The sequence below is a fragment of the Nicotiana tabacum genome, chromosome 23, assembly GCF_000715075.1.
Source record: "Nicotiana tabacum cultivar K326 chromosome 23, ASM71507v2, whole genome shotgun sequence".
NCBI classification, from domain to species: domain Eukaryota; kingdom Viridiplantae; phylum Streptophyta; class Magnoliopsida; order Solanales; family Solanaceae; genus Nicotiana; species Nicotiana tabacum.
This window is the reverse complement of record NC_134102.1, coordinates 129,750,772-129,822,860: the sequence shown is the minus strand read 5'-3', so window position 1 is coordinate 129,822,860 and position 72,089 is coordinate 129,750,772. Positions and strand designations below refer to the sequence as shown.

The 72,089-nt window shown below is 39.0% G+C and overlaps 2 protein-coding genes across 2 annotated transcripts; both read right to left on the bottom strand.

Moving 5' to 3' along the window:
- Positions 1–37,532: 37,532 nt before the first annotated feature.
- Positions 37,533–37,925, bottom strand: LOC107811255 (uncharacterized). Its single transcript, XM_016636142.1, has one exon. It carries the CDS (start codon positions 37,923–37,925, stop codon positions 37,533–37,535), a length of 393 nt encoding a protein of 130 aa, XP_016491628.1.
- Positions 37,926–42,367: 4,442 nt separating this feature from the next.
- Positions 42,368–42,892, bottom strand: LOC142177382 (uncharacterized). Its single transcript, XM_075245864.1, has 2 exons — positions 42,664–42,892; positions 42,368–42,621 (listed from the first exon to the last, which is right to left on the bottom strand). The coding sequence occupies exons 1-2, from the start codon at positions 42,890–42,892 to the stop codon at positions 42,368–42,370; spliced, it is 483 nt and encodes a 160-aa protein (XP_075101965.1).
- Positions 42,893–72,089: the final 29,197 nt, after the last annotated feature.

The following is a 72,089-nucleotide window of genomic DNA, read 5'->3' as shown; positions in this document are numbered from 1 at the left end:
AGTATTCGTGTCACTATATTTTCCCGCTCAGTTTCCTTCATTTTATTTTATTAAATTTTCCACTCCTTAATCTTTTAATAAATAGAATTTAATTACTTGAAAACTTATTAAAAGAGTAATCGCGTGGTCAGTTCACCGTTGGCTTACCTAGCGGCAACGTTGGGCGCCATCACGGCCTAATAGAGAAGTTGAGTCGTGACATTACTGACAGGATATCATAAAGATCTGGTTCATTCCTTCTAGGAACACACCCAGTCCTCTATGATACCAATCTGGTATATATCATAGGGTATCATAGAGGGCATATTCATTCCTCCAAAAATACTCCTCAGTCCTTTATGATACTCACATGGTATATATCATATATTGACAGGGTATCATAGATGATTGATTCCTTCTTTAAAATAAATACTCCCCAATCCTCTATGATACTCATATGATATATATCATATACTATCAGGATATCATAGAGAACTAGTTTATTTTTTTTTAAATTTATTTTCAGTCCTCTCTCTCTCTCTCTCTCTCTCTCTCTCTCTCTCTCTCTCTCTCTCTCTCTCAATATATATATATATATATATATATATATATATATTAACATGGATATTATAGAGGACTGGTTCATTCCTTTAAAAAATAAAAAAAATACTTAAGCTTAAATTTAATATTTTAATTTTTCAATATTTTTAGCAAATTTTACTTTTGAAAAAATACAAAAAATAGATTCATAATTTAGATATAAATATAAAGTATCTTTTGCGAAGTTCTTACTTATTTGTTTAGCTTATCATCGAACCATATCAAATTTCAAGCACCGAAATCACAATCAAATTCCGAAAAATGACTCGAACGAAAATAAGTAGTGACGAGAAAATATAAAATATGTAGGGAGGGAGAGAGTGTTTTGTGGCGATGAAAAGTATTCAATAGGTGATGATTTCATTCAACAAGAGAAAATTAAATTATATGCACACAGTGAGTTAATTGAATCATAATTGTACAAACTTCTTTTGTTATATACACAAAATCATCACATAACTAAATAAAAATTGCTACTCTTTGTACCCATTAATTTGTCAACATTTTACATTATGAATATCATAAAAATATTGCCTATCAGACAAACAATTTAACTTATGAAAATAAAAGCAAGAACAAAGAAAGAAAATTGATGAAGAGAGAAATAAAATATTTCTTATCTTGGATTGAAGGAAGGAAGATCACGTATGAGTTAAGTATAGGTTCATTGCCCCTGAAGCCTTTAAAGACTTTCTTTAATGGGTGGACCAATAATAATTTTATATGGAATATGTATGTATATAATTATTATCCAAATGGGTAAAATAATTAGTTTAAGTTTAGAGGGAACTACACAATATACCTATTAGGGCCTAAAATATTGCCCATTTTAAAACTAAATACAATAACTACATAGACAACTTAAATTAATTACCCGCTTTACCTATCATTCTAGTTTCTGTCACGATCCAATTTCACCTATAGGTCGTGATGGCGCCCAACACTACAGCTAGGCAAGCCAACTTAATAAATTAAGCATATATTGACAAAATTTAAAACCAAGAAAATAATAAAACATAAATTCTATCAATGTGTGTGCCAAGACCTGGTGTCACAAGTGTATGCGCATCTAGTAGATTATACAAAACCTCAAATACTATCTGAAATAAAAATAGACAGAAATAAAAAATACAAAGAGAGACACTAGTAGCTGCAGAACGGATCAGAGAAACAGCTCACCACTATACCCCTGGATAACGTGGGTGTAAGACGATAGGTCCCCCACTAGTACTTGGCTCAGTTCCTGCATAAAAATACAGCAAGTGTAATATGAGTACGTAAACAACGTGTACCCAGTAAATATCAAGCCTAATCTCGAAGTGGTAGAAACGAGATGGCCGATTTTGACACTCACTATGGGTCAATAATAATAATTTAAAATATAATTAGGATATTTAAATCAGCATGATTCACAAAATTTAAAATAATTTATTTAATCAGCGGAAATAATCAAATTCCTTCAATTCAAATAATTTTTAATTTATCAATTAAATTTCATTTACAGGAATAACAATTAATTCTTTAACAAGCAAGAATAATAATTCATTAAATTTCAAGAATTTTTTAATTTATCAATTAGTTTCGCAAGCTGAAATAAGCTATTAAAGTATCGTGTAATTATTATTATTATTAAGCACGATTTCTGTCGAGGACGTACGGCCCGATCCAGAGTGTCGTGTACACTGCCGAGGGATGTACGACGCGATCCATAGATGCATCTATCCTTCCGAGGCGTTCGGCCCGCTCCACAAGAAAGGAGGACATTTTTTTATGTACCTCCGGAAAGAGAGTATATTTATTATAGGATAAATTCGGGAGGAAGAACAATTTCTTTTAACAATTAATTAATTTAAATAGAAAATCAAGCATATGAGATTTTCATTCTTTAATATCTTTATCTAATAATGCACAATATATTCATATATATCAATTAATATTAATTAAATAAAGAATATAATTTACACAAGTAATTCATGCTTTGAGTCCTAAACTACCCGGACTTTAGCATTAATAGTAGCTACGCACGGACTCTCGTCACCTCGTGTGTACGTAGCCTCCCCCGCAATTAGCAACAATTATTCAATTTAATCCCTATGGGGTAATTTTTCCCTCACAAGATTAGACAAGAGACTTACCTCGTCTTGCTCCAATTTAATCCACTAGAAGGCCTTTTCCACGATTATCCAACTCTGTCTGGCTCGAATCTAGCCAAAATAATTCGATACAATCATTAAAAATTATTGGAATCAATTCTATAAGAAAATACTACTTTTTCAATAAAAATTCTGAAATTAATTAAAAATTCGTCTGTGGGACCCACGTCTCGGAATCCGGCGAAAGTTATGAAATATGAACACTCACTCAACCACGAGTCTACCCATACCAAAATCACTAAATTCCGATAATAATTCGGCCCTCGAATCCTCAAATCTATCCAAGAGGGTTTTCAAATTTTTCCAACTCAATTCACCAATTAAATGATAAAAATAGTGATGGATTCGGGTAATTTAACCAATATTTAGTTAAAAATACTTACCCCGTTGTTTTCTCTGAAAATCTCCCAAAAATTACCTAAATCCGAGCTCCAAATCGTTAAAAATGGAAAATGGGACGAAATAGAACTTAAACTCTCTGCCCAGTGATTTCTTCTACGCGATCGCGAACTTCCTCACGCGATCGCATAGCACATATTTTACTGCCCAAACATTAACCCTACGCGATCGCATCAAGTCCCACGCGATCGCGAATGCACCAGGTTCCAACTCTACGCGATCGCACCTCTCTTTATGTGATCGCGTAGCATAACGTGTGGCCCAGCTTCCTCTCAAGTTTCCCCTACGCGATCGCAAACACTGACACGCGATCGCGATACACACTGGCCAACCCAACGCGATCGCGGACGTGCTCATGTGATTGCAGTGAACAAATTCCCAGCTGCCCAAATTAACTCTACGCGATCGCAACCCTATTCACATGATCGCGTAGAACAAATCCACCTCTGCCTAAATTACTCTACGCAATCGCAGACCAATTTACGCGATCGCGTATAAGGATACCAGAAGAAAATACCAGCAGTGTTCCAAAGGTTAAAAATGATCCGTTAGCCGTCCGAAACTCACCCGAGCCCCTCGGGACCTCAACCAATTATACCAACAAGTCCTGAAATATCATACGAACTTAGTCGAAACCTCAAATCACATCAAACAACGCTAAAACCACGAATTATCCTCCAATTCAAGCTTAATGAAACTTAAAATTTCCAACTTCTTCATTCGATGCCGAAACCTATCAAATCAAGTCCGATTGACCTCAAATTTTGCACACCAGTCATAATTGACATAACAGAGCTATAAAAAGTTTCAGAACTGGATTCCAACTCCGATATTAAAAAGTCAACTCCCCGGTCAAACTTTCAAACTTAAATTCCTATTTTAGCCATTTCAAGCCTAATTTAACTACGGACTTCCAAATAAAATTCCGAACATGCTCCTAAGTCCAAAATCACCATACAGAGCTGTTGGAATCGTCAAAAATTCTATTCCGGGGTCGTTTTCTCAAAAATATTGACCGAAGTCAAACTTAGCACTTTAAGGCCAACTTAAGGAACCAAGTGTTCTGGTTTCAACCCAAATACTTCCAAATCCCGAACCAACCATCCTCGCAAGTCATAAATTATTAAAAGCACATACGGGAAGTTTAATTTTAGGGAAGGGGGTTCTAAAAGTTAAAATAACCAATTGGGTCATTACATTATCCACCTCTTAAACAAACGTTTGTCCTCGAACGGGTTTAGAATTATACCTGGAGTGCTAAATAGCTGTGGATATCTGCTCCGCATGTCTTCCTCGGCCTCCCAAGTCGCTTCCTCGACTGGTTGGCCCCTCCACTAGACCTTTACTGCAGAAATCCTCTTGGACTTCAACTGGCGAACTTGTTTATCAACAATGGCAAATGGCTCTTCTTCATAACCCAAACTCTTATCTAGCTGAACTGTGCTGAAGTCCAACACATGTGATAGGTCGACATGATACTTTCGGAGCATAGATATATGAAAAACCGGATGAACTCCCGATAGACTGGGAGGCAATGCAAGCTCATAAGCAACCTATCCAACTCGTCTCAACACCTCAAATGGGCCTATAAACCTTGGGCTCAACTTGCCCTTCTTCCCGTATCTCATAATTCCCTTCATCGGCGAAACCTTCAAGAGAACTTTTTCACCTACCATAAATGATAAATCACGTGCTTTCTGATCTGCGTAACTCTTCTGTCTGGATTGTGCTGTACGAAGTCGCTCCTGAATCAACTTTACCTTTTCCAAGGCATCCCTTACCAAATCAGTACCATATAACTTAGCCTCACTGGGCTCAAACCATCCGATAAGTGAACGACATTGACGGCCATATAAAGCCTCAAATGGATCCATCTCGATGCTGGATTGGTAACTGTTATTATAAGCAAAACTCGACCAAAGGCAGGAAATGATCCCATTGACCTCCAAAGTCAATCACACATGCCCTGAGCATATCCTCCAAAATCTGAACTGTCCGCTCTGACTGCCCGTCGGTCTGCGGATGAAAGGCTGTGCTGAGCTCTACATGGGTCCCTAATTCACTCTGTACTGCTCTCCAGAAATGTGAAGTAAATTGAGGGCCTCTATCTGATATGATAGAACTTGTCACACCGTGCAACCGAACTATCTCCTGAATATAAATCTGGGCTAACCTCTCTGAAGTATACGTAGTCACAATAGGAATAAAATGTGCCGACTTGGTCAACCTGTCAACAATCGCCCAAACTGCATCAAACTTCCTCAATGTCCGCGGCAACCCAACTACAAAGTCCATAGTAATTCGTTCCCATTTCCACTATGGTATAGTCATCTGCTGAAGTAGGCCACCTGGCCTCTGGTGCTCATATTTAACTTGCAGGCAATTTAGACACCTAGCTACATACTCAACAATGTCCCTTTTCATTCGTCGCCACCAATAATGCTGCCTCAAATCACGATAAATCTTCGTAGTACTTGGATGAATAGAATACCGAGAACTGTGTGCCTCCTCTAGGATCTTTTTCCTCAGTCCATCCACATTAGGAACATATAGACGATCCTGGAGTCATAGAACACCATCCGCTCCAATAGTAACTTCCTTGGCACCACCTCGTAGTACCGTTTCTCGAAGCACCATCAAGTGTGGATCATCATACTGGTGAGCCTTGATCTGCTCAAATAGTGAAGACTAGCTACGACACATGCAAGAACTCGGCTAGGCTCTGAAATATCCAGCCGCACAAGTCTGTTGGCCAAGGACCGGATATCCAAAGCTAATGGCCTTTCTTTTGCTGAAATGAAAGCCAAACTACCCATACTCTCCGCCTTTCTACTCAAGGCATCTGCAACTACATTTGCTTTACCTGGATGATATAGGATAGTAATATCATAATCTTTTAGTAATTCCATCCATCTGCGCTGCCTCAAATTTAGGTCCCTCTGCTTGAACAAATGCTGCAAACTATGATGATCAGTATAAACTTCATAGGACACCCCATAAAGATAATGCCTCCAAATCTTAAGGGCGTTAACAATCGTAGCTAACTACAAATCATGTACCAGATAATTCCTTTCGTGGGGCTTCAGCTGACGTGAAGCATATGCAATAACTTGCCCTTCCTGCATCAATACACTACCCAGGCCGACGCGTGAAGCATCACAATACACTGTATACATTCCCGAACTGGAAGGTAACACTAACACTGATGCTGTAGTCAATGCTGTCTTGAGCTTCTGAAAGCTTGACTCACAATCATCGGACCATCAAAACTGAACACCCTTCTGGGTTAATTTGGTCAAAGGTGCTGCAATAAATGAAAAACCTTCCACAAACCGACGATAATAACCTGCTAAACCCAGAAAACTCCTGATCTCAGTCGCCGAAGTGGGACGATGCCAATTCTGAACTGCCTCAATATTTTTAGGATAAACTTTAATACCTTCGCCCGATACAATATGTCCCAAAAATGCTACAGACTCTAGACAAAACTCACATTTAGAGAACTTATCATATAGCTTTTGTTCCCGCAATGTCTGAAGCACTACTCTCATATACTGCTCATGTTCCTCCTTGCTGCGCGAGTAGATCAAAATGTCATCAATGAAGACAATGACAAACGAATCAATATATGGCCTGAATACCCTGTTCATCAGATCCATAAATATTGCCGGGGCATTAGTTAAATCGAAAGACATTACCAGAAAATCATAATGACCATATCTAGTACAGAAAGCAGTTTTCGAAACATCCGAATCTCGAATCTTCAATTGATGATACCCCGACCTCAAGTCGATCTTAGAGAACACCCTAGCACCCTGCAACTGGTCAAATAGCTCATCAATAGGCGACAACGGGTACTTGTTCTTAATAGTAACTTTGTTTAATTGGCGATAATCAATACACATTCGCATTGTGCCATCTTTCTTCTTCACAAATAATACCGGTGCACCCCAAGGCGATACACTCGGTCTGACGAACCCTTTGGCTAGTAACTCTTCAAGTTGTTCTTTTAATTCTTTCAATTCTTTCGGAGCCATGCGATACGGTGGAATAGATATAGGCTGGGTATCTGGAGCCAAGTCAATACAAAAATCAATATCACGATCAGGTGGCATACCTGGAAGATCTGAAGGAAATACATCGAAGAACTCCCGAACTACTGGCACTGAATTAATAGCCGGAGTCTCTGCAGTAGTATCTCGAACATAGGCTAGATAAGCCAAACAACCCTTCTCAACCATGTGTTGAGCCTTTATAAAAGAAATAACCCGATTAAATGAACTAACCGACGCACCCTTCCACTCCAGCCTAGGCAAAGATGGAATAGCCAAGGTAACAGTTTTGGCGTGACAATCTAGAATAGAATGATATGGAGATAACCAGTTCATACCCAGAATAATTTAAAAATTGATCATCTAGAGCAATAAGAGATTTGCTCTAGTTTTATAACCACATAATGTAATAATACAAGACCGGTATATCCGGTTCACAATAACAGAATCGCCTATAGGAGTGGACACTATAATAAGAGTACTCAAGGACTCACAAGAAACACCTAGAAATAGAGAAAATAGAGATGACACATATGAATACGTGGATCCTGGATCAAATAATACTGAGGCATCTTTGCCGCAAATAGAAATAATACCTGTAATCACAGCATCTGAGGCCTATGTATGTGGTCTATCCGGAAAAGCATAGAACCGAGCTGGAGCGCCAACTGGCTGGCCTCCGCCTGGCTTACCTCCACCTCTAGGATGACCCCTACCCACCTATCCTCCACCAAGAGGTGGTCGGACTACTGGTGGAGCAACTGGTCTGGTAAGCATATGCTGTTGACCCTGATGTACTGGTCTACCTCGAAGCCTGGGGAAAAATCTCCGCATGTGACTGGGATCCCCGCACTCGTAACAACTCTTTGGTGCGATGGGCTACTGACTAAGTGTCTGGCCCTGGGGAGCTGAATACCTACTGGGAGGACCCTGAATAGTTGGGGGGCGGTAGGAACTCTCTGGTTTAGCACTGAGATAAGGTCGCACTGGAGCACCTCGATGAGGTGGTGGTGCTGGAAATGGGGTCTGCTGGATTGCCCCCTCACGAACTAACCTCTGCCCCCAGACGGAGCACATCTGAACTCTCCAGAGTACCTGAACCGCTTATCTCTCAAAATCTGCTCTCGGCTTCGCTGACGCACACCCTCAATCCTCCGGGCTATCTCCACAACTTGCTCATAAGAAGTACCCATCTCAACCTCTCGAGCCATAGTGGCCTGGATACCAGTATGTAAACCGGATACAAACCTCCGCACTCTCTCCGCCTCAGTAGGGAGTATCATAATTGCATGGCGAGATAATTCAGAAAACCTCGCCTCATAATCAGTCACTGACATCTGACCCTGCTGGAGGTGCTCAAACTAAAACCGCAACTCTTCCCTCTGGGAGGGTGGAATATACCTGTCCAGAAAGATACAGGTGAACCTGTTCCAAGTCATGGGAGGAGAATCTACTGGTCTGCCAAGAGCATAAGACTGCCACCATCTACGGGCTCTGCCCTCTAGCTGAAAAGTAGCAAAGTCTACCCCATGAGACTCTAATATCCTCATGTTGTGCAGTCTGTCCCTGCAACGATCAATGAAGTCCTGTGGATCCTCATGTCTCTCACCCCCAAAGACAGGAGGATGTATTCTAGTCCATTGGTTCAATAGCTTCTAAGGATCAGCGGCTACAACTGGCCTGGGCTCAGGTGTAGCTGCTGCCACTGGCTAGGCTCCACCCACAAGTAGTGCATCTGGGTCTGATATACAGCAGCTGCCTGTCCATTAGCCTGCGCGGTAGGGGTCTGTGCTCCCCCGCCCGCCTGAGATGTGGCTGGATCTGCCGGAAATAAACCGGCCTGAGTCATATTGTCCATAAACCGCAGCATACGACCCATGACATCCTTAAATCCCGGTGCAGATGTGAAATCCATCGGAGCTGACTCTGCCACAGGCACTTTACCATGCTCCTCAATAATGGGATTCTTTGCTAGACCTACTGGCGGAATAACTGGAACAGTCCTGGGATGTCCTCGCCCTCTACCACGGGCTGGAGCCCTCCCTCGGCCTCGGCCTCTGCCTCGGCCTCTAGCAACTGGGGGAGTAGCTCTTCCCTGGTCTGGAACTTCATTCGAGCGCGTTCTCACCATCTGTGAGAGAATAAGAGAAGGATATTTAGTACTACATTAATTGCACGATGGAATATGAAGAAAGGTAATTTCCTAACACCCTATAGCCTCTCGAAGATAAGTACAGACGTCTCCGTACCGATCCGCAAGACTCTATTAGGTTTGCTCATAACTTGTGAGACCTACGTGAACCTAGTGCTCTGATACCATGTTGTCACGACCCAATTTCACCTATAGGTCGTGATGGCGCCCAACACTACAACTAGGCAAGCCAACTTAATAAATTAAGCATATATTGAAACAATTTAAAACCAAGAAAAATAATAAAATCCAAATTCTACCAATGTGTGTGCCAAGACCTGGTGTCACAAGTGTATGAGCATCTAGTAGATTATACAAAACCTCAAATACTGTCTGAAATAAAATAGACAGATGAAAAATACAAAGAGAGACACTAGTAGTTGCAAAACGGATCAGAGAAACAGCTCACCACTATGCCCCTGGATAACGTGGGTGTAAGACGATAGGTCCCCCCACTAGTACTTGCCTCAGTTCTTGCACAAAAAGTGCAGCAAGTGTAGTGTGAGTACGTAAACAACGTGTACCCAGTAAGTATCAAGCCTAATCTCTAAGTGGTAGAGACGAGATGACCGACTTTGACACTCACTATAGGTTAATAATAATAATTTAAAATACAACTAGGATATTCAAATCAACATGATTTACAGAATTTAAAATAATTTATTTAATCAGCGAAAATAATCAAATTCCTTCAGTTCAAATAATTTCTAATTTATCAATTAAATATCATTTACAGGAATAACAATTAACTCTTTTACAAGCAAGAATAATAATTCATTAAATTTCAAGGATTTTCCAATTTATCAATTAGCTTCGCAAACTGAAATAAGCTATTAAAGTATCGTGTAATTATTATTATTATTAAGCACGATTTCTGCCGGGGACGTACGACCCGATCCAGAGTGTCGTGTACACTGCCGAGGGACGTGCGGCGCGATCCATAAATGCATCTATCCTGCCGAGGCGTTCGGCCCGCTCCACAAGAAAGGATGACATTTTCTTATGTACCTCCGGAAGGAGAGTATATTTATTATATGATAAATTCGGGAGGAAGAATAATTTTTTTTAACAATTAACTAATTTAAACAGAAAATCAAGCATATGAGATTTCTATTTTTTAATATTATATATATATATATATATATATATATATATATATATATATATATATATATATATATATATATATATATATATATATATATATATATATATATATATATATATATATATATATATATATATATATATATATATATATATATATATATATATATATATATATATATATATATATATATATATATGGACTTTAGCATTAATAGTAGCTGTCACGACCCAAATTTCACCTATAGGTCGTGATGGCGCCCAACACTACAGCTAGGCAAGCCAACTAATAAATCATACGTACATTGGTTAAACTTTTATTCCAAGAAAATAATAAAATACCAACTTCTACCAATGTGTGTGTGTCAAGACCCGGTGTCACAAGTGCATGAGCATCTGATAGATTATACAAAACTCCAAATACTGTCTGAAATGAAATAGACAGAATACAAATATAAGAAGAGACACTGGTAGCTGGAGAACGGCTCAGAAAAGCAGCTCACTACTATGCCTCGGGATGACGTGGGTATGTGATGATAGGTCCTCCACTAGTACCTGTCTCAGATCCTGCACAAAAAGTGCAGCAAGTGTAGTATGAGTACGTAAACAACATGTACCCAGTAAGTATCAAGCATAATCTCGAAGTGGTAGAGGCGAGATGGCCGACTTTGACACTCACTATGGTTCAATAATAATAACTGAAATATAACTAGAATATTTAAATCAGCATGATTTACAGAATTTACAATAATTTGTTTAATCAGCAGAGATAATCAAATTCCTTTAAATGTAACAATTCTCAATATATTAATTAAATTTCTTCAATTCAAAAAAATTCTAATTTATCAATTTAAATCTCATTTACAGGAGTAACAATTAATTTCATAAACAAGCAAGAATAATAATTCATTAAATTTCAAGGATTTTCCAATTTATTAATTAGCTTCTCAAGCTGAAATAAATTATTAGAGTATCGTGTAATTATTATTATTAAGCACGATTTCTGCCGAGGACGTACGGCCCGATCCAGAGTGTCGTGTACACTGCCGAGGGACGTGCAGCGCGATCCATAGATGCATCTATCCTGCCGAGGCGTTCGGCCCGCTCCACAAAAAAGGAGGACATTTTCTTATGTGCCTCCGAAAGGACAGTATGTTTATTATAAGATAAATTTGGGAGGAGAACAATTTCTTTTAACAATTAATTGATTTAAATAGAAAATCAAGCCTATGAGATTTCGATCCTTTACTATCTTTTTCAAACAATTCACAATATATATATATATATATATATATATATATCAATTAATATTAATTAATCAAAGAATACAATTTACACAAGTAATACATGCTTTGAGTCCTAAACTACCCGGACTTTAGCATTAATAGTAGCTACGCACGGACTCTCGTCACCTCGTGCGTACGTAGCCCCCACAATTAGCAACAATTATTTAATCTTAATTACCTATGAGGTAATTTCCCCCTCACAAGATTAGACAAGAGACTTACCTCGTCTTGCTCCAATTTAATCCACTATAAGGCCTTTTCCACGATTATCCAACTCCGTCTGGCTCGAATCTAGCCAAAATAATTCGATACAATCACTAAATATTATAGGAATCAATTCTATAAGAAAATACTACATTTTAAAGAAAAGATCCGAAATTAATTAAAAATTTGCCCGCGGGGCCCACATCTCGGAATCCGGCAAAAGTTATGAAATCCGACAACCCATTCAATTACGAGTCCAACCATACCAGTTTCACTCAAATCCGACTCCGAATCGATACCGAAATCTCAAAATTTCGTTTCTATGAGATTTCTAAACTTTTTCTTTTTCCAAATTTCAATCTCAAAACACTAATTAAATTGTGAAAACAATGATATATTCGTGTATATTGATCAAATCCGAGTTAGAATCACTTACCCCAATGTTTTTCCCTTAAAAATCTGCCAAAAGTCGTCTCTGCTCAAGCTCAAGTTCGTCAAAAATGGCAAATGGGACGAATGCCCTCTTTTTATAAAACTTCCCAGCAACCTTCGGAACTGGTCCTCGAACTGGGCCTCGATCGCGGCATCGAACATGTGCCTTCGATCAGGGCATCGAGGTTGGGCTTTTGATCAGGGCATCGAGCTTGGGTCTCGATCCTAGTCCTCGAGCCATACCTTCGATCATGCCCTCGAGCCTTGCCTTCGATCGCGGCTTCGATCACATTCTCGAGCCTGGACCTCGGTCATGGCCTCGATCAGGGTATCGAGGTTGGGCCTTCGATCATAGCCTCAATCATGGCATCGAGCTTGAGCCTTCGATTGTGACCCCTCGATCTTGGGTCTCGATCCTGGCCCTCGAGCTGGACCTTCGATCATGGCCCTCGAGCTGGACCTTCGATCATGGCTTCAATACACTAGCTCGAGCCTGTACCTCGTCAACCCTGGGCTCGATATCTGGGCTCGATCACAGCCCAGAATGTCCAACAGAAGAGGAAAAATTACAGCAACTTTTTAACTCTAATTTTTGATCCGTTAACCATCCGAAACTCACCCGAGGCCCTCGGGACCTCAACCAAATATACCAACATGTCCTAAAACATCATACGAACTTAGTCGAACCTCTAAATCACATCAAACAATGCTAAAACCATGAATTTTACCCCAATTCAAGCTTAATGAAACTAAGCGTTTTCAACTTCTACATTCAATGTCGGAACCTATCAAATCAACTCCAATTGACCTCAAATTTTACACACAAGTCAAAAATTACATAACGGAGCTATGAAAAATTTCGGAACTGGATTCCGACTCCGGTATCAAAAAGTTAACTCCCCGGTCAAACTTTCAAACTTTAAATTCCTATTTTAGCCATTTCAAGCCTAATTTCACTACGAACTTTCAAATAAAATTTCGATCACGCTCCTAAGTCCAAAATCATCATACGGAGCTGTTGGAATCATCAAAATTCTATTCCGGGGTCGTTTTCTCAAAATGTTGACCGAAGTCAAACTTAGCACTTTAAGGCCAACTTAAGGAACCAAGTGTTCCGGTTTCACCTCAAACACTTCCAAATCCCGAACCAACCATCCCCGCAAGTCATAAATTATTACAAGTACCTACAGAAAGTTTTATTTTAGGGAACGGGGTTCTAAAAGTTAAAATGACCGGTTGGATCAATACAGTAGCTACGCACGGACTCTCGTCACCTCGTGCGTACGTAACCGCCCCCGCAATTAGCAACAATTATTCAATTTAATCCCTATGGGGTAATTTCCCCCTCACAAGATTAGACAAGAGACTTATCTCGTCTTGCTCCAATTTAATGCACTAGAAGGCCTTTTCCATGATTATCTAACTCGGTCTGTCTGGCTCGAATCTAGCCAAAATAGTTCGATACAATCATTAAAATTTATTGGAATAAATTCTATAAGAAAATACTACTTTTTCAATAAAAATTCCGAAATTAATAAAATTTCGTCCGTGGGACCCACATCTCGGAATCCGACGAAAGTTACGAAATATGAATACCCACTCAACCACGAGTCTACCCATACCAAAATCACTAAATTCCGATAACAATTCGGCCCTCGAATCCTCAATTCTATCCAAGAGGGTTTTCAAACTTTTCCAACTCAATTCTCCAATTAAATGATAAAAATAGTGATGGATTCGGGTAATTTAACCAATATTGAGTTAAGAACACTTATCCCGTTGTTTTCTCTGAAAGTCTCCCAAAAATCGCCTAAATCCGAGCTCCAAATCGTTAAAAATGGAAAATGGGACGAAATCCCATTTTCAGAACTTAAACTCTCTGCCCAGTGATTTCTTCTACGCGATCGCGAACTTCCTCACGCGATCGCGTAGCACATATTTTACTGCCCAAACATTAACCCTACGCGATTGCATCAAGTCCCACGTGATCGCGAATGCACCAGGTTCCGACTCTACGCGATCGCACCTCTTTCATGTGATCGCGTAGCATAACGTGTGGCCCAGCTTCCTCTCAAGTTTCCCCTACGTGATCGCAAACACTGACACGCAATCGCGATGCACACTGGCCAACCCAACGTGATCGCGAACGTGCTCACGTGATCGCAGTGAACAAATTCCCAGCTGCCCAAATTAACCCTACGCGATCGCAACACTATTCACGCGATCGCGTAGAACAAATCCACCTCTGCCTAAATTACTCTACGCGATCGCAGACCAACTTACTCGATCGCGTATAAGGATACCAGAAGAAAATACCAGCAATTATCAGCAGTGTTCCAAAGGACAAAAATGATCCGTTAGCCGTCCGAAACTCACCCGAGCCCCTCTGGACCTCATGTCATGACCCAAAATCTAACCATGGTCGTGATGGCGCCTATCATGTTATAAGGCAAGCCTACTTCCAAAAATATTACTACTAAACCGATTATAAGAATTTAATAAAATATTTCCAACATTTAAATTTTTCATAAACTAAATCAACTCTAATTATAATATAGAAACAATACGGAAACGAGCCCCTAACATCGGGGTGTCACTAAGTCATGAGCGTCTAAATCTATGAACTAAGAAATGAAAACTTTATAACTGTCAATACAGTCCAAAAGAAGAAATGATAAAAGGGGTAACAAGGTCCTGCGGACGCTAGCAGCTATCTTGCAATCTCCCCAGATAGCCGGCATGAACTCAACGATCGCTGCGCTCTAACTCACCTGGATCTGCACATAAAGTGTAGGGTGTAGCATGAGTACAACTACCTCAGCAAGTAACAGAAATAACTAAGGACCTGAGCAGTAGTGACGAGCTAAGTAAAACAGTCCAATTATTCATTTTCACAATTTAAAAATAAATAGAAATAAACAGGTAAATTCCATAACTCAGTAAATGCCACAAGAAAGCTTAACAGATAAATGCAACAACAACACAAATAAATACAACCTCACAGCAATGTCACTCCATCACTCATCACTCGCACTCAGCACTCAACACTCAGAACACTCAATACTCTGCACTCACTGGGGATGTGTACAGACTTCGGAGGGGCTCCCAAAGCCCAAGCGCTAAGCACGGACAACTCATGTGCTGCACGGACAACTCACGTGCTGCACGGACAACTCACGTGCCATAATATCAATACCTGGATCCACACGGTCAACTCACGTTTTACGCGGACAACTCACGCGCTATGGAATCAATACCTGGACACGCATGCTCAACTCACATGCTACGCGGGCAACTCACGCGCTATGGTATTAATATCCTCACAACCAGGCCCTCGGCCTCACTCAGTCATGTAACTCTCCAGCCTCACAATGCACCACCAATAAGGGGACACAACCCACATCAAGTATCACAACATATCAGCAAAATAATAGAGACTTAGGTAAACATGTGTAATAATTTCTATGATTGAGTACAAATAATGTGAGCATGAATAAAGCCTAAGCATGATCTCTAACATGAAGGCAAACAAGTTCAACAACAATTAAACACCTAACCACAGATAATAGCCATTAGGCCTCACAGCCTCACGGGACGGACCAAGTCTCAATCCTTTGCGGTGCATACCTACACGCTCGTCACCTAGCATGGGTATCACTTCCAAACAGTCACACGAAATCAAATTCTCCGGGTTTATACCCTCAAAGCCAGAGTTAAAACTGTTACTTACCTTAACAGCGTAAAATCCAACTCCGGGATGCCCTCGTCTCTAGACCCGGTCTCCAAATGCTCTGAATCTATTCACAATCAGTACAATACCATCAATATATGCTAATGGAATGAATTCCACAAGAAAAATAATCAAATTAGACTAAAATCTAAAATTGGCTCAAACCGGGCCCCCGGGCCCACGTCTCGAAATCTGACAAAATTTACAAAACTAGAAAGCTCATTCACTCACGAGTCTAACCATATCAAATTCATCAAAATCCAACATCGTTTGGTCCCTCAAATCCTTAAATTAAACTCTTATAAATTCCAAGCCCTAACCCCCTATTTTCACTCCAAAATCCTACTGATTAATGATGAACAAAGCCATAGATTCATGAAATTTATACCATTATAGGTTAGAATCACTTACCTCAATGTTACTCCTTGAAAACCTTCGAAAAACCGCCTCTCTCCCGAGTTTCTCAAATCCAAAAATTGAAAAATGAAGACAAAACCAAGAACTGAGCCTTTTCTGCCTAGCATAATCGCACCTGCGGCCTCTTTTTCCGCTTATGCGAAGTCGCACCTGCGAAAATTTCCATCGCAGGTGCGGAACTCACTAAAGAGCCCATATTCCGCATCTGCGGCCCAAAGCGCGCGCCTGCGCTTGCACACTTGCGCGTTACTCTTCGCATCTACGAAGCCAGCCCAAAATCCTCCTCTCCATATCTACGCTCAAGGCCTCGCACCTGCGGGCTCGCAGATGCGGCCCATTCTTCGCACCTGCGTTTCTAGCCTTTGCCTTCCATTTCCGCATCTGCGGTTTCCCCAAACGCACCAGTGACCTCGCACCTGCGACTCCTCCTTCCGCAGGTGTGGAAATAGCAGTAGCAGCAACTTCAGTTGCATTTTCCAACTTCGACAAATCCGTTAACCACCCGAAATTACCCCGAGGCCCTCAGGACCTCAACTAAAAATACCAACAAGTCATATATCAACATACCAACTTAGTCGAACCTTCGAATCACTCAAAACAATATCAAATCATCAAATTACCCTCAGATTCAAGCCTAAGAACTTCTAAATTTTCAAATTCGGCAACCGATGCCGAAACTAACCAAACCACGTCCGAATGACCTCAAATTTTGCACACACATAAAAAATGATACTACGAACCTACTCCAACTTTTGGAATTCCATTCCTACCCCGAAATCAAAATTTTCACTACCGACTGAAATCGTCAAATTTTCAATTTCGCCAATTCAAGCCTAATTCTACCACGGACCTCCAAATCACATTTCGGACGCACTTATAAGTCCAAAATCACCTAACTGAGCTAACAGAACCATCATAATTCAAATCCGAGATCATTTATACATATGTCAATATCTGGTTGACTTTTCCAACTTAAGTTTCTACTTAAGAGATTAAGTGTCTCAATTCACTCTGAAACCACTCCGGTCCCGAACCAACTAACCCGATATAACATAATATAGCTGAATAACCACAAATCATCATCTAATTCAAGCTTAATAAAACTTAAAATTTCTAACTTCTTCATTCGGTACCGAAACCTATCAAATCAAGTCCGATTGACCTCAAATTTTTCACACAAGTCATAAATGACATAATGGAGCTATAAAAATTTTCAGAACCGGATTTCGACTCAGATATCAAAAAGTCAACTCCCCGGTCAAACTTCCAAACTTAAATTTCTATTTTAGCCATTTCAAGCTTAATTTAACTACGGACTTCCAAATAAAATTTTGAACACGCTCCTAAATCTAAAATTACCATACAGAGCTGTTGGAATCGTCAAAATTCTATTTCGGGGTCATTTTTTTAAAAATATTGACCGAAGTCAAACTTAGCACTCTAAGGCTAACTTAAGGAACCAAGTGTTCCGGTTTCAACCCAAATACTTCCAAATCCCGAACCAACCATCCCCGCAAGTCATAAATTATTAAAAGCACATATGTGAAGTTTTATTTTAGGGAAGGGGGTTCTAAAAGTTAAAATGACCGGTTGGGTCATTACAGTTTCTATATGAAACAATGACTTTTAATCATTCTCGCGGACTTTAGAAATCGTTCTTTTTCCCTTTTTTGCTTTTTTTTTTCTTTCTCATTTAAGTAGGCCGGCTTAAAATACTAGCACTACTACTTATGATTTAGAAATATGAACGTTTTACTAAAATGACTTTTTTTTGCTTCACAAAATAACAAGATATATTTTCCTTGCTCCATACGTGTTAGTAGGCGAATGTTTGTTAACGTTAGCTACTGTTTGTGATGTGAGCCCGCCCTCTCTCTGCTTTCTCTTCTTGGAACCTAGTTCTACTCGGTTATCAAAAATATGCAGTATTGATAAAGGAGTAGCACCGGGATACCCAACTGCACATGATAGTTCAAATCTTGCTATATCTTCAGCTATTCTTGCTCCAAAATCTTCTCCAGCTGCGTGCAACCAAAAATGTCATTGGCAACAAGACCAATGCTCTGATACCAAAAGTGCCAACCTTGCTATGCCAGCTTTAAGGAGCCATCATCACCAGCTGGTTCACGAGAGGTTCACCGTTGGCACCAAGACCAATGCTCTGATACCAAATGTAGCGTTAAAGCTACAAAATTTGGATCAAAGGGAGTTAACAAGTAAAAGAAGAAAGAAAAATAAAGAGCAAGATAAATTTGATTGATTTTTTATGAACAATACACAGTAAAACACTATCTAAATACTGAAGGACGAGCTACGCTATAGTTGTCCAGATAACAATCTAGTACTGACATTGGACACAGGTCCTTAATTGAGGTCATTACCATTAGGGAATAAAAGATAAGACTCGACCTAATATAATTACTAATGTGATCTACTGATATAGACTCTGGAATAAGAACTAAGTTGACCCAATAGAGTGAAAGACAACCCGACCAAATCCAAGAGTAAAAAAAATAGGCTATGGTCACAATTGAAATCATTACAATCACCCATCCACCACCAACCCCTTTCCAATCCACCACCATCACCTATCTAACCACAAACTACCATCACCCCCGGCCCAGTACTATTAAATTAATGAATACATTATTTAATATGTATATATTTATACATAATCCTACTATCTGCTCTACCCACTCAATAAAAAATGGGTTTATTATAACGAAAATCACATGTAATAAAAGATTTTTTTAAAAAAATAACGACAACAGCCATAACTAATATACTCCTATTTTTTTTAATATTGCAAGGAAAATCACATGCAAGAAAAAAAATAAAAAAAAATATTTAAATAAAAAAACAACAACACTCATAATGATTACACACATATTTATTTTAATATTATAATGAAAACCACACAAAAAAAAAAAAAACATATGCACGAAATTTTTTAAAAAAAATTAAAAATACAACAATAACAACAATATTATACACCTATTTCTTTTAATGTTATAGAAATCACATGTCACGTGCAAGAAAATTTAAAATATTATAATGGAATCAGAATTGTACTATAAAAGCATTGAGCTTACAAACAAGAAATTGAATGCTTTGGTGGCCTTCGACGTTCCAGGAGGGAGTTTGTCCGGCCAAATCCAGAAGGTAAGTATATTCTATAGAAATAGAAGGATGTTTTGGGAGAGTTTTCGCTTATGTGAAATTGGAGGATTTTCTAAAAGTTTCCGTACGTATGAAGTTTGAAACAATGACTTTTAATCCTTCTCGCGGACTTTAGAAATCGTTCTTTTCCCCTTTTTTCTTTCTCATTTGAGTAAGCCGACTTAAAATACTAGTACTACTACTTATGATTTAGAAATACGAACATTTTACTAAAATGACTTTTTTTTTGCTTCATAAAATAACAAGATATATTTTTCTTGCTCAGTACATACATGTTAGCAGGCCAAAGTTTTTTTAAGATAAGCTGCTGTTTGTGATGTGGACTCATCCTCTCTCTACTTTCTCTTCTTTGAATTTAGTTCACTCGGTTATCAAAAACTGTCAGTGTAGATAAAGGAACAGCATCGGGATACCCAACTGCACATGATAGTTCAAATCTTGCTATATCTTCAGCTATTCTTGCTCCAAAATCTTCTCCAGCTGCGTGCAATCAAAAGTTTCATTGGCAACAAGAGCAATGCTCTGATACCAAAAGTGCCAATCTTGCTATGCCAGTTTTAAGGAGCCATCATCACCACCTGGTTCACGAGAGTGGTTCACCGTTGGCACCAAGACCAATGCTCTGATACCAAATGTAGCGTTAAAACTACAATATTTGGATTAAAGGGAGTTAACAAGTAAAAGAAGAAAGAAAAATAAAGAGCAAGATAAATTTGATTGATTTTTTATGAACAATACATTGTAGAACACTAGCTAAATACTGAAGGACGAGCTACGCTACAGCTGTCTAGGTAACAACCTAGTACTGACATTGGACACAAGTCCTTTATTGAGTTCATTACTGTTAGAGAATAAAAGATAAGACTCAACCTAATATAATTACTAATGAAATCTACTGATATAGACTCTGGAATAAAAACTAAGTTAGCCTAATAGAGTGAAATATAACCCGGCCCAATCCAAGAGTCAAAAAAATAGGTAATGGTAACAATTGAAATCGTGTCAATCACCCACCCATCACCAACGCTTTTCCCATCCACCACCACCACATGTCTAACCACAAACTACCACCATCCTCTGGCCCAGTACTATTAAATTAAACACATTGCTTGATGTGTATATATTTATACACAATCCTACCATCTGCTCTACCAACTCAACAAAGAATTGCTTGATGTGTATATATTTATACACAATCCTACCATCTGCTCTACCAACTCAACAAAGAATGACTTTATTATAATGGAAATCACATGCAAGAAAAGATTTAAAAAAAAAACAACCATAACTAGTATACTCCTATTTTTTTTTTAATATTACAACAAAAATTACATCAAGAAAAAAAAATATAAATAAAAAAACAACAACAACCATAACGATTACACACTTAATTATTTTAATATTATAATAAAAACCATAAAAAATAAACTATATGCAAGAAAAATTTTAAGAAAAAAATAACAACAACAACAACAATAATATTATAGTAAATTTGTAAATATAAAAGATGTCTTTTAATAGGATTATTCCGTTGATTAACCAACTCATTTTGATTTCTCATAAGCAATTTCGTAAGATCACTTCTTTTGTGAATTGGGATCAATTCTATGAACTTTTGGAAAGTGTTAAACATCATATCTCTATAATGGCTGTAAAATGGAATCCTTCCATGCCTGGCTTTGTTAAACTAAATTCGGATGGATGCTCTAAAGGTAATCCTGGGCTTAGTGGGGGAGGTGAAATTATTAGAGATGAACATGACAGAATGATTTCTGCTTATGCAACCTCCTTAGGACTCAAGACTAATAACTTGGCAGATGCTTTGGCTCTCAAAATTGGAGTTGATTGGTGTAGGAATACGGGAATTACTAAACTTGAAATCGAATGTGACTCCAAACTCTTAGTCGACTGAATTCTAAGCAACATGGATCCTCTATGGAACATATGGGATATAATAGACAACATCAAGAATCAACTTCACAATTTTGACATATGGAGTATTCAACACTGTTATCGAGAAAGTAACAAAGTGGTAGATAACCTAGCAAATTGGGGAGTGAACTGTGATGAACTTACATATATTAATGATAATCGACATCTTCCTAGAGAAGCAAGGGGTGAAATGAACATGGACAGACTACAAATGCATTCCTTCAGAATCAACTTGCATCAAAACTCTTTCATTTTGGACTAAACATGTGTAGAATTCATCTTTTTGATGTACCATAATTTGAATAGGTCGTATTGGAGAGGATAATATTATAACTCTCAATACAAATAGAACAACCTTTTTGAGAGCTTATTCCGAAATCCTACTATATGTATATAGAATGGAGTCTGTTCCATCTTAGTAGGTACAAGGAGATAACACTCCTATGTTTCTTTGTATTTTGAATTAATCAATAAAAACCAATATTTAGCTAAAAGTAAAAATAAAAATACACCTATATCTTTTAATGTTATAGAAATCACATGTAAGAAAAAATAAAATCACGTACAAGAAAATTTAAAATATTAAAATGGAATCACAGTTGTAATATAAAAGAGTTAATACCCTAAAATCCCCTAAACTATCAATTTTTTGTCAGTTTCCTACTTAAACTATTCGGTGTCCCCAAAACCCCCATGAACTATATTGTCCTTCATATAAAACCCCTTCATTTTATTCTTAGAGGTGTATCTATTACACGCTCCTAATTGTCTAAAAACCGTGCCATGTAGCACTACACATCGCTATTTAACTCAGCCTAAAACCGCCTAAATTATCACTTTTATAACGACCCGACCGATCATTTTGAGATCTAGCATGTCGTTCGACAGTTTGCGATATTGAGTAGTTTTACTTCATGTATTATAACTTACATGTGTAGTCGGATTAGATTTTCGGGAAGATCAGAGTTGGTTTGGAAGAATAATTCTCAATTCAGAAGCTTTATGTTGGAAGAGTTGACCAAGGTTTGACTTTTAAGTAAACGACCTTGAATTAAAGTTTTGACGATTTCGTTGGATCCGGATGATGATTTTGGACTTAGGTGTATGACCGGATTTGGATTTGGAGTTCCATAGGTTGATTTGATATTTTTTTACAAAAGTTGGAAGATTGAAGGTTTAGAAGGTTGATAGGTTTGACCGAGAGTTGAATTTGTTGATATCCGATCCAGAATATAGTTTCAAAAATTATTATAGGTCCGTCGTATCATTTGGGACTTGCATGCAAAATTTAAGGTCATTCCGGGTTGATTTGGTATGGTTCGGCTTGAATTTTAGAAGTTTAAAAGTTCATTTGTTTATTAGGCTTGAATTGATATGCAATTCATAGTTTTGAAGTTATTTGGTGTGATTTGAGACCTCAGGTAGGTTTGTGTTATATTTTGGGACTGATTTGTGTGACTGGACGGGGTCCCGGGGGCCTCAGGTGTGTTTCAGATGTATTTGAGTTGTGTCACGCTCTTATTTGATGTTTCTGCATCATTTCTTTGGGTATAAAGGGTAATATATGAAAGTACACGAGGGAGAGAGAATTGTTTATTTTTATATTTTAATAGCTACTAGTTGACTAGTTTTCTAATTAGTCGACTAGATGTAATAACGAGATAATAAGAAGAGCAGAAATTAAGATGCAGAAATAAAGTGCAGGAATTAAAGACACCAGAATTTTTATACTGGTTCAGATTTAATGTGAATCCTAGTCCAGTCCCCTTGGGTTGCAAGGGAGTTCTCTTTCAGTAAATGAGTTTCTGGAGTGCAATCGTGAATGGTGTGGTTTACACAAATAGCTCAGTTTCTATGTCACTCGTTTCTTTTTGATACAATGCCTCACTAGTTTTTCTCTCTCTTTCTTTTCTAACTTGTTACACAGCAGATCTAATAGAGCTACAATATTTGTTTGCAGTAGAACAAAGAGAGGGTATTTGGTTCGATCAAAGTATATTTTTCTAAGGTTTAAGGATGTGTATAAATACTTTGTAAGAGACCGTTACTGAAGAGATTTGCCAACCTAAGAGATTTGATCCTTGGAAAGAGATTGATTCTTTCCAAGAATAAGGTTATTTGCCGTTATTCTTCCTTGATGAAAGAACTTTAATAGCTTTCATTCTACAGGTCTTGATAGCACCGGATTTACTCCTTGATTTTTAGTCCTTCCAGTAATAACAACTTGATTGATCATCTTGCAAGATCTTCGATACTTCTTTTCCGCTTCAATCAATCTCGGATTGATTTTCTTGTCTTTGATTGATTCCTTCAATCTTTGATACTTTCCTTGAGTTCCTTTAATTGATTCCACCAATTTTGGATGCTTTCCTTGAGTCCCTATACCAAGAGCAATTATATTATTTTTATCATTAAAACTAAAACGTAACAATATATTGAGAAAAATCCTTTGATTTATGATTTTATTGAATCATTAGATCCGTATTATAATTACGGAACCATAGCAATAATAATAGTCAAATTTCGAGGTCGTATAAGAGGGGTATGGCTACTTCCGTGTCGGGAAAGATTGCTGGTTTCTGGTGCGAACCTTTGTTCTTTGCGAACGCAAGAGAGGTTCCGCGAACGCGAAAAAGGATTTCTGGGTTGACCGGTCAACACGAAAATTTGTTCTTCGGGAACGCAAAGGTATCACGCGAAGGCGATTTTAGTAATTTTGAGCATATCTTGAGTTCTACAGCTGGGCAATGTTTTAAAAGGACAGTCCGAGCATTTTAGTATTTTGAGCATATCTTGAGTTCTACAGCTCCGTTCTAGGTGATTTTCACGGAGTTGTTCTCGTATCAATAAGAGGGTAAATATCTGACCTTTATTTTGATATTTTTCCATGATTATTTGCGTTGATTATTATTTTTATCCGTATTTGGATTGTAGAAATTGCGTTTTTGAGCCCCAAAGTTGAGAAATGGTAAATCCTTGATTTAAGGGTTAATATTTGGATAAAATTGGATGATTTTCTGGATATATACTATATAAATTAAGGGTAATATTTATTTTCAAAAATTTTCGTAATTCGGACACGTGGGCTCGAGGGTTGACTATGTTGACTTTTCGAGCGGAGTTGGGAATTAAAATAAAATTTTAAATTACAAGTATTGGTGTATATTTTGATTGGTTTGCACGTTATTTGATTAGTTTCAGATCTTTTGTCATCAGTTTGAGGAGTTAGAGAGGCGTTGGAGCCGGTTACAGGATTTCGGAGCGAGGTAAGTAACCTGTCTAATCTTGTGAGGGGGAATTTACCCCATAAAAGTTATATTTATTATGTGCTACATGTTGTGGGAGCTACGCACGTAAGAGGTGACGAGTGTCCGTGCGTATGCTAGAATTACTGATTATGTCCGGGTAGACTTAGAATCACGTTATGCTTTAATTGTACTATTTGAGTTATTCTTGTTTGTTTAAATGCTTAAATTTATATTTATCTTAAGACTAGACTCGCGTAGAGTGTCAGACTTTGATATTTTAGATACTTGATTAGCCATGATTTTACTTTTCATTACGGAGTTCTTCCGCGTTGTGCGTATTCGTTCGATAATTTTTCTTGAATTTTATAACTCACACGTATTCATGAGTGGGGTCAGTGACCCGTCAAAGTTTCATATTCTAATGGGATCGGGTCGTTCACCTCGGCAGTATCGTGTATCATATTCTTATGGGATCAGGTCGTTCGTCTCGGCAGGATTTTGTATCACACTCTTATGGGATCGGGCCGTTCGCCTCGGCAGTTTTATGAAATACTCTTTGTGTTCACTGTTCAGTTATAGACTGTATTATTTGCTTATATCTGTTCTCACTGTTTACTTATCATGTTTCATATTTGTCTACCTTATCAATTTGATTTATTGGACCAATAGTAAGTGCCAATGTCGACCCCCTCCCCCCCCTCTCGTCACTACCTCTTCAGGGTTAGGCTAGATACTTACTGGGTACACATTGATTTACGTACTTACGCTACACTTTTGCACTAAATGTGCAGGTACTGAGGCATGTATATTAAGTGGTCATCTTGTCGCATTGGCACAGTTGTTAAGGAGAATTTATGGTAAGCTGCATTCTACGCTACGATTCACAGCACACTGAGTCTCCATCTTATTCAGTTATTATATCTTGTCTATTTTATATTCTAGACAAATATTGTGGTAGTGTTGTGTTGTTCCAGTAGATGCTCATGCTCTTGTGACACCGTATTTTGGGGGTTCCTAGTGGATGTTCATTATTTTATTTCACGTTATTATTATCACTTTACTTTATGATTTATTTATATTCGGAAATTTGGTAAAGAATAGCACATGTTTCTATGAGTGCTAGATTTTATTCTATTTATTTAATGAAATTCCTAATTTTAAAAATTTAAAATGGATAGTTAAGTGGAGGTTCACGCGTTGTCTTGCCTAGCAACATAGTTGGGCACCATCACGACCTATTATTAGATTTGGGTCGTGACAAGTTTTTTGTAAGTTACCTACTTAAACTATCTGGTGACTCCAAAACCCCCTGAACTATATTTTCCTATATATTAAAACCACATGTTGGACTTTTAAAGGTACGTTTGTTTAACTATATTAACTTGTGGTTTGTACAAAGTTTTTTATATGGTTTACTCATGTTGTATTACTCTCGAATGATTGATTAATTCTAGAAATTTTGGCCAAAATAATATTTAATGCACTGTGTTAATTTTAGGTTTAATTGTGATTTTGTTTTATGCTAGACTAAAGTCCTTATTTATATTCACTTTGTAGCACAGTTAAATATAAAGAAAGGCATATAGTGTTGCATTTCTTAAAAGTCATCTTATATTATGTAAAAAAGATTACACAAAATAAAATTTCGCAAATAAAAAATCAATTGCCTAACAATTACATCTAATTCCAGATTACATAAAGAAAGTTCAAGAGATTCAACTTTATCCATTACACGGTGTTGAGTTTAATAAGAAGATTTAAATTGGTATTCTTTCAACAATATGTGTAAGACATGAAAGAAGATTAAAACAAGAAAGAGAATAAATAATTTCAGAAGAAATAAGAGCGGGAGAACTTTTTCCATAGGAAACCCATATGAAGAACGGAAGAAAAACGGTTAAAAATATGAAGAAGAAGAAGGTGAAAACAAAGAAGAAAGTTGAAAAAATAAGGAAGAATAGTGAAAAATGAGGAAGAAAGATGGATATAACTGAAATAAGGAGAAAGTTTATTAAAAAGATAAATTTGAAAGAGGGTTAGGCTAATTATCCATTATTTTCTGTTAGGTGGGCCATTTTGATAGTCTTTTTCAGTTACTACGCACTCTCAAGCGAGTATCTACACACGTTATGCCAGGTCAACGACGAGGGAGTTTTAATATGAAGGAAAATATAGTTTAGGGTGGTTTTGGGGACATCAAATAGTTTAAGTAGGAAACTGACAAAAATGTGATAGTTTAAGGAGGTTTAAGGGTATTAACTCAATATAAAAGTATTGAACTTACAAACAATAAATTGAATGCTTTGGCGGCCTTCGGCACTCCAAGAGGGAGTTTGTCCAGCCAAATCTAGAAGGGTAGTACATTCTGCAAAAACGGAAGGAGATTTTTGGATGGGTTTTGGCCTTTGTGAAACGGGGATTTTCTAAAAGTTTTCAAGTTTGAAACAATAACTTTTAATCCTTCTCGCGTTCCTTTTTTTGCTTTTTTTTTTTCATTCTCATTTGAGTAAGCTAGCTTAAAATACTAGTACTACTTCTTATGATTTAGAAATACGAACGTTTTACCAAAATGGCTTTTTTTTGCTTCACAAAATAACAGGATATATTTTCCTTGCTCAGTGCATACATGTTACCAGGCTAATATTTGTTAAGGTCAACTGCTGTTTGTGATGAGGACCCTTCCTCTCTCTGTTTTCTCTTCTTGGATCCTAGTTCCACTCGGTTATAAAAAACGAACAGTGTAGATAAAGGAGTAGCACTGTGATGCCCAACTGCATAGGATAGTTCAAATCTTGTTGTGGCTTCATATATTCCTGCTCCAAATCTTCTCCAGCGGCGTGCAACCAAAAGTGCCTATTTTTAACTAACCGCTTGTACTCATTATCATCTACAACCCATCGAACAAATTTATCGAGCTCCTCACTTGTCACTGTAAATGATTAATTCAGACCTGGCTGGTTACTCAGTTGTCTTTGAGTTTAAAAATTCCTCTAGAAAGTTATTGCTGGGAAAAGATATTTCCTTTCAAAGACCATCAGGTAGACGTTTCTTCCCCTGAAAAATCAAACAAGTTGCTGAATTGTAAAAGTTATAGTTTAAGGGGACAAACAATGAAGATGATAAACTGATTTGGCAAAGGCATAACCTCACTACCAATCCCCCATCCTGCCGCCACCACCCATCCCTTTTCCACTACCCACCTCTTTCGCCACCACACACTGTGCCAAAAAATTTCTATTCCCCTACATACACCATGTCCCTATTCCTTATCCCATCTTCAGTGGCGAAAAGATTAGATAGACTATGTAGAAAATTCTTGTGGAAAGAAAATAATGATATCAGAACCTATAACCTGGTAAAATAGGACTCGGTCACCACTGACAAAAGGATGGGATGTCTAGGGATCAAGATCCTGAAGACTCGCACTAAAGGTTGCTTATCAAATGGTTATGGAGATTCTCTTGTGAGGATTCAGTGCTATGGAGATCAATTATTGAGGAAAATACAGTTTATAGGATACATGGGTCACAAAGTTAGCACCTTCGCTGATTGACATTGGTATATGGAAGTACATTAGAGCACAATGGGAATTTTTGCAATCCAACACTTCTATCAAAGTGGGAGATGCGAATAAAACTAATTTTTGGGAAGATATCTGAATTGGCGGTTCTCTAAAGGAATGCTATCCTAACCTGTTTAGTCCAATCCGCTTACCACAGTCTCGAAAAACTGGACAGGACATGGGTGGAACATCATTTTTAGAAGACCATTTAATGATTGGGAGGTCCAAGATTTCTGTTCACTGTTACATAAACTACCGAATGCTCAATTCGTCAATGTTTACAAGCCTGACATGTTGTCATGGAATGGAGCTTCTGATGGCATATTCCCTATAAAAAACGGTTATCTACTTCTCTCCGGCAATAGTGCTTCAAACTAATCTTGGCCTTGGAAAAGAATCTAGAAAAGTGCAACCCCAAATAAGGTATTTGCTTCACTTGGTTGGTAGCAAAAGAAGTTGTTCTAATGCAGTGCAATCTACAAAAAAAGGCCAGATAATTTGTAGCAAATTCTCACTCTGTGGTTGTCAATTAGAAGATGTCAACCACCTTTTCCTGCATTGTTTATTCACCTACCAATTATGACAATTTTTCTTCAGCATTCTAGGCCTTAAATGGACAATGCCTACGCCACCACCCATCCCTTTCCCATCATCACCCACCCACCACTAACCACTGCAAAAACCATTCACCACCAATCCCTTTGCCATCCACCACCACACCTGTCTAACCACAAGCTACCCCACCACTACCATCCGGCCCAGTACTATTAAATTAATTAAAAAGAAAGAAAAAGTTGTGAGGATGAGTTACAACTAAGAAGGGGATGCCTATTTATAGGCAAAGGAATCACCTGAAATCTTCAGCAAAATGTGAACATGCGGCAGGACAACACCGCGATTGTGAACCAATTTAATTCTTTCACATTATCCAGTCTTTTCATGTGGCCCATTGCCACGATCCACAGGTCATTTTTTGAGATTCAGTGTGTTCTACCTACATTGTTAGTGATGGATTATATATGACAGCGGAAGCAATTTCAGTATCATATTCACGTGTAAATTAAACAATTAGCACATGCGGAGATTATACGAGTTACCTCTTGAAGCGTGAACAAAGCATATTAATCTCATTCTCCAGTTCCAGAGTAGCAAGATCGCGATCTCACCAAAACGTTCCACAGTCTTCTACTGTGTTATTCAAATAATATCCGAAAAGAGAGAATTTCAGGTGGGCAAAATTTCAAGGCAAAAACGAGAGCAAAAACGGCCAGTCCTATATGGGATATATATAGCCACATTTTTAGGTTAAAACCCTTTTCCAAAACCTTTTAGGTTTTCTTCTTCCACCGAGGAAAGGTTTTCTCTATTTTCTATTATTTAGACACAGTAGTTTAATTAACAAGGCTCCCTATTATGGAGTTAATTTCGAAATTAGAAATTAATTTCTACCATAATAAATCATGAATTATTTCACTAAAAATTCGTAATTGTACTCCTTAGTTCAATTTTAAAATTTTTCCATAAAATCTTATTTAACTCCCCATGTTAAGATTCAGATACTAATCAATCAAATTAAATTACTGACAATTTAATTTATTGATTACTTCCTTTAGACATTCGCTTAACTTATTTAATGTGTCGGATACAAAATTCACCGGTCGGATTTAGAAATGAAAACATATAAGCTTTCATAAAGGAGTATCATCAATCTAAAAAATCGAGACATGGATTCTATCTGTCACGCCCCAAAACCGAGGAGCGCGACCGGCGCTCAACCGAGTGAACCCGATCGAGCAAGCCTGTTAGATTCCTTCTACCCAAACTCATTCGTGAATAAAGAGAAGATGTACTCCGCTAATTAAATACTAAAGAGATTTCATTAATCGCTTCCATTTCATTCCCATTAACAACATCATTCAATATTTCCAAAATAGTACGAGTTTATAAATTTAATGAAAAACATGTTGCCAAACATCAACAATTCTAATCCAATTCCCAAGATCAAATACCACCCATAACCTATCTAGGGAGCCTCTAAGTATGACTGAAGAGTAATATGGAAATTCTAGCAACAAGGCCCCGGCTATACCTCAACCACAAAGTACATGAGAAACAAAAGATACATGACCCCGAAATGAAGTGGGGCTCACCAAATCGGCTGAAAGGAGTGTACTATTATCACTGATCAATGCCACCTGCTGTAGAACCACCTGCATCCATTAAAGATGCAGCGCTCCCGATAAAAGGGACGTTAGTACTGTTGAATAGCACTAGTATGTATAGCTAGAAATCCTCTTTCAAAATAGAATGCCCATATGATCTATATGTGGAACACATAATATAATGTAATTGAAACAACCTGTACAAACAAGGACAACAAAAGGGGCACCTATTGTCTGCATTAATAATGTGTCTCATTAGACCGTCCTTAGTATTTATTCGCACCATACATCTATACCTCTTATACACAATGCACCTATGCGTTTCATAGACCGTCTACAAGATTTCATATCACAATGGATTTCATAACACAATGTACCTATGCATTCATAGACCGTCCACAGGATTTCATATCGCAATGTACCTATGCGTTCATAGACCGTCCACAGGATTTCATAACACAATGTACATATGTGTTTCATAGACCGTCCACAGGATTTCATAACACAATGTACCTATGCGTTTTATAGACCGTCCACAGGATTTCATAACACAATATACCTATGCATTTCATAAACCGTCCATAGGGTTTCATAACACAATATACCTATGCGTTTCGTAGACCGTCCATAGGGTTTCATAACACAATATACCTATGCGTTTCATAGACCGTCCATAGGGTTTCATAACACATTGGAAACAAAAGTACAAATATGTACATCTCATAACCATTCACACCATATATCACCTAATCCGTACTTTCAACCACTTACAACATTATTATTTCATTGGCTCTCTTGGCCATACATATGATTCTTTATTCATGGCGCAATGGCCATATTTCATATTCCACACTTTCATTTCTTCCCTTTCATCGATCATCATCATAATTATCAACAAGTAGAATATTCCGGAAATCACAACTTTAAATTCATTAGTAATGAAGGCTTTAAACACAATCGATTTCTTTCCAATAAATGGAGTAAAATGATTGGCAATCGAAGTACAAGTTAAAATCATACACAATTTCCACTCACGAATATGTAAGAACGCAAAACACATTGAAAATTACTTACAAAACATAGCATTAGCTAAAACAGCCACATATGGGCATCACTTGAGTTCATAAACTTTTAGCCGATTATATTGTCGAAGTCAATTTTGGAATAGTTGAGTCAAAGCTCATTTCATAATCTTTCTCACATTATTTCATTTCATTGGCACCATTGGTCACAAGAATAGCTTTCACTATTGGCACGTTGGCCACACTTTATATTCCCAATTTACTGATTTCACTTCCAACCATCTTTATAGGTTATCAACAATAAGACATTCCCAATCAAGACTTTAGGTACACATATGAGCAATTAAGAGTCTTAAGAATATTGAGATTTTCTCACATAGTTTGACATACTAGCTTTCATTTGAAATACGATTCAAGCCACCACATTTTAATACGCCACCCATACTTTGAAACTCACAGAAACATTACGGAATTCAATTCCAAGAGAGAAAGTTTAGCCAACATACCTCAATTGAGCTTTCCTTAAATTACTACAATGTTCCGGAAATTCTAGCAATCCCAATCTATTTGAGACATAACAAAATTGAACTATAATTAGGAATATATTCATGGTCTCAGCTCATTTGAGCATTTTATCAAACACTAAGCGTGGATTAAGGTTCAAGGTCCTTTTATGGAGGATTCCATCATCCCACAACCCAATCTTTACTATTTTTAGCTCAACAATCTTTCTACACCCTTTTATAACACATGCATGTAAAATAAATAACCCTCTTGCCCAGAAATTATCTTGCTTATTACCTATTTCTAGACAAAATTCAAAATTGAGGGTTAGGGTGTAGAATCTTACCTCTAGGATGAAGACCTAGGGCGTTTCCCTCCTTAATCTTCCAAAACTTGAGCAAGAATTATAGAATCAACTATTGAGGAACACCTTCTCACTCTAGGGCACTCTCTCTCACTCTAAAATATCAGATTATACCTCAAAAATGATCCAAAGAGTGTATTTAACGAAATAGGGTCGGGTTTTAAAAATCCAAAAATGGAGCTCCGGAACAAGGTATGCGAACGCATAACCGATATGCGGACCGCATATCGGTCGCATAATTGGTTACAAAATAGCCAAAAGAACTGTTTCTGTTTGCGATCACTATGCGGTTGCATAGTCGACCGCATAGTTGCTTCCAACTGACTCAATTAACTGCCTCACTCTGTGGCCATTATGCGGTCCGCAGAGTAGTTCTGCGGTCGCATAATAGACCGCAGAAATGCACTTTTCCGCCAAAATAATTTCTTTACTTTTTGGTGCATTGTTCAACCCAAAAAGTTGGAGCCGCGACTCGCAAGCTCGCCGCAAAGAATTTCTACAATCCTCAAACACGTAAGCCTAGTACGACACCATGAAACATTATTTTCTTTTCAAACTTTACCAGGCTTTACAGTTAAGTACTTCAAAATTTTTCCGGGGTGTTACACTATCAACTAATTATTACTTCGACAATATGTATTATTATTGTCCAATTTACCAAGCTTATTGACCCACGAAAGTATCTCGCTTTTTAATAAATCAAAATAATAAATGACTGATGGTAGGCTATAATCCCGTATTTTAGTCACTTATTACACTCTAATTCACTGCACTTTACTTGTGTTGAGCTTTAATTAGTAGTGTTTTACACTTATTTTGTATTTTATGCTGTGTAGAAGTAATTTTCGAGTTATGTAGATGTTGTGGAGCTAATTCGAGCTATTTAGAACTTTGAAGTCTAAGTAGAAGACCAAGTAATTAAGTCGAGATCACGTTCGAGGGTCGAAAACCAAGTCTGGACATCAAAAAAAATGAGAAAATGAATTCACTCTGAGAAAATTACACTACCGCCCTGCTGACCTCATAGCGCTAGTGCAATTTTCCTGCAAAGTGAAAAGAAATCAATTTCTGGCCAATTTTACACCGTCGCGCCGCATGGGGCGACGTGAGGCGCGGCGCGGCGCGGTAGTGCAAAAAGTGGCTAGAAATTACTTTTTGGCACATTCTAGAATTCCCTACATGCGGCGTGGTGCGGCGCGATAGCACAAAAATGTTAGAGTGACTTCCCATTTCCGCTAAAAAGGGTAGTTTCGTCCGGTGTTTATTTTGAGGGCGGCTTACATACACCAAAACACCATTTTAGATGGAATTTTGACACATTTTCGACCTAAGGGGGCTTGGGAAGAACACAAGCACAAGGATTTCATCATTCCTTCCTCACTCAAGATCCGGGTTTGGATTGAATTTATGTTTTCCTATACTTTAGTTATATTTGTGAAGAACTTCTTCATGTCTATGAAGTAGTTCCTTGTGGGTTTTGATGGATTTGGTGTATTGATGATTGTTTGTGGATTATACCTCTATTTTTATGTAGTTGAATCATTTTGAAATATTTAATTGTTACATCTATATTCACTAGTACATGTAATCGAGAACTAAAATTTGACGAGCGCAAAACACACACTTAAATTGTGCTCGCTAGTCAAAGATAGTATAGTATAATATCGTGTCCACAGGGATTGAATTTAAATAGTATTCTCGTAGTTTCTAGCTTGATTGCTATCCACGAGGATTAACAGTTGAGGTTTATATGATTAATAATAAAATTTAACTAAGAATCTAAAATCTACAGCTATTGACTAGTGACTATCGACACAAGGAATAAGAAACTAAGGTTATCAGTAGGAGAGGATAGGGTTTTGACAGGATAGGTGAAGGATAATTGTTCGGGATCTAACTCTAGATAATTCACTTATAATATTCGAGTCTCTCAAATTCACTCTATTATTAGTTCAAACATTCAGCAAAAACTCCTCTCTCGATTAAGTCTTCACCTCACGAGATGAACCAATTTAAGCACTGTGAAAATGTGCAAGAATGCGTAGTGAATCGGTCTTTAGGAAAACCTCTTTTGATTATTCTCCTAACTAGGTTTAATCAATGATTCAACTAGTCTCCTTCGATTACTTAGAAGAATCTATGAACTCAACCAATAATATAAATATCACAAGTTATGCCTCTCGATTACATGAACTAGTAAATATAGATGAAACAATTAAATCTTTCAAAATGGTTCAAATACATAAAAATAGAGTTATAATTCACAAACAATCATCAATACACTAAATTCATCAAAACCTAAAAGGAACTACTCCATAAACATGGAGAAGTTCTTCACAAATATAACTAAAGTATAGGAAAATATAAATTCAATCCAAACCCAGATATTGAGTCAGGAAGGAATGATGAAATCCTTGTGCTTGTGTTCTTCCCAAGCCTCCTTAGGTCGAAAATGTGTCCAAAGTCCGTCTAAAATGGTGTTTTGGTGTATTTAAGATTCCCCCAAAATAAACCCCGGACAAAACTACCTTTTTTTTAGCGGAAATGGGAAGTCACTCTAAACGTTTGTGCTACCACGCCGCCCCATGCGGCGCGCATGTAGGGAATTCCAGAACGTGCCAAAAAATAATTTCTAGCCACTTTTTGCACTACTGCGCCTCGCGCCGCCCCATATGGCTTGGCAATGTAAATTTGGCCAGAAATTGAGTTTTTTTTTCACTTTGCAGGAAAATTGCACTAACGTTATGAGGCCCGCGGGGCGGCAATGCAATTTTCTTAGAGTGAATTAGTTTTCTCATTTTTGATGTCCAGACTTGGTTTTCGAACCCTGAACGTGATCCCAACTTAATTGCTTGGTCTTCTACTCAGACTTCAAAGCTAAAAATAGCTCGAATTAGCTCCACAACATCTACATAACTTGAAAATCACTCCTACACGGTGTAAAACACTACTAATTAAAGCTCAACACAAGTAAAGTGCAGTGAATTAGAGTGCAATAAGCGATTAAAATACGGGATTATAGCCTACCATCAATGACACACACAACTAATAATAATTATATCAAGATTAAGAGTATAAGTACATTGAATGGACTAGAGAAATTATTTTAATAAGTTAGTATAAAATACTTATCTCTACTTGATTCGTTCAGTACATAATAAATGTACTAGCACAAGAAGTCGGAATTAAACCATTCCCATAATCAAGATAAATTATATTTAATCTTGTGCTACAACCATTCCGATGGTTTGTCCAATTCCATCATTAGATTGTGAATATAAACTTTATGACTTATAAGAACCGATGATTTAATCTTCCGTATATAAGCTAAACTCTATACACAAAATCATCTACTATATAAGCAAAGGACACACATACGAACACATGATCTATTTAAAATAAAAACTTCATTGAATTAAATAAATAAATAAATAATTATTCCATAAAAAATACTATAACAATACGCATGGTTTATAGTATATCCTAACAATCTCCCACTTAGACTCATAACCATGCGTCTACAATTCTAACACCCATTCCGTCTACATGCCTATCAAAAGTCTTATATGGCAAGCTCTTAGTAAACGGGTCCGCCAAATTGTTCTCTGACGCAATCTTGGTGACTACTACATTCCCTCTTTGCACTATCTCACAAATTAAATGATATTTACGCTCAATGTGCTTTGCTCTTTTATGGCTTCGTGGCTCCTTCGAATTTGCAACCGCACCACTATTATCACAATAAAGTGTTATTGGTGCTTGAGTTGAGGGAACCACTCCCAACTCTTTTAGGAAGTTCCCGAGCCAAACCACCTCTTTGGTTGCCTCAGAGGCTGCAACATATTCGGCTTCCATGGTGGAATTAGAAACACAAGTTTGCTTGATGTTCCTCCAACTTATGGCTCCACCTCCCAGAGTAAAACACATTTTCTGAGGTAGACTTTTTAGAATCTCTATTTGATTGGAAATCTGCATCAGTGTACCCAATAGGCACAAGGTCATCCGAATGGTAGACTAGAATATAATTCCTAGTCCTTTTCAAGTACTTGATTATATGCTTAACCGTTGTCCAATGCTCTCTCCTAGGATTAGACTGAAATTTTCTAACAACGCCCACGACAAAGCAGATATCAGGTCTAGTACATAACATGGAATACATCAGACTCCCCACAACAGATGCATAGGGGATGCGCCTTTATCTTCTCCATATCTTCATCAGTTTTAGGAGACTGATCTTTAGATAGAGAAATTCCATGCCTGAAAGGGAGAAATCCTTTCTTGGAATCATGCACGCTAAACATGGAGAGTATTGTATCAATATAAAAAGCCTAAGATAAGCCTAATAACATTTTCTTGCGATCTCGCAAGAGCTTGATCCTAAGGATATGAACCGATTCTCCCAAATCTTTCATATCGAAGTGCGTGGACAACCACTGCTTAACTGAACCCAACATGCCCACATTATTAAAAATATTAAAAATGCCACTTTATCCCCATCTCACTTCTTGTATACACAAGACTCGTCAAGACATTGATCAAAACCAAAATTTTTAATTGCCTTGTCAAAATAAGTGTTCCATGCCCTAGATGCCTGTTTCAGTCCATAAATGGACCTTTTAAGCTTACACAACATATGCTCCTTTCCACTTTCCACGAAATCATCTGGTTGCATCATATAGATGCACTCATCAAGACTTCTATTAAGGAAAGTTGTCTTGACATCCATTTGCCAAATCTCATAATCATAATGGGCAGCAATGGATAAGAGAATCCTAATAGACTTAAGCATGGCTACCGGCGAGAAGGTTTCCTCATAATCGATCTCTTCTTTCTGAGTAAACCCTTTCGCTACAAGCCTTGCTTTAAAATTTTGTACTTTTCCGTCTACACCTCTCCTTTTCTTATAGATCCATTTGCATCCAATGGGTTTGACCCCATCAGGTGGTTTTACGAGATCCCAGAGTTGATTAGAGTGCATCGACCCCATCTCTGATTTCATAGCAGCAACCTACTTATCAGCATCTTTATCATGTAGTGCTTGGTCGTAATTGACAGGTTCGGAAGTTGTCTCCTCAGAGATCCTATCATATGATTCTCCCAAGAGCGTATAACAAACTGGTTGTCTTATTTCTCTCCCACTATGACTATGCACTACATCAGTTGCAACTACATCATTATGATCTTGTGGTTGATCCACATCATTTTTAGGAACCTGAGTCTCCATGCTATCCACAGGGATATCAACGACTTCATCAGGTTGTGCAATTTGCTCAACATAACTCCCACTACTTTGTGGCAATATGACTTCGGGCACTTTCTCTTGCGGGACATCAAGTCTATTGACATTTCTCCCACTACTAAAATGCAATGGCATATCAAAATCGACTTTGGGGGTTTGCATCTGGTCGTTTTGTTTTTCGGATGATTGAGTTTTCATTCATTTGCTAAGTTCCTGTAAAACAAGTTTACTTCTAGGAACATAGTTCATCAAGTAGTCCTCTTCAAGAAACATGGTATTTGTGCTAACAATTACCCTCTTTTCTTTAGGACAATAGAATAAATCGCCTTTCGTATCTTTTGGATAGCCCACAAACACACATACATCCGTACTCGCCTCCAATTTATCTGTTTTCCCCTTTAGCACATGTCCCGGAAAACCCCAAACTCGAATATGCCGCAGACTAGGCTTGCGCGCAGTACACAATTCTATCGGGCTCAAAGGTACTAATTTTGAAGGAACTAAATTCAGAACATAGTTTGTTATTTCTAAGGCATGTCCCCAAAAGGACGAAGGCAAACTAGAATAACTCATCATTGATCTAACCATTTCCATAAGAGTCCTATTTCTTCTTTCAACTACACCATTTTGTTGTGGTGTTCCAGGTGCAGATAATTGAGAGGTAATTCTACATTCTGATAAGTAACTAATAAAATTCGCAGGGAGGTACTCCTCACTACGATCAGATCGTAGTGTCTTTATATATTTATTATGTCACTTTTCAGTCTCTATCTTAAATTCTTTGAACTTTTAAAAACATTCAGACTTTCGACGCAACAAATAAATATATCCATACTTTGAGTAATCATCTGTGAAAGTCACAAAATACTCAAAACCACCTCTTGCTTGCACATTCATTGGACCATACAAATCAGAATGAATTAACTCTAATTTATCACTTGCTCGATTTTCTTTTGAGCGGAAATTGCGTTTTGTCATTTTTCCTTCTTAACAAGATTCACAAGTTGGTAGTGCCTCCACTTTTAATGAACTTAAAGGTTCATCCTTAACCAACCTTGAAATTTTATTTAGATTTATATGACCCAAACGCAAGTGCCATAAATATGTTTCACTCAATTCGGAAGAACATTTTCTCTTATTTGGTGAATCAATATAATTCAGTTCTTTAGGTTGTAACGGCTTAGGTACAGAATCAACAATAAAAAGACCATTAATCAATGTAGCCGAAGAGAGATAACATTTATTATGACTAATAATGTCACGACCCAAAATTCAACTAGTCGTGAGGGCACCTAACCCAACCCGCTAGGTAAGCCAGTTACCAACTATCCAATTCCAATGAAATTAATAAGGAAATTAATTAAAAGAAAATATCTAAAACCAATACTTTTCCCTAAGAATTGGTAGTACAAATCATGAGCTTCTAAGAATAGAGTTTACAAAGCTAGTATGAAATAATACATTATCTGTTAGAAAAGTACATAAACAGAGTTTCATGAATCTAAGGCTACCATGAACAAGAGGCAGCTACAGCCGGAACGCAGGTACATCTTTAGATCCAGCTCCAAACGAACACAACAACATCAGCAGCCAACATCTGCACGCAAGGTGCAGAAGTGTAGTATGAGTACAACCGACCCCATGTACTCAATAAGTAACAAACCTAACCTTAGGTTGAAAGTAGTAACGAGCTTGTACCAAGGTCGGGTCCCAACTTCAATAACCAACAATAGTTCATAACAACTTAAACAAGTAATACCAGAAGTGACTCAATAATCAAATGCTCAGCAAAAATATGATTTTTGAAAATAATTCTGCCTTTCAAGTACATCAATGAAAATCCAAATCGTTTACCGGAGTTGCCAAAAATATGAATAAGTTTGAAAATAATAATTTTCCGAAAATTCTTTCAATAATAATAAGATGTTTCATTTTTCTTTCCAGATAACCAGTGTAAAATAAATGCATCACTATGCCCATCTGCCGACATGTGTGAGAAATCATGAATGATGTATTATCGTACAACATGAGGAAAAATACATATCTATGCATGCATGTCATGTGTGCATGTCAATGCAATGTATCTCAGAGATGAACTCATATGCATACTCTCAGAGTATCAATTCACTCAATCCTCCCCATCACTCACTCCTCACAGTCACTCAATCCTCACAGTCACTCAATCCTCACAGTCACTCAATCCTCCCAATCGCTCGGCACTCGCACTCAGTAGGTACCTGCGCTCACTGGGGGTGTGTACAGACTCTGGAGGGGCTTCTTTAGCCCAAGTGCTATAATTTGCACAGACAACTCACGTGCTGCACGGACAACTCACGTGCTATAATAAGTTAATCTGGCCTGCTGCGGCGTGCAGCCCGATCCCATAATAATAAAGTATATAAAGCCAATATGGCCTACTGTGGCGTGCAACCCCATCCCATAATTATCCTCACAATCATGTCCTCGGCCTCACTCAGTCATCAATCTCTCCAATCTCTCCCTCATGGGCTCACAATGTCATGAAAATAGCCCAAAAATGATGATATGATGTATCAATAAATAACAACAGAGACTGAGATATGATATGTAATGACATGAATATGACTGAGTATAAATTTTCAATTTAAAACAAATAATTCACAGCAATATGACCTCTATGGGTCCCAATAATACTGGCACATAGACTCAACATGATTTTTAATATGATTCTAAGATCAATAGCTCTAGTACGTAGAGATTTTCATGATTTCAGATAAGTTCAGGTAACTACACAGTACCACAGGAATAATGGAGTCACAGTTCACATGGTGCACGCCCACACGCCCGTCACCTAGCATGTACGTCACCTCAACACCAAACACATAACACGTATAATTCAGGGTTCATACCCTCAGCTCCAAGATTAAAAGAGTTAATTACATCGAACAAGCCAAATTCAATACCGAGAAAGCTGTACAATACTCCAGAAATTTTATTCCGCGCGTATCAATCTCCGAACGACTCAAATCCCGATGATTTCCTTGAAAATCCATCGATAATAAGATCGCCACAAATCGAGCTTTCTTAATTCAACTCTTTAGTGATATTAAAAACTCACACTACTCTTACAACTTTAATCTACATCAACATAATTCAATTCGACCAATATTAGTAAACAAATTTTCAGATTTGGTCATTTAGGCATTTTATCAAGCATCTAGTAGGCATACATTTATAATTTTCTTAACCATAGAATTATTTCTTCCAACTACCATCATTTACTAACAATTCATCCCACCATCATTCTTTAACAACTTATAATCCTAATATCACATGTGTGACCAACCATTCTTACCCAACCAACAAAATTCCATCAAATAATCACATTTCAATTTCTACAATGGGTATTCATTTAAATTGCGAATTTATGGCTTCCAATCACTATACCATGAGTTCCAATACTTGATTCATACTCATATTTCCATAATAAATTCATACATGTATACATAATACTCTCACACCCATGAATCATACTTCTTATGACCTACTTTTAATCCAAATCCCGAAATTGAAAACTAGGGTATGGAACCTTACCTCTTTGATGAAGATCTTATAATTAGCTTCCTTTATTCTTGGAGATTGGTGCAAGATTGGATGATTGGAATGTTAGATTTACTCCTCTCTCTAAAATGCTCTTACATCTCTCTAAAGTATCAGGTTTTAGCTCAAAAATGACTTAAACCCTCTCCCTACCCGGCCCTGGGGGTATTAAATGAGCTCCTACGTGCGCGGCCGCACACCTGAGCAAGTGACCGCGCATCCGGCCGCGCACCTGAGGCAGAAAGTCTCAAATATGCGCGACCGCGCATCTGGGCGGGTTAATGACACCGCTCCAGAAAGAAATGTCCATAACTTTCTGTATACATATCCAAATGACAAACGGTTTGATGCGTTGGATACTAAACTCAAAGGGATTTAATTTGATAGGTTATACACCATATAACTCTTCATATCTTGATAGTTATGCTCGTTTGAAGTTAGATCTTGTGTAAACTCACTTAAAACTTTATCCCATCATATAATTTTCAACTTGACTTAGCCTTAGGGCTCTTCTTAGACCATAAACCATTCTTAATGAACCTCATACATATATTATCATGATCAATTGATGTCATTCAAATTATCAGTCTTGTTCATACCCGAATTGATATAATTAGCACCCGTCAGTCTTCTTAATGATCTTAAAACACTTAGAAATTTTTCGGGGTGTTACAAATAACATATTATCAATATCATGAAAATTAATGTCATAACCATCTCTCATAGCACTAGAAACCGAAATTAAATTCCTTCTAACGGAAGGTACATATAATGTGTCCTTTAAAGCTAATACTCTATTACTACCAAACGAAATACTAATATTTTCTAATGCTAAAGCTGGGGCTGCCGGACCATCTGCTTGATAAACATTGATTTCTTCTCTACTTAGATGTCGCGTTACATAAACCCCTGCAAATGAGTGCAGACATGATTAGTGGCTCCCGAATCTACACACCATGACATGGTAGAAATAGCCGCTAAAAGAGTTTCAACGACAAGTAGATGTAAATCACCTGGTTTATTATTCAGCTTGGCCAGGTAAGTAGGAAATTGCTTCTTATGATGCCAGGCTTCTTGCAGTGATAACACTTGCCCTTAGGCTTTTTCACACCAGCAGTTGCACCACCAACAGAGGGTTTTTGAGCCTTTTTCTTCTTCTGCCCGCCTCTCGGCTTAGAAGAAGAACCTATCTCAAAATTCAGTGCCACTGGAGGAGCTTGTTGCTTGATAATAGTCTTTGCTGACTGCAGCTCGTTCAACAATTTCGCAAGTGAGAAATCTATTTTGTTCATATTATAATTCAGGCGAAATTGCTAAAAACTGTCAGGCAGAGTCTGCATAATCATCTCAATCTGCGTATCCTTATCAATGTTAGCTCCAAGGACCTCCAGTTCATTCAGAAGACTCATCTTCAGAACATGGTCCCTAACAAATGAACCTTTAACCATTTTGGTGTTCGAAAGAGCTTTCATGGAAGTCTGCTTAGCCATACGATTCTGATCTCCAAACATCTCTTTGAGATTTTCCAGAATGTCATAAGAAGACTCCATAGATTGACCTCAACATGCCAAATTTCAGTTCAATCGGAGTCCGTCAACAGATTGACCTCCGATTTTCTGGCCAATTCGGCCAAATAGTAGCTTTTGTGTTTTTCTCGGATTAACAAAATTTTTATATTATTCTAATCAAATATTATCAACAATAAGCAGGTATTACATGATTTTCAGAATAATCAAAATTCTCAAAACAAATATTCATGCTCAAAACAGTGCAGTTTTACATCAAAACAATCTTTGCATGTAATTTAAAACTTGCATATTTACATGATGCTCCTTTTCATGTTCATCCTAATTATCTAATTAGACGTGAGTATGCTCTGATATAAATTGATGGATTATATATCGCAGTGGAAGCAATTTCAGTATTATATTCACGTATAAATTAAACAATTAGCACATACGGAGATTATACGAGTTACCTCTTGAAGCATGAATAAAGCAGATTAATCTCGGTCTCTAGTTGCAGAGTAGCAAGATCGCGATCTCAGCAGAACATTCCACAGTTTTCTACTGTATTACCCAAATAATATCCAAAAAGAGAGAATTTCTGGTGGGCGAAATTTCAAGGCAAAAACGAGAGCAAAAACGGCCAGTCCTATATGGGATATATATAGCCACATTTTTAGGTTAAAACCCTTTTCCAAAACCTTTTAGGTTTTCTTCTTCCACCGAGGAAAGGTTTTCTCTATTTTCTATTATTTAGACACAGTAGGGAACACATAATTTAATTCACAAGGCTCCCTATTATAGAATTAATTTCAAAATTTGAAATTAAATTCTACCATAATAAATCACGAATTATTCCACTAAAAATTCGTAATTGCACTCCTTAGTTCAATTTCGAAATTCTTCCATAAAATCTTATTTAACTCTGTCACGGCCCCATTTCTTTTTCTCCGTAGGACGTCATGATGGCACCTAGTCTCTAAGACTAGGTAAGCCTACAAATTTGCGGAATCAATGAATAATGAACTGAAATCCAATCTCAACTCATGATATATAAATATAAAGCTGCTATTCAATAATTACAACTCCCAAAACCTGGTGGAAACAAGTCACAAGCTTTTAATAGAAATACTAAGTGTCTCTATACATCAAGTCGAAGGAGAATCAGGGAAATAAAATAATAAGGATAGAGAAGGACTCCGAAGCCTGCGGACGGTGGCAGATATACCTTGAAGTCTCAACGTGCGGTCCAACTCACTGGTATCTGGTCTGGTGGGAAGAACCAGGATCTGAATAAATAGAGGTACCACCTCGTAGTCCCAAATGTAAAGATGCAGTACGTGGGGATCTCCCGAGAAACCGCCTCGTAGTCCCAAAGTAAATATGCAGTACAGGAGAATCTCCTGAGTAAATGCCTCGTAGTCCTAAAGTAAATATGCAGTACAGGGGCATCTCCCGAGTAAACGCCTCGTAGTCCCAAAGTAAATATCCAGTACAGGGGGATCTCCCGAGTAAACGCCTCTTAGTCCCAAAGTAAATATGCAGTACAGGGGGGTCTCCCGAGGAACCACCTCATAGCCCCAAAGTAAATATGCAGCATGTAATCGAAGGAAAACACAAATTTTCAACAAGAATCTTACAGTTAAAGATTTAATTAAATCAAGAAAAGCAGGTAATTCAACTAAGCATGTTGCACAAATTGCAAGTAAGAGTTAAGGCATGTAGACATGCGATGCTAGACTAAACATGATCACTGCATATGCTAAGGCAACTTAGTCAATGTATTTTAAAAAAAGACAACTCAGTTAATGTATTTTAAAAGATGACAAATCAGCAAAAACCAAATGTTTTTCATAAATCATCTTGTGTACGTACTCGTCACCCCGCGTACACGGCGCTCACATATCACAAATTGTTACAACGGTACCAAATCCTAAGGGGATTTTCCCCACACAAGGTTAGACAAGTCACTTACCTCAAATGTCGCTCAATCAATCGGTAAGAATGCCTTTCCCTCGATTTTCCGACTCCGAAAGTCCCAAATCTAGCCAAAAGCAATTTCATAACATGAATACAATTACAAGAAACTAATTTAAATCATAAATCTACGACTTTAGCAAGGAATCGAAAAATCTCCCCAAAAAGTCAACCCGGGCCCACGTCTCGGAATCGGGTAAAAGTTCCAAAATACGAACACCCATTTAACCACGAGTTCACCCATATCAAAATTACCAAAATCCGATACCAAGTCGCCACTCAAATCCCCAAATTACACTCTCCAAATCCCTAACCTCAAACTCCCACATTCCACCTTAAACACACATAATCTAGGTAGGAAAAACAACGGGGAAACAAGATTATTGATCAAAATAAAAACAAGAGACTTACCTCAAGAAACCCCTCGAAAATGCTCTCAAAAATTGCCCAAGACCGAGTTTGCAAAGTCCAAAATGACAAAAATCACGAAGCCCTTCAGTTTTAAACACTGCCCAGGCTTTTCGTACCTGCGGAACCGCTTCTGCGGCCTGTGATCCGCTTCTGCGAAATCAGATCTTGGCACCCATTCTGCTTCTGCGGTACAAATCCCGCTTCTGCGGGAGCTCATTTGCGCAAACACGTTTGCTTCTGCGGACAGGCCTTCCCACACTCGTCCGCTTCTGCGACTAATCTTCTGCAGAAGCGACTCTGCTCCTGCGGTCTTCACGTCATATCTGCGACCACTGGCCAAGTCCCCCAGCCCCGCATCTGCGCCCAATTGCTTGCTTCTGCGGGCTTGCACCTGCGGTCAATCTTGCGCAGGTGCGATTATACCAGAACCAGCCCAACACCAAAAAATCTTCTAAGTCCAAAAATGATCCGTTAACCATCTGAAACTCACCCGAGGTCCCCGGACCTCAACAAAATATACCAACCAGTCCTAAAATATCACACAAACTTAGTCGAGCCTTTAAATCACATCAAACAACGCCTAAAACATGAACTATACATCGATTCAAGCCTAATGAACTTTAAAGTTTAAAACTTCTACATCCGACGCCGAAACCTATCAAATCAAGTTCGATTGATCTCAAATTTTGCATACAAGTCATAATTGACATTACGGACCTATTCCAACTTCCGTAATCGGAATACGACCCCGATATAAAAAATTCCACTCCCGGTCAAACTTTTCAAAAATCATCATTTTTCCAACTTTCGCCAATTAGCGCTAAAATGACCTATGGACCTCCAATTCAACATCCGAACACACTCCTAAGACCAAAATTACCCTACGGAGCTATAGAAACCATAAAAGCTCCATTCCTGAGTCGTCTTCACACAGTGCAAACTACAGTCAATTCCTATGACTTAAACCTCCATTTTAGGGACTATGTGGCCCATTTCACGCTGAAACCAAAATAAATCCTCCCGACAAGTCATAAAACCCAAAACTAAATTAGAGCTAACAGTAAATAGGGTTCGGGGCTAATTTCCTCAAAATGACCGGCCGAGTCGTTACATCCTCCCCCTCTTAGAACATACGTTCGTCCTCGAACGAGTATAAAGACATACCTGAAGTGGTGAAAAGATGAGGATAGCTACCACGCATATCATACTCGGTTTCCCAAGACGCCTCCTCGACCTGATAGCCCCTCCACTACACCTTCACTGACGCGAAGTTCTTCGACCTCAACTTTCGAACCTGCCTGTCCAAAATGGCCACTAGCTCCTCAACATAAGATAGATCATTGTCCAATTGGACTGAGCTGAAGTCAAACACATGAGAGGATCGACGTGGTACTTCCAGAGCATGGAAGCAAGGAACACTGGATGAGCTGCAGACAGACTAGGTGGCAGTGCAAGTCTGTAAGCCACTTCTCTAACCCTCTCAAGAATCCCAAAAGGCCCGATATACCTAGGGCTCAACTTGCCCATCTTTTCGAACCTCATAACACCCTTCATGCACGAAACCTGGAGTAAAACCCGCTCCCCAACCATGAATGCAATGTCACGAACCTTCCGATCCGCATAACTCTTCTTCCTGGACTGGGCTGTAAGAAGTCGATCCTGAATCAATTTAACTTTCTCCAAGGCATCCTGAACCAAGTCTGTACCCAATAGCCTAGCCTCGCCAGACTCGAACCAACCCACTGGAGACCGGCACCGTCTACCATATAAAGACTTATACGGGGCCATCTGAATGCTCGCCTGATAACTGTTGTTGTAGGCAAACATCGCAAGTAGAAAGAACGGATCCCAAGAACCCCCAAATTCAATCACACACGCATGAAGCATATCCTCCAATATCTGAATAGTGCGTTCGGACTATCCGTCCGTCTGAGGGTAAAATGTTATACACAACTCCACGCGAGTACCCAACTAACGTTGTACGGCTCTCCAGAACTATGATATAAACTGCGTACCCCGATTAGAGATGATAGATATCGGTACGCCATGAAGCCTGACAATCTCGTGGATGTAAATCCGAGCCAGCTGCTCCGAAGAGTAAGTAGTAACCACAGGAATAAAATGAGCTGACTTGGTCAATCTATCCACAATCACCCAAACCGCATCGAACTTCCTCTGAGTCTATGGGAGCCCAACAACAAAATCCATAGTGATCTGCTCCCATTTCCACTCTGGAATCTCCATCTTTTGAAGTAATCCACCCGGTCGCTAATGCTCATACTTCCCCTGCTGACAATTTAGGCAACGAGCTACATATTCCACTATGTCCTTCTTCATCCACCTCCACCAATAGTGCTGCCTCAAATCCTGATACATCTTCGCGGCACCTGGATGAATGGAGTACTGGGAACTGTGAGCCTCCTGGAGGATCAACTCACGCAAACCATCTACATTAGGCACACATAGCCTACCCTGCATCCGTAATACACCATCATCTCCAATAGTGACTTCCTTGGCATCATCGTGATGAACCGTGTCCTTAAGGACAAGCAGATGGGGGTCATTATACTAACGCTCCCTGATGCGATCATAAAGAGAAAACTGAGAAACCACACAAGCCAAAACTATGCTCGGCTCGGAAACATCCAATCTGATAAACTGGTTGGCCAAGGCCTAAACATTTAAGGCTAAAGGCCTCTCCGCTACTGGTAGATATGCTAAACTGCCTTGCGACTCAAGGCATCGGCCACCGCATTGGACTTCACGGGATGATAGAGAATGGTGATGTCATAATCCTTAAGCAACTCCAACCATCTCCGCTGCCTCAAGTTAAGATCCTTCTGTTTAAACAAATGCTGTAGACTCCGATGATCGGTGAAAACCTCACAAGGAACACTATATAAATAGTGCTGCCAGATCTTCAAGGCATGAACAATAGCTGCTAACTCGAGGTTATGGACAGGATAATTCTTCTCATACACCTTCAACTGTCTAGACGTGTAGGCGATCACCCTACCATCCTGCATCAACACCGCGCCGAGACCAATGTGTGACGCATCACAATAAACCGTCTAGGACCCCAATCCGGTAGGTAACACTAATACTCGAGATGTAGTCAAAGTAGTCTTGAGCTTTTGAAAGCTCTCCTCACACTCCTCGCTGAACGAAGCACCCTTCTGGGTCAATCTGATCATAGGTGATGCAATAGATGAGAAACCCTCTACAAATCAACGATAATACCCCGCCAAGCCAAGAAAACTCCGGATCTCCGTAGCTGAGGACGGTCTGGGCCAACTCTACACTGCTTCAATATTTTTTGGGTCTACCTTGATCCCCTCACTCGATACTACATTACCCAAAAATGCCACTGAATCTAGCCAGAACTCACAATTCAAAAAAGTTGCATACAACTTCTTCTCCCTCAAGGTCTGAAGCGCAGTCTTCCGGATATCTGGCTTCCGAATCTTCAACTGACGATAGCCTAAACGCAAGTTGATATTAGAGAACACTCTGGCAGCCTGAAGCTTATCAAATAGGTCATCAATACGTGGAAAGGGATACCTGTTATTCACTGTAACCTTGTTCAACTAGCGATAATCAATACACATTCGCATAAAACCATCCTTCTTCTTCACAAACAAGACAGGAGCACCCCATGAGGACACACTAGGCCGAATGAAGCCCTTATCGAGCAACTATTGCAACTATTCCTTTAACTCTTTCAACTCTGATGGGGCCACATGATAAGGTGGAATATAAATGGGCTGAGTGCCCGGTAACAAATTAATGCCAAAGTCAACATCTCTGTCGGGCCGCATGCCCGGAAGATCTACTAGAAATACGTCTGCAAAATCCCTCACTACTAGAACTGACTCGATAGTAGGAGTATCAACACTAACATCTCTTACATAGGACAGATATGCATCACACCCCTTCTCAACCATTCGCTGAGCTTTAAGAAATGAAACAACCCTGCTAGGAACATGATCCAAGGTACCTCTCCACTTTTGTCGCGGTAGACCTGGCATAGACAACGTCACCATTTTGGAATGACAATCAAGGATAGTGTGATAGAGCAACAACCAGTCCATGCCCAAAATAACATCGAAATCCACCATACTAAGCAATAATAAATTGGCTCTGGTCTCAAAACTACTAAGAACAATCAAACACGACCGATACACGGTCAACAACAATGGAATCACCTATAGGTGTAGATACATAAATAGGTGAACTCAGAGAATCATGGGATATACCCAAATACAAAGCAAAATAAGATGACACATAGGAATAAGTGAAGCCTAGATCAAATAAGACTGATGCATCTCTATGAGAGACCGGAACAGTACCTGTAATAACAGAATCTGATGCAACTGCCTCTGTCCTAGCAGGAAGGGCGTAATATCTGGCCTGGCCTCCCCCTCTAGGGCGACCTCTACCTTTCCGACCTCCACCTCTCGCTGGTTGTGTAGGTGGGGTGGTAGCTGGTGCTATAATCATAGCCTGAGGACCCGGTGGAGCACGCGGTGCCTGAGAAATCTGTGGCGGTGCACCCTTCCTGAATCTGGGGAAATCTCTCAGCAAATGACGAGTGTCGTCACACTCAAAACAAGCTCTCAGAGGACGTGGCTGCTGCGACTGGCTCGGGCCTAATTGACTGGACTGACCATTGGAAGCACCTCGTACATGAGGCACACTAGACATTGGCGGTGCATAATAAGGATCCTCGGGCGTAGTAGTGGCCGGAGAACCGCTGGCGGTTGGAAGTGCTGAATGAATAGGGCAACCCATATAACCTCTACTTTGATGAGCTGTAGCTAGGGCACGAGTACCACTGTAAGTACCAGACTCTCGAGACCTCTTGGCATATCTCTCCTCTCTATCCCCAGTCAGCATACCCTCCAACCTCCTAGCAATCCCTACTACCTGCTGGTACGTAATATCCATCTCCAACTCGCGGGCCATGCTCAATATGATACTGGGGTTGATCCCCTCAATGAACCGACAAACCCGCTCTCGAACAGTAACGACCAGGGCTGGTGGATGCCTGGCCAAATCACTGAATCAGATCGCATACTCTGACACGGTCATAGCAACCTGGCGCAAATGCTCAAACTTCGCGCGCCAAGCATCCCTGAGACTCTGGGGAACATACTCCCTTAGGAATATATCTGAGAATTGAGTCCAGGTGAGTGAAGTTGCCTCAGCCGGACTATCCAACTCGTATGCGCGCCACTACTGGTAGGCTGCTCCTCTAAGCTAGAATGTAGTGAAAGAAACTCCACTAGTCTCCGCAACACCCATAGTATGGAGGATACGGTGGCACTCCTCAAGAAAACCTTGGGCATCCTCTGACGCCAAGTGTCACGACCCGAAATTTCCCACCAACGGGACCGTGATAGCGCCTAACATTTCACTTGCCAGGCAAGCCAACGTTAGAAAATCATTAAACCAATTCCTTATTTCCATTCAGTAAATAACAATAATTAACTAAGATGAAATATAATAAGTGCGGAATATCATAAAAGTATATTAATTACTACCACCCGAATCTGGAGTCACAATTCACGAGCATTCTAGAATTTGCTACAAGTAATAGTCAGATAGAAATACAACTGTCTGAATGAAAGAAACAGTAGAACAGAAAAGGTAGACGGGGACTTCAAGGTCTGTGAACACCGACAGATCTACCTTGAGTCTCCGGACAGCGGGCCAATAGCAAAATCTCGATCAACCCGAGCCGATATTAAAATCTGCACAGAAAGTGCGGAGTGCAGTATCAGTACAACCGACCCCATGTACTGGTAAGTGTCGAGCCTAACCTCGACAAAGTAGTGACGAGGCTAAGGCAAGGCACCTACAAATCAACATGTACAATTTAACAATATATATGCAAATAACAGAAATGAAGAACTAAACAGGAAACGTCGGGAGGGGAACATACTGAGGGGAATACAAGATAAAGAACTACAACAGAATGATCACCGGAGCAGTCAATATACCATGAATCAACAGGAATAGTGAATACAGTAAGGAAAAAGATTGCACGACATCACCCTCCGTGCATTAACTCTCATATCATGGCACGACATCACCCTTCGTGCATTAACACTCACAATATGGCACGGCATCACCCTTCGTGCATTAACACTCACAATATGGCATGGCATCACCCTTCATGCATTAACACTCACAATATGGCACGACATCACCCTTCGTGCATTAACACTCTCCCTTACCATAATGCAATGCATAAATAACAACAGGGAGATAGAATAACAAGTACAAACCTTAATTCAACATTTGGTTCCATAATATCAATCTCAACTTTGAAATAAAAACTCAATTATCACCAGAAAATCCGTAAACATGATAAGAACGGTAAATTGAACAACACTAGTATAACATGTAGCAATTTGGCATAGGAATGAGACAATATAAGAAACACAAAGAAACATGGAAAATAGGTAAATTGGCGGTGCATAAGTACTCGTCACCTCACATATACGCCACTCACATGAATTTCACTTAGCAAATAATCTAAGGTTCCTAATTTCCTCAAGTCAGGGTTAGACACAATACTTACCTCACTCTGAAGGCAACTTAATTCTCAATCACAGCTTTTCCTTTGGAATTCACCTCCAAACCACTAGTATCTATTCAAAAATGACTCAATAATATCAAATATTGCTAAAGAAATCAAATATATTGCATAAATTAAATTTTCCAAATTTTCCTCTAAAAAGTTGAAAAATCGACCCGGGCCCGCTTGGTCAAAACCCGAGGTTCGGACCAAAATCCATTTATCCATTCATACCCGAGCCCGAATATATAATTGATTTTGGAATCCGACCTCAAATTGAGGTCTAAATCCCCAAATTTCTAAAATCCCTAGTTTCTACCATAACCCCTAATTCTACCATGATAACTCTAGATTTTAGGTTGAAAATTCAAGAAATGTAATGGGTAATTGAAAGAAAATGGTTTAGAATCACTTACCAACAATTTGGGAAAGAAAATGACTCTTGAAAATCGCCTCTACCCGTTTGGTTCTTGAAAAATATTGAAGAAATGGCTTAAACCCGTGTTTGGAGTCTGTTTTAAGTCACTGGACAGGCCGTCATCGCGTTTGCGAGAGGCCTGTCGCGATCGCGATGCACAACGGCCTAAGGCCTTCGCGTTCACGACCCAGTGGACGCGTTCGCATAGAAGAACATGACCTCCGTCCCCCAGGTCCCTTAAACTATCGCGTTCGCGTGAGACAGATCGCGTTCACGAAGGGTACCACCCCTAACGCTTCGCGTTCGCGAAGAAGAAATTTCCCCTACCCCATTTTACCTTTTGCGTTCGCGACACTACCTACATGAACGCGAAGAAGGGCACACCAGAACAGTTGCTGCAGCAAAAATCTCAGATTTTCTAAGTGCAAATCACCCCATAGCCTATCCAAAACTCACCCGAGCCCTCGGGGCTCCAAACCAAACATGCACACAAGTCTAAAAACACCATACGGACCTGCTCGCGCAATCAAATCTCCAAAATAATACCTAGAACTCCGAATTTAGCACCAAATCGAATGAAATTCTCAAGAACACTTTAAAATTACTATTTTCTCAACCGAAGGTCCGAATCACGTCAAATCAACTCCGTTTCTCACCAAATTTCTCATACAGGTCTTAAATATCATAATGAATATGTACCGGGCTTCGGAACTAAAATACGAACTCGGTACTAACAATGCCAAACATCAATCAATTCTTAAAAATAATTAATTTTTAAACTTTTAATTTTCATCAAAAATTCATAACTTGAGCTAGGGACCTCCGAATTCGATTTCGGGCATACGCCCAGGTCCCATAATTCGATACGGACCCACCGGGACCATCAAAATACGGACCCGGGCCCGTTTACTAAAAATGTTGACCGAAGTCAACTAAAATCAACCTTTTAGATAAAAATTTTTATTTTCATTAGTTTTCAATATAAAAGCTTTCCGAAAACCTGCTCGAACTACGCACGCAAATCGAGGAGGATAAAAATGAGATTTTTAAGGCTTAAGAGAGCATATTCGAGTTCTAAAACATAAGATGATCTTTTGGGTCATCATACCAAGCCACTGAAAGTAGGTGGGTGGTACTTCTTGTACCTCTCGAGCCTAAGCTGCTCTGCCTCAGAAACTGCTGCCCTAACCTCGGGCTGAACTGGAGCTACTGGCTGTATCGGTATGATCTCTAGATCCTGGTCTACCTGAACCCGCTGCTCTGGGGTACCGGCAACGGGAGTCTGTGCTCCTCCCCCGGCCTGAGATGTGGCAGGAGCAAGAGGTATCAATCCTACCTGAGCCAAGGTGTTGAACATGCTCAGAAACGAGGCTAGAGTCTCCTGGAGTGCTGGTGCAGTAACAGGCATCTAGGGTTCCTATCCTCCAACTGGAGCTACTGGCGGCTCCTCTGTAGTAGGTCGTGCGGGTGCTCTGGCTGCACCACGTGGACGTCCTCGGCCTCTACCCCGGCCCTGCCCTCTCGCGGCTCTAGCAGGGGGTGCGGGTGTCTGATCGTCCGATCCAGCTGTACGTGTCCTCACCATCTGTGAAAGAATAGAAAGATAGAAGTTTAGAGTCCGAAGTTAAAATCTCGCACGATAAGGAATCAAAGAAAGTGAAAATTTTCCTAACAGTTCCATAGCCTCCCGAAGATAAGTATAGATGTCTCCGTACCGATCCGCGATACTCTACTAAACCTGCTTGTAACTCATAACACCTATGAACCTAGTGCTCTGATACCAACTTTTCACGACCCCATTCTTTTCTCTCCGTAGGACGTCGTGATGGCACCTAGTCTCTAAGACTAGGTAAGCCTATAAATTTGCGGAATCATTGAATAATGAACTGAACTCCAATCTCAACTTATGATATATAAATATAAAACTGCCATTCAATAATTACAACTCTCAAAACCCGGTGAAAACAAGTCACAAGCTTCTAATAGAAATACTAAGTATCTCTATACATTAAGTCTAAGGAGAATCAAGGAAATAACATAATAAGGATAGAGAGGGACTCCAAGGTCTGCGGACGCTGGCGGATATACCTTGAAATCTCCACGTGCGGTCCAACTCACTGGTATCTGGTCTGGTGGGAAGAACCTGGATCTGCACAAAATGATGTGCAAAGTGTAGTATGAGTATGCCACAACGGTACTTAGTAAGTGCCAAGCCTAACCTCAGTAGAGTAGTGACGAGGTCAGGTCAGGGCCCTACTTGTTTAAAAGGAAAATAAGGCAGAAAATATAATAATATTTTGAAATGATTGAGAATTTAAACAATAAGAAATTTCGAAAAATATCAGCACAATAAATAGAGGTACACAACAGGGGCACTCCCGAGGTACCGCCTCGTAGTCCCGAATGTAAAGATGCAGTACAGGAGGATCTCCCGAGGAATTGTCTCGTAGTTCCAAAGTAAATATGCAGTACATGGGGATCTCCCGAGTAAACGCCTCGTAGTCCCAAAGTAAATATGCAGTACAGGGGGATCTCCCAAGGAACCGCCTCGTAGTCCCAAAGTAAATATGAAGCAGATAATCTAAGGAAAACACAAATTTTCAGCAAGAATCTTACAGTTAAAGATTTAATTCAAATCAAGGAAAGCAATTAATTCAACTAAGTATGTTGCACAAATTACAAGTAAGAGTTAAGGCACGTAGACATGCGATGCTAGACTAAACATGATCACTATATATGCTAAGGCAACTCTGTTAATGTATTTTAAAAGAAGACAACACGGTTAATGTATTTTAAAAGATGACAAATTAGCAAAAATTAATTTATTTTTCCATAATCAGCCCATGTACGTACTCATCACCTCGCGTATACAGCGCTCACATATCACAAATTGTTACAACAGTACCAAATTCCAAGGAAATTTTCCCACACAAGGTTAGACAAGTCACTTACCTCAAATGTCGCTCAATCAATCGGTAAGAATGCCTTTCCCTTGATTTTCCAACTCTGAATGTCCCAAATCTAGGAAAAAGAAATTTCATAATATGAATACAATTACAAGAAACTAATTTAAATCATAAATCTATGACTTTAGGAAGGAATCGAAAAATCGCCCCAAAAAGTCGATCCGGGCCCACGTCTCGGAATCGAGTAAAAGTCACAAAATACGAACACACATTCAATCACGATTTCATCCATACCAAAATTATCAAAATCTGACACCAAGTCACCACTTAAATCCCCAAATTACACTCTCTAAATCCCTAGCCTCAAACTCCCACATTCCACCTTAGACATACATAATCTACGTGGGGAATATAACGGGAAAACAAGATTATTGATCAAAATAAGCACAAGAGACTTACCTCAAGAAACCCCTTAAAAATGCTCTCAAAAATCTCCCTAGACCGAGTTTGCAAAGTCCAAAATGACAAAAATCACGAAGCCCTTTTATTTTAAATACTGCCCAGGCTTTTCGCATCTGCGGCCAATTATTCGCACCTGCGAAACTGCTTCTGCGGCCCGTGATCCACTTCTGCGGAATCAGCTCTTGGCACCCATTCCGTTTCTGCGGTTCAAATCCCGCTTCTGCGGGTGCGCATTTGCGCAAACACATCCGCTGCTGCGGATAGGCCTTCCCATACTCGTCCGCTTATGCGACCAATCTTCCGCAGAAGTGACTCCGCCCCTGCGGTCTTCACGTCGCATCTGCAACCACTGGCCAAGTCCCCCAGCCCCGCATCTGCGCCCAATTGCTCGCTTCTGCGGGCTCGCACCTGCGGTCAATCTTGCACAGGTGCGATTACACCTGAACCAGCCCAGCACTAGAAAATCTTCTAAGTCCAAAAATGATCTGTTAACCATCCGAAACTCACCCGAGGCCCCCGAGACCTCAACTAAATATACCAATCAGTCTTAAAACATCACACGAACTTAGTCGAGTCTTTAAATCACATCAAACAATGCTAAAAATACGAATTACACATCGATTCAATCATAATGAACTTCAAAGTTTCAAACTTCTACATCCAATGTCGAAACCTATCAAATCAAGTCTGATTGACCTCAAATTTTGCACACAAGTCATAATTGACGTTACGGACCTATTCCAACTTCCAGAATCGAAATTAGACCCCGATATCAAAAAGTCCACTCCCGGTCAAACTTCTCAAAAATTATCATTTTTCCAACTTTCACCAATTAGTGCTAAAATGACCTACGGACCTCCAATTCAATATCCGAACACGCTTCTAAAACCAAAACTACCATACAGAGCTATAGGAACCGTCAAAACTCTATTCCGGAGTCGTCTTCACATAGTTCGAACTACGATCAATTCCTATGACTTAAACCTCCATTTTAGGGACTATGTGTCTCATTTCACTCCGAAACCAAAACAAATCCTCCCGGCAAGTTACAAAACCCAAAAATAAATTAGACAGAACAGTAAATAGGGGTTTGGGACTAATTTTCTCAAAACGACCGGCTGGGTCGTTACAAACTCCCCATGTTAAGATTTAGATACTAATCCATCAAATTAAATTACTGACAATTTAATTTATTGATTACTTCCTTTAGACTTTCGCTTAACTTATTTCATGTGTCGGATAAAAAATTCACTGGTCGGGTTTACACATGAAAACTTATAAGCTTTTATAAAGGAGTATCATCAATCTCAAAAATTGAGACATAGATTCTATCAACTAATTATTACTTTGCCAATGTGTATCATTATTGTCCAATTTATCAGAATTATTGTCCCACGAAAGAATATCGCCTTTTAATAAATTAAAATAATAAATGACGCACAAAACTAAAAATAATTATATCAAGATTAAGAGTATAAGTATATTAAATGGACTAGAGAAATTATTTTATTAAGGCAGTATAAAATACTTATCTCTACTTGATCCGTTCAATACATACAAAATGTACTAGCACAAGAAGTTGGAATTAAACCATTTCCATAATCAAGATAAATTATATTTAATTTTGTCCAATTCCATCATTAGATTGTGAACATGATCTTTATACTTATAAGAATCGATGATTTAATCTTCTGTGTATAAGCTAAACTCTATACATTAAATCATCTACTATATAAGTAACGAACACAAACGAATATATGATCTATTTAAAACTTTGTTAAACTTAAACAAATAATTATTCCATAATAAATACTATTTCCAATACGCATGGTTTATAGTATATCCTAACAGTTAGAGTATTTATGGCAACTGAAGCCCGCAACTAGCTTCTATTTGTGTGCACGTGTCCAAACCGAGTCTCGCACCGTCACTCTACCATCGTTATTCTCGTCCCGCTGAACCTAGGTTCTTATACCAGTTGTTGGGCTCAACCAACTTAAGATACTCTTAACATAGTGTGATATTATTCATTTTGGGCAAACAGACAATATCGTAGATTTTGTGGTAAATTCTATATATAATATAAGATTCAACGCGACTCTATGATTAAGAAGAGAAGACTTTATAACCGATAGGTAAATCATGTCTCTTAGATTTTGCTTCAGTTCTCGTGATGTTTAAATGAATGATCGTCACTCTAGCTTGGAAGGAAAGGACCAAATAACAAACTAAATAATTACAAAAATCCATAGAAGAGAGGTTGGTGGCTTGGCGAACCGTGGATAAGATATCTTATTACTAAACTACAAAATGGATCTGTGAAGTACAAAAGCATTTTGTCGAGTAATCTTTCTTTATATAGAATAGAAGAAACAAATCAATGTAATGATGTTAAGTGTCACAACAAAAATTATTAGTTAAGCTAATTAATAATTAGTTATTTTTTTTATTTTGAATTAAAAATAATTAAATATCTATATTTTTAAAAGAAAACTATTATAAAAAAGAAAAATATATATAAATAAATAACTTTAATGTAGAGATATATAAAATGATAAGACTAATTTATTTTTTGAGATGAGAAAGTTTTTGAATAATAATTCATATGGTCATGCTATATGGATAAGATCATGTAACTAAAAATATTATATTAAACTAAAGACAAAAGCATAAAATAAGTTCAAGAAATAAATAAAATATAAAGATATAATTTAACTTATTATCTAGTAATTTTAATAAAAAAAATTAAAACTTCATATTAAATACAAACGGGAAGAAGAACTCCATTTAATTTCTTACTGAAAATAAATCAAAAATAATAATTATTATAATTATTTGTAGATTTAGGACATATAATAAAAGAACTTCTCTGTTTAACCTTTGAACTAATTCAACACCATCCATTTAGAAAAATAATACAATAATATTCGTATTATAGATAAACACTAATTGAAAAAAATTAAAATATTGTAGAACAAAAACTAATGGATAAAAAGGATAGTAGATATAATGTGATTATATCCACATTTTAAATTTACTTGATAAAATTAAGTAAATAAATAATATTTATTGATAAATTTAAATATCGAAATAATTTTAAAAAGTCATACAGGATAAAGTCAAGTTAAATTTCAAGAGTAATATGAAATTATATTTATTGTATTATATTAAACTGGTAATTTATATATTAATTTAATAATATTAAGTAATGGATAATACAATTAAATATTCAAGGAACAAAAAAAAAGATATGAAATATAAATTTGTAAGAAAATATAAAAATATAAGACTTATAATTAGAATTATGATGAGAAAAGTCGTATATATACACATAACTAAAATTATAATAAGTAAATAGTCATAAAGGACAAATACTAAAATAAAATAAAATAAGCCATAGCGTAAAAATATATACTAATTAATTTCATATGAAGGAAATTTTAGTTAATAAATAGAACTCATAATTTTATAAGATTAATATTTTATTAAATTATATCACAAGGTTATCACACTAGTGTTAGGAAATACGAAATAAAAACGCTTTCCAAAGCAGATGATGTCGCCAGGACTCAAACCGGAGACGTTTCGGCGTGTTAGACTGACGTGATAACCAACTACACCACGACACCTTCTTGTGTATTAAAATAACGTTCAATAAGATTTCGTTTTTATTTTAGATGACGATGGGCTTAAAATTAAAAACCATATGCTATTTGTAGAGACAGGGTTCTTCATCACTAACAGTATGGGGTGAAATCAAATACAGGTAAAAGATGAGTCAGCAAATAACTGATACCGGATACGAAGGATGTAACGGGTACAAAATAAATTCCGAAGAGAGCATAGCTAATAACAAAGAATTCAAATGTTTGACATCGGGTAACATTTAATGAGCAACCGTTACAGAGAATACCTGCATTCAAAGTCGGTTGTTATACGCCCATCAATACCGTTTTTATTCTCATTCAAGACGAGCTTGATTTTAGGATCTTGTCCCCCTAAGTAGGGGCTATAAATAATAAGATTAACAACCATTATAGGACACGAAAAGTTCGGCACACAAAAGTTATAATCTATTATTTTACGCCCGATCTAAACAATTTTATCATTATTTTTACTTTTGCTCTCGAAAAGATCGAGTTCAGAGTCAGACTTGTTATCTCCTTTAATTTCAGTCGTTAATCTTATTTTTGTTCCTTTTTTTTTTAATCATTTTTTGGATCAAATCGAATCACTTATCTATAAACCACATTATAAATTCAACTGTGACTAGAATAAACAAGAGAATTCAACAAGATAATAATAAAGACAAGAACGATATATTATATAGTAGAATTTTAAGATGTGTGAGTATGACTTTTTAGCTGCCAAACAACCACTGCATTATGATAGTGCTGTCCATTCAACTATTTACCATTGTTATTGCGATTTAAAAGTCAAATGGACATGTTTGTCTTCAATAGAACACAAATTGAGTATTTAATATGTGAAGAATTTGTTCCCTTATTGATGTTCTTTGCAAGCAATAAATAACAGAAACGAGGGCCTAAGTCACAAGTGAGCCCAACAAATTAATTTGAGAGGTCATCAGCCTATTTACGACTTAGTAACAGTTTAATAAATAACAAAAACGGGGAGCAGAAGGAAGCTTGATTATGGTAATTTTGTTACATTCTCCGCCTACCTCTCTCTAACATCTTCTCTTCTTCTACTTTTCCAGGTGAATGTAGGAGCTAGATAATAATCAATATTGTAATTCAATCATTTGATTCATTGATTAATAAAAGTCTATGTTTCTACTTGTTCTTCTTCAATTTCTTCTTTACAATTCTAGTACATTACACTTTGCTTGGTTAGTGTGTATTAATGTCATCTCAAGGACACTACACTTCTCGATGACTCTCAAGTCTCACCAGCTCATCATCCTTCTCCTTCAACTCATCACCAAGGGCCTGCAAATTGCCACCCTCATCAAACCCGCCAGCAAAACTCCCGGTACTTGCCGCGGTACTGAAAATATTTGCATTACAACCTCGCAAATATTGCCTTATGCTTCTCCTCCCTTCGGGCGCTTTCAATCTCCAAGATCATGGTCTGCAATCATAAAAAGAAAGAAAGAGAAGGAAAGCAAAAATGAGAACGCCCCCGCTAACAAAGGCAAAGCACTAAACAAAATATTTTGAACATAACAGATAGAAAAAACCCTAAAATACTTACCTTAAGAGCAAGGCCGGATATGCTCATCGACAAGGTAACATCATCCAGCTCTTTGAGGGTTTCGCCTTCCACGTCGGAGAAAAGGGGGCCAAGGGAAGGGACTACGTTCTCCGTATTCTTCAATAAATCACGATCCATGGGGATCGCAATGGTCTGCGTAGATCCCTCTAGCCTCACCTTGATCTGGGTAAACCCTTCCTCCATCATCCTCACCTCTACAACGTCAATGTCTTAACCCGTCTGGTAGCAGTCTTCGGCAACACCTTTGCCTCTTCCATCCGCTAGTGAAGAAGTATCATCAGCCGACTGCGAGGTCGACGGCCCCTCTTGCCGCAAAGTATCAGAAGTCTTCGGTTTCTGTCATCGCATAAGGGAGAGATACACCTTAGTTGGCCTCCGCCGACCTCGGAAACTCTGACGCTGGCCTGACATCGTCTTCTATGACAATAGTCACCGTCTCACAAAGCGTGAAGTCATCTATCACCGAGTCAATGGCCGGGGCAACCCCGTCTCCCACATCCACTGATCTCCTCTTGCGGGGCATTAGGCCCCATCACCTTGCAATGACTCCTCCTCGTCATCTATGAGACGATACAAGGGAGAAGTTGAAGCTTCCACTGCCGAAGTCTCCACAGATAAAGAGGGAGTTGATGCGGAAGCAGCAGGAGGAGGGACCGAGGAATGACCAGAATCAGTCGCGGTCGTAGAAGGGGGAGGAGCCGAAGAGGTGGCAGCTTTCCTCTTACGAAACGTAGGTGCGTGAGCTCTCGACCTCATCGAGGACCCCCTAACTGAAATTAAGGAAAGCACAAAAGGATAAAAGAGTTACCCAAAACAACCACACAAGAGAAATAACCAACAAAACAAAGACAAGAGTAACTTACCAATCGAAGGGGGAGTCGGCCCAAACCTCTTGAAGAAGCCCGGCCACTCGCTAATTCCTGGGATGTGAGGGAGGAGCTGGCCGACCCAACCAGAAATGTCATCGACCAAAGAGGGAGGCGAGGTCTTGGCTGCATAAGAAAAGGACAAGGGGTCAGAATCCACAACTAAGCAAAGTAAACCAAGTACCTACGTGAAAGGGAGCGAGGAACTTACGAGTGCAATTCCAAGCTTCAGGGAAGCCGTTGATGTTAACTACTACGTCTTCAGTTCTAACGAAGAAGAAGTTGAGCCAAAACTGGCAGTTAGCCTTATCGTCCATCTTCACCACCAGACATTTGCCTCCTCGGTGGTGGTTATTCAGCATCGTCCCCTTATAAAAGCCAGGGGGAATATGTGCATCAGATGTCGAAGTGTGATCTCGACCCCGGCCAACTCAACGAACATGGTGAGCATCCTTATGAGCTTGTAAACATACGGCGCGAGATGAGCCAGGCAAATAACGTAGAAGCAACAGAATTCCTCCGCCAGCGGGAGGAGAGGAAAAGTTTAGCCGACATGAAATGGGTAGGCGTAGAATGTGCAATACCCAGGACGGTGGTGCTACACCGCATCCCTCCCGTCGGGGATCAATTTGACATTGTCGGGAAGGCCGTACTTCTCTTTAAGCTCTGACAAATCAGCCTCCTTCATCGCTGATTTAAAGATTTCGGGTTCAGCTTCGGGCAATTTTGAGAAATCAGACCTGACATCGGGGTTGCAAGGAACTATCTCTTCCACAGTCGAGAAGCTTCCATCCTCTGTGGAAGTGGGAACGTTCTCCGCATGAGGAGGAAAGAGAATCGCCAGAAGGACCGGGTCACTTCCTTCGCTGGGCCCAGAAGGTACGTTAGACATATTTTCAACAAAATAAAGGAAGGTATCAAACAATGGAGAATCGAAAATGATAGAGATCGTTGGAACAGGAAGAAAAAATGCACAACAATGGAGGAGGAAGAAGAAGGTACAGAGTTTTGGTGCAAGGATTTTGCAAAGGTTGAAATTATACCCGCACACCCCTATTTATAGAAATTCAAGCATCGAAACCAAGAAATTGATTCATCATTACCTAGAACCGTAACCGAAGCGGCAGATTCAATCATAAGATGCACGTGAAATGAAGCAACGCATTAAGAAAATGCGTTATAATGACACATGACGTCACCCTGATTCATGGATCGCACAACTCCAGAGTTTGCGGTTCACAAAGGACCACGCTGCCAACTCGCCCCAATCATCATGACCCGATCAGCTCATCCAATCATTTCGACCACAGTAAACAGAATCTGCTCATCAAGTTCGCCTGAGGTCGTCCTCAATAAGCGGAGGGACTAACTGTATGGGTTGAAATTTTCCCTAGAATATTTAAGATAAAATAACACTAAAGAAAGAGTCCCCGAGTCGTCATCAGTCGAGGTCGACTAGGAAGCAGTGAGATTCATGGTCGAGATATCAACAATGATCGAGGTCGAGTACCGTTGACGAAGCTACAACGGCTTGTTCTCGTAGTAGGATATTAAAGAGAATATTCTAGTGGATATTCTCTGCACTTGTACTATTAAGGTTTATTAGGAAGATATCTCATATAAATAGAAAAATAGACAATGATATGGGGCAGGTGACATTCATTTGATAAGAACAGACTTGTGACAAAAGATTCTCTCTCTCTATTACCAAGATACAAACACTACATTTTCATCAAGATTTTCGTTCATATTATTCCATACTTTTCTATCAGATCCGAGAATAATTCGACCATTCTAGGATTTTTCTGTCACTCATCATTTTCAGGAGGGACAATCATCTAGTTCATCCTTTATTGGGTGAATCACTTCTCCTATTTACTTAAATGTCATTTATTGTTATTTATTGCTACATTATTGCTCATACTTTTGGGATAGTTAATGCACACTGCTAACAATCTACCACTAGATCTGTTTAACATTAGTCACGCTTTCAGAACTCACATCTAGAAATATTATTGTTAACTAGGTTTAACCCATTATCATATAAATTCAATTATTTTAACCAAAAGTTATATTTTTTGGTCAAACAACTACCAGGTAACTCGATTAAGTGTAACCTATAGACTAAAATTGTCGATTCAATAGGCTTTCTAGAGTTTTATTTTCTTTTTCAATAAATAGATAATACTATTAAGATCATGAGAGTTACATGCCTTGCATAACATACATGCAGAAATACTAATCTTTGGAAATATCTCTCAAACTAGAGAGATAACTACACATAGTACATACTTACTAGAGATACATTTCCTAACTAGATAATAGAAATACACCATACATAGTAGACATTTGTGTTGGGAAGCATGTCATACTACTAGAGGAAAAAATATTTAAAAGAGAAAAGCAATAACACAAGACAAGACAAGACAAGATTTATGTGGTTCGGTAATTTTTGCCTACTACACGGTCACACAAATAATAACCTTTATTAATTGAAGAGAAAGAAGAAGTTATGAGGATGAGTTACAACAAAGAAGGGGATGCATATTTATAGGCAGAGGAATCAGCTGAAATCTTCAGCAAAATGTGAACATGCGGCAGGACGACACTGCGATTGTAAACCAATTTAATTCTTTCACATTTTGCAGTCTTTCCATGTGTCCCATTTCCACGATTCACGGGTCAATTTCTGAGATTCACTATGTGGCACCTACATTATTAGAGTATTTATGGCAATCGAAGCCCGCAACTAGCTTCTATTTGTGTGCACGAATCCAAAATTGAGTCTCGCACCGTCACTCTACATCGTCATTCTCGTCCCGCTGAACCTAGGTTCTAATACCAGTTATTGGGCTTAACCAACCTAAAGATACTCATAATATAGAATGATATTGTCTGTTTTGGGCCAACCCGCACGGTTTTTCCCAAAAGGACTCACACCATTAAGAGATCTCTACACTTTATTTGTAAGCTCCCAATCTTTCAGCTACCAACATGAGACTTTGTTTGCACATCCAGAGGTGTCGAGCACAGAAGCATTTTGTCAAGTACAGAAGAATTCTTACTCTACCATCATCATTCTCGTCCCCCTGAACCTAGGTTCTGATACCAATTTTTGGGCCCAACCAACCTAAAGATACCCTTAATATAGTGTGATATTGTCCGTTTTGGGCCAAACGGATAATTTTCATAGATTTTGTGGTTAATTATATCTATATTTATACTATATTAAAAGCACGAAGGTGTAATGACCCGGCCTGTCGTTTCGGGAGTTATAGCCCCGTTTCCCCCATTTCTATTTCCTTTATGCTCTTAAGCTATATTATGATATACGAGGTTACTTGGTTCGGGCCCGGAGTGGTTTCGGAGTGGAATGAGACACTTAGTCTCTTATTTAGAACCTTAAGTTTAAAAAGTCAACTGGATGTTGACCTATGAGTAAACGATCTCGGATTTGAATTCTGATGGCTCCGTTAGGTAATTTTGGACTTAGGAGTGCATCCGAAATGTGATTTGGAGGTTCGTGGTAGAATTAGGCTTGAGTTGGCGAAATTTGGAAATTTGGCAATTTCGGTCAGCAGTGGAAAATTTGATATCGGGGTTGAAATGGAATTCCGAAAGTTGGAGTAGGTTCGTAGTGTCATTTGTGATGTGTGTACAAAATTTGAGGTCATTCGGACGTGGTTTGGTTGGTTTCGGCATCGGTTGCCGAATTTAGAAATTTAGAAGTTCTTAGGCTTGAATCCGAGGGTAACTTGATGATTTGATGTTGTTTTGAGTGATTCGAAGGTTCGGCTAAGTTGGTATGTTGATATATGACTTGTTGGTATTTTTGGTTAAGGTCCCGAGGGCCTTGGGGTGATTCCGGGTGGTTAATGGATTTGTCGGAGTTGGAAAATACAGCTGAAGCTGCGACTACTGCTATTTTTGCACATGCGAAAGAAAGAGTCAAAGGTGTGAGGCCGCTGGTGCGCGTGGGGAGTTCGTAGGTGTGGGCAATGCCGGGCTAGGCAGGTTGCGCAGGTGCGAGTTGGAGGTCGCATCTGCGAGCTCGCGGGTTCGAAACCTAGGGCGCAGATGCGGAAAGGGAGATGCTGGGCAGGCTTCACAGAAGCGAAGGAAACGCGCAGGTGCTCTTTCGCAGGCGCGAGAATTTGCTACGCAGATACGGAAAAAATGTGAGGCCAAGGCTGGAGCGCAGGAGCGAAGGATTTGGCCGCACCTGCGAGCCCGCATGTGTGAGGCCTGGAGCGCAGGTGCAAAATCAGGGGAATTAAGTGGAGTTCGCGGATGCGGCACCTTGACCGCAGGTGGCGGTCCCGCAGGCTTGGAAAAAGAGCCCGCAGGTGCGAAAACCTGGGCAGAAACCATAAATAGAACACTTCGCGAATTTGGTTCATTTCCACTATTTTCAAGTCGGTTTTTGGAGCTTTTGGAGTAATATTTGAAGGGTGATTCAAGAGCTATCAGTAAGGTAAGTTGCTTGAGCCCGAATACTTGTATATATGGTGATTTTCTGTTGTTTAGTCATTGTAATTAGTGAAAATGAGGGGTTATGGCTTGAGATTTTTGGAAAAGTAATTTAAGGATTTGAAGGACCAAACGATGTCAGATTTTGATGAATTTGGTATGGTTAGGCTCGTGAGTGAATGGGATATCTAGTTTTATAAATTTTGTCGGATTTCGAGACGTGGGCCCGGGGGCCGGTTTGAGCCAATTTCAGGTTTTGGTCTAATTTTGTAGCTTTTCCATTGGAATTCATTCCATTAGCGTATATTGATGGTATTGTACTGATTGTGAATAGATTTGGAGCATTTGGAGGCCAAGTCTAGAGGCAAGAGAATTGCGGGGTAGAGATTTGACCGGTTTGAGGTAAGTAACGATTGTAAATCTAGTCCTGAGGGTACGAAACCCCAAATTTTATATCATTCTACTATTTTTAGTGACGCACATGCTAGGTGACGGGCGTGTGGGTGTGCACTGTTGGGGATTGTGACTTGGTCCGTCTTGTAGCAACTGTAAAGTTGCATACTTTGTTGAAACTATATGATACTTATATGATTTAGAAAGAGTTTCCGTAAATTGGAATGAATGCCATGTTTGGGCCTTGTGCCAGTGTTGTTTGGACCCTTATGGGCCTTTTCTTACTATCCTCTCATTGTTTCGATTGAAAATCTATACTCAGTCATGGTTACACTTGTTTACTGCATAACTCAATTTTATGACTCTATTTTTATGCATATAAATGTTGTTTTGGGCTGAGCACCCTGTTTTACTGAAATGCCCGAGTAGCTTGAGAGGTTTATAAGTGAGTAAGGCCGAGGGCCTGATTTGTGAGGATATTTATGGGATCTGGCTACACGCCGCAGCATGTCTGATATCGACCGAGGGCCTGATTGTGAGGATGAGTGTGGATCTGGAATGCCCGCCTACAACATACTTTATTTATTATAGCACGTGAGTTGTCTGTGTAGCACGTGAGTTGTCCGTGCAGATTATAGTGCTTGGACTGAAGGAGCCCCTCCGGAGTCTGTACACACCCCCAGTGAGCGCAGGTACCTACTGAGTGCGAGTGCCGAGTGCTGAGTAACTGGGAGGCGTGAGTGATTGTGAGGTACGCCCGAGTGGCAAGAGTGATTGTGAGGTATGCCCAAGTAGCACGAGTGACTGTGAGGTTTGCCCAAGGGGTTGTATATAAGTGATGTTTTGCTCGAGGGGTTGTTTATGATTTCATCATTTTTGCTCACCTTTGCATTTTTCCTCTGTTTGAAAAACTAATAAAAAATATATTTAAATGATTTTTACTGGAACTGGGTTTAAACGAGATATTTTGATTCAAATCCTGATTTTAAAAGCATATGGTATTTTACTGAGATTTCCTGATATGAACATTATATGCTTTATTGCTCGTCACTACTGCTCAATCTTTATTTATTGTTGTTACTTACTGAGTTGGCGTACTCACGTTACTCCCTGCACCTTGTGTGCAGATCCAGGTGTAGCTGGACACGGTAGTGGTTGTTGATTATTTTGGTTGCATATTTTCTCGGGGATAGCAAGGTAGGTGCTTGGCGACCGCAGCCCCTGCTCTTCTCCCTCTTATCTTCCTCTAGTTGTATTTAGCTATTTTCCAGGCTGAGTTAGCCTTGATATTGTTATATAGATTGTAGTAGATTCTCATGACTAGTGACACCCCGATGTCAGGCTTTTTGTTCCGCACTTTTGTTTTGATTTAAACTCCTTTGCGAATGTTTTTATGTTAAATAACACTGAAATTATCTTTGAAATGAAAATATCGGTTTGTTTTAGAAATAAGTCGGCTTTCCTAGTTCCACGATATGCGCCATCACGACAGGGGTTTGTTTGGGTCGTGACAGATTGGTATCAGAGCCTAGGTTATATAGGTCTCACGAGTCATGAGCGGGTTTAGTAGAGTCTTGCGGATCGGTACGGAGACGTCTGTACTTATCTTCGAGAGGTTGCAGAACCCTTAGGAAAATTTCACTCTCTTGTATTCTATCGTGCGAAATTGATTCAGCTTGAAACAAAACTCTTTGAATTCCTTTCACGCATTCATATCAGTTGTGCATCGCCGGCTTGTGATTCTATGAACGAGGTTCAAGATGTGTATTATGTGTTTTGGTGATGGGCTAGTCTGGAGGACTTGAGGCCAGGTTTAAACCGTAGCTTTGGCTCGGTAGCTTCAGTTGTAACCTGTACATTTGGACTCATATGTCCGGTAATGACCCTACGAGTGGAATTCATGGCTCGATGAGCAGTGGAATGGCTTTGTGATGAGTATGATGTAACTGCGGGATCTGTTAAGACGATTAGAATGTGACGAGAAGTGTTTTCTTGAAATGTAAAGGAAGGCCATTGGGCGCTTGATTTTTCGTTTTGATGTGACGTACGGTCTCGAGTGTGAATGTTTTGAAGGATCTTTCACGTTGTTAAATTTTGGGGCAAATTAAATTCTCATGTCTTGTCAATTAGTTTGGACTCAAGAAGAGTAAGTGATTGTGTAGTAATTGTGGTTGCAAATGGGTATTTTTGATATTGATGGCTCGAGAAAGATTATCTTCGAAGAGACTTAGAGTCGGTAACATTTTATTGGTTCAGGTGCGACAGAGATACATTTTGATTTGATGTAGCAGTTGGGTAGCAAAGTATGAGGGAAGACATGACGGGAAGTGTTTCGCGGTGGTTGAAGTACTAGCAGGTCAAGTAGGAGAAGTAGAGGTTGAGAAGTTTCTTAAAGGAGATGATTTAACCAAAGTAAGAGTGGAGGATTAGCATATGAATTCACTAGTAAGGTAGTCGTGCGCCTTGAGAAAGTGTAGAATGGTTTGGAATCGTGTTAGTATGTGAATCGTCCTACAGACTCTATTTGGAGTAATGGTTAGTGTACAAAGGAAAAATTGAATATGGCAGAAAGGAGTGTGTTTGAAATGAATAGAGGCGTGAAGATCTGATTATCGTGTAAAGTGCAATATGACTTGAGTTCGGAAGGTATTGTTGACGTACAAATGATGTCAATAGGGAAAGTGCAGACTTATACAAATGGTGGGCGAGCATGAACTCAGGAGAATTTACAGATTTAGTGGTCGTTGCACTCAGTGCAGTGTCATTGGAAGATGTCGATTAGGAATTCCACATGTGGGTTATCTCCTGTGTGCAGCTAGCGGTGGCGTGATGTTGATGAAGCTTTTGCGAGGAATATTACTTGCTACCCGGTAGGAGGTCGCGTGTATGATATTGGCTGGAGATTCAGAATGTTCATGAAAGGCTTAATAAAAGACTTCGAGAAGTCTGGCAGGTTAACGGTGCGAGACTTTGGTAATTGAGAAGGAGAAATCCTTACGGGTTCTAATTTTATATAATTGCAGCTTAAGGCTAAGTGGGGGAGTCTGATATCGACGAGTTGATTGCACGGTTATGAGTCGTATTAGTTTCGGTTCGGGGTATACCGGTGAATCAGTTATGACTTGCAAAGGTCGAGATCGAGGATGACTCGGGTAAAGGAATTTCTGGACACAAGTTGTATTATACTCTATGGTTATAGGAGGACCATAAAATAATTAAGTGGTTATTCACAGAGAATGTAGTGTACATGGAGCGGGAATTTGCTCGGTTGCGTAGGAGTGTGGGTTACTCTTTATTCCCTTGGGTATTGGTGTGCTAATGGGGCACATGTCGTTTCGGTCCGTTTGGTCGGTTAATTCGAGATTTGAGTTAAGTGGATGACTCTCGAGAATGGTTCCAATGGATTTAAGATTTATAAATATGGCTAGAAAACTGGGAGTTGCATTGAACGGTGTTGAGACTCGTGGCATCTTATATCATTCCCTTTTTATGCATTTCAGTATCAAGAAGGTGAAGAAAATAGTTTTAGGTTCACATAAACTCTCTTCGGAGTAAGCATTTTTGGTTGTGGAATCTTTGGGATACATAAAAAGGGAATTCTGTGGCTTATAAGCCTTAGGGCGGCGTGATGCTATGCTAGAGTTCGTGGGGTAAGTTTTAGTTAAGGATAGTAGTGTTCTAACAAGGAAAAAGTAGCAATTTGAAGGCAATTTAGAAAGAACTTGGAGAAATAGGACAGCTTGGTAGTAGGTTGAGTTACCACAGTAATGGGTATGATCGGTTCTTTGGGTACTTATGATGTGGCTAGTATCTACAGGTATTTCGTGGCAATGCTCTCGAATTTGGCAACCTGTGTATCTTGGTGGAGTTAGAGGAATTCAGTTCAGATAGCTTGGTTATGTGCAAATGGATTTCAAAGTGTTCATGATGGGTTCTACCATGGTTTGAACCGGATATTTTCTACTCATGTACGGAACGTGTTGTGTGTTATGATTTCCTCCTAGAAAGAAGCAAGAAAAAGGTTTCTGACTAATAAGGTATGTAATTTGCTAGTGACTCAGAGTTGATAATGGAATTCTTATGCTTGTCATTTGATGGCATAATAAATGTGGTGTGTTGTGCGGGAATAGGATTTACCTGTACAAGGTCACAGTTCAGTTTTGAAGGGAAGGACATAAATTCTTAGGCAGCATGAACGGTTTCCGATGACTAGGTAAATGAAATTACTATCTGGTATAGCTTGATGAGAGTGTACATTTCAGAAGGGGCAGTGTGTTTTGATTTATGGGTACTTCGCTGGTATTGCGGCACTCTCCTCGTTAATCGACTGTTGATATTCAAATTTTTGCGATGTGGCACTGAAGAATTTTTTTTAAGTATTTATCATGGGATGATTGTGTATGAGAGAGGTGTTAGGTATTTGGGCGGTGGAGGTGGAATCAAATATGGTGATTCATGTGTTCTATGGAATTAGAGATTGGGAGTTCTCAGGAGCAGATTGTTTCATGGTTGTGGACTGTGAAGTTGTGGCCGGAGCTAGCCAGACGATAGAAGGTATTATGATTCCGTCATTGTGGACTTTCGGAGGTTGTTTATCTATTGGTGGGTGACCATTGTTGATTTGGGGCCCATTGGTAGGCCCAATTAGGATGTGTATTCTACACCGAGCCGGATTGATTGGCTCCATACTGCTATTGTTGAAGGATGTGCCATTCAGTTGATGTGAAGCTTATTTGTGTTCTGAAATGATCTGTGAGTTATTCTTCAATGATACAAGGAGTTGTGATTCGTTGGTTATATGCACATATGGTGCGGTTCTATTGTGGCCTTATAGCAGAATTTGAGCGAGAATAGTATTGGATATTGCTTGGTTGATGACATATTGGTTATGTTTTCTTTCGGGTTTTATGTTACATGGTGTCGTTTGCTTCTCCGTGGTTATGGTAATACACTTTGGGTACTTGATGTCGAATTGCGCATGGTTATTGATTTTAGCAAGGTGGCTTGAGGTGTTTCATATGGACTAGTATTTGGATAGGGTCGCGTATTGCAACAAAGTTATGTGGAAATATGATCCCTCGTGTAAGATTCGTGTGTTATGGTTCTGCGGTGTGTGATGGGTTCTTAGCATTGCGTCGCAATGGTACTCGTCAAGCTTGCGGAATGGTTCTCCTGTTTGGGTCATTGTTACGATTGGTTACATTTGGAATGTTGCTATCTGGTACACAGATTGCACGGGTTGTGGCTTTAGATTGTATTGATGTGTCATGTCACTAGAGTGGTCGTGTTGGATGAGACGAGGTCATTGGGCCTAGAATGGATGCTATTATATTTAATTGTGGTATAATTAGGAGGATAATATCGGAAGTCGGCTTTGAGATTGGCTATAGTTCTTGTAGAAGGAACGGGAGCTCCATGACCTGTTGGTCTAATGAATGGTTATGAATTCGGTATGTTTCTTTCATAATCGGCAGGGTACGAAGGTTTTAGAATGAGGTTTTATCTGATACGAGGTTTA

What these genes read in the sequence shown, in the direction of transcription:
- LOC107811255 (XM_016636142.1), bottom strand. Translation starts at nt 37,925, where the DNA reads ATGCAAACCCCCAAAGTCGATTTTGATATGCCATTGCATTTTAGTAGT.
- LOC142177382 (XM_075245864.1), bottom strand. Translation starts at nt 42,892, where the DNA reads ATGGAGTCTTCTTATGACATTCTGGAAAATCTCAAAGAGATGTTTGGA. An exon ending in TATGCAGACTCTGCCTGACA is followed by an intron (nt 42,622 to 42,663) that starts GTTTTTAGCAAT and finishes TGAACAAAATAG; the next exon opens with ATTTCTCACTTGCGAAATTG.